The sequence below is a fragment of the Rutidosis leptorrhynchoides genome, chromosome 2, assembly GCF_046630445.1.
Source record: "Rutidosis leptorrhynchoides isolate AG116_Rl617_1_P2 chromosome 2, CSIRO_AGI_Rlap_v1, whole genome shotgun sequence".
Taxonomy (NCBI): domain Eukaryota; kingdom Viridiplantae; phylum Streptophyta; class Magnoliopsida; order Asterales; family Asteraceae; genus Rutidosis; species Rutidosis leptorrhynchoides.
In genome coordinates this window covers 526,623,515-526,695,603 of record NC_092334.1, presented here as the reverse complement: position 1 = coordinate 526,695,603, position 72,089 = coordinate 526,623,515, and the positions used below count along the sequence as shown (strand labels likewise).

General features: G+C 31.4%; 4 protein-coding genes across 4 annotated transcripts; 2 read left to right on the top strand and 2 right to left on the bottom strand.

Annotated features, from left to right (window-relative positions):
- Positions 1-44,678: 44,678 nt before the first annotated feature.
- On the top strand, positions 44,679-50,290 carry LOC139889587 (chloroplastic import inner membrane translocase subunit HP30-2-like). The gene is made up of 6 exons (XM_071872530.1): positions 44,679-44,960; positions 45,938-46,059; positions 46,172-46,298; positions 46,708-46,853; positions 47,195-47,257; positions 50,254-50,290. The coding sequence occupies exons 1-6, from the start codon at positions 44,679-44,681 to the stop codon at positions 50,288-50,290; spliced, it is 777 nt and encodes a 258-aa protein (XP_071728631.1).
- A 1,448-nt stretch (positions 50,291-51,738) lies between these two features.
- LOC139892925 (uncharacterized) lies at positions 51,739-53,952 on the bottom strand. The gene is made up of 9 exons (XM_071876053.1): positions 53,707-53,952; positions 53,520-53,598; positions 53,095-53,189; positions 52,897-53,001; positions 52,717-52,796; positions 52,391-52,481; positions 52,199-52,306; positions 51,953-52,108; positions 51,739-51,864 (listed from the first exon to the last, which is right to left on the bottom strand). The coding sequence occupies exons 1-9, from the start codon at positions 53,950-53,952 to the stop codon at positions 51,739-51,741; spliced, it is 1,086 nt and encodes a 361-aa protein (XP_071732154.1).
- Positions 53,953-55,231: 1,279 nt separating this feature from the next.
- Positions 55,232-56,623, top strand: LOC139889586 (large ribosomal subunit protein eL30-like). Its single transcript, XM_071872529.1, has 5 exons — positions 55,232-55,262; positions 55,349-55,408; positions 55,507-55,612; positions 56,208-56,309; positions 56,505-56,623. The coding sequence occupies exons 2-5, from the start codon at positions 55,388-55,390 to the stop codon at positions 56,621-56,623; spliced, it is 348 nt and encodes a 115-aa protein (XP_071728630.1). The 5' UTR covers positions 55,232-55,262; positions 55,349-55,387.
- A 1,480-nt stretch (positions 56,624-58,103) lies between these two features.
- On the bottom strand, positions 58,104-62,056 carry LOC139892924 (aluminum-activated malate transporter 5-like). The gene is made up of 6 exons (XM_071876052.1): positions 61,480-62,056; positions 60,617-60,754; positions 60,111-60,374; positions 59,870-60,006; positions 59,625-59,771; positions 58,104-58,849 (listed from the first exon to the last, which is right to left on the bottom strand). Exons 1-6 carry the CDS (start codon positions 61,826-61,828, stop codon positions 58,157-58,159), a joined length of 1,728 nt encoding a protein of 575 aa, XP_071732153.1. The 5' UTR covers positions 61,829-62,056; the 3' UTR covers positions 58,104-58,156.
- Between the last annotated feature and the right edge of the window lie 10,033 nt (positions 62,057-72,089).

Sequence of the window (72,089 nt, the reverse complement as noted above, 5' to 3'; positions counted from 1 at the left end):
TCAATGTCTGCTAAAGTCTTTAGTGAATATCATGCTCCTTACTCTAAACCCTTGCGGACAATAGTCTCCATCATCCTCTGATCTTAGATATTCAAAGATATTATCGTATCTTTCATTATAAATATCCTCGATACTTCTGAATATATTTTTATAACTAATACTATCTGAAATCATTTATCTCTTCGTGCTATCAGTGTTACATCATATAGAAACTGTTAGTTTTTATATTCTGTAAATTTTCGAGCTTAAAATATGAATGTTATTGAAGTAATGTTGGGAACTGATGCATGAGTTAGTTTAATATAATGACACTTGATCAACGTGATTATATTACAGTAAGTCATGCTGAGTTCTAATGGGACATGATGGTTCACAGTAGATCATACCACCATCATGTGTCATGTTACATAACTCTTTCATTCTAATTAACTTCTGAACATATCAAGAAAGTATATTCTTGATAGCTCTATTCTCAATGATTCTGGTAATTTGACTAATCAAATCGTGCTATTACGTTCTTTCTTGATTATAACATTAAATTCATTCGAAACTCCATACTTACAAATTCTAGACCATTACTCGTTTTACTAGAGATCGAGAAGAGATTAAAAAGACGAAGAGCTCTGAAACATAAAGGAAGATATAAAACTCGACAACAATACTGAAATTACAATAATTAAAAATTAAAACATCACGACAATTAAAAAATTAAAAGATTACAATCAAACTACTCGTCGTCGTCAATTGTCATCTGCAAAGTAGCGTTCACCAGTCATTTCACCATCCGTGAGGTACTCTGGAGACATCGGTATTTCTCTTGATGCCTCAACTGCTGCTTCAGTTGATTCATCGAGGTAACGATAACCCAACGTCTCTTCATTTTCAAGAACCGCATACAAAGAAATACGTTTACCACAATCTTCAATGGTATCTTTTATAAAGTACCATTGATCATCGGTACACAGAAAACTTGCCCTACAATCCGCATCATAATTGTCTTTATAAAAGAACACAGACGTGAGTTCACACGGGACTTTTTCCTTCAGAAAGGATAGCAAGTCTTGTAAACCAACATCACGAATGTCAATATCTTTAAATGAAATACTGTCGCACCACTTATATTCCTTCATTTGATTACGGAAATCACCTCCGTAATGAACATCGAATGAAACAATCGTTGGGGAAAGTGTTAACATTTTGCAGCTTGGGAGTGTTTGATTTTGATTTTGAGAAAGGCGGAAATGTAAAAGAAATATATGTTTGAGTGTATAAAATGAAGTATATGGTTGGTGTTTTTATAGGGTAAAAGTGACCGTTAGGATAGCCGTTGGAATTTTTTTTTTATTTTACTAACGGCTAAAAATTTGAGCAAATTTTTGGGCGAAGGTGGACGATGCCCGTTGGGACCTCTCTTATGATAGTTCCATTCATACTCTTCGAATAATCGAATTGTTTTATCCATATTAATCAAAAATGATAAAACTCTATTTATCAGCTCATATTCGTCAGGAAAACATATTTATTGTTAGCCATGACGACCTCACTCAAATTTCGGGACGAAATTTCTTTAACGGGTAGGTACTGTGATGACCCGAGAATTTTCGACCAAATTTAAACTTAATCTTTATATGTTTCCGACACGATAAGCAAAGTCTGTTAAACTGAATCTCAAAAACTTTGAAACTATTTTTCATGAAGACATTTAACCATTAACTTTTCCCGACGATTCACGAACCTTTGTGTGTAAATAAATATGTACATATATGTAAATATAAGAATGTATAATAATTAGAAGTAATGAAACATAACTTAAATTAAATATGTAAAATAAAATACAATTTAATCAATTGAATTGAATAGGTAAAGAAGTATATAAAATAATGAAATTGCTATTTAAATAAATATCTATATGAATCTATACATAATATTGTTGTATCTATATATATAAATATATATGTAAATAATAGTTTATATGATAATTGGAAATTATAAAATATAATTTAAACATTTGAATTTAATATTTAAAATGAGATACAAAATAAATATGTATAAACTAAAGATGAACTTGTATATATATAACTTCTATTAATAAATATTATATTGAAATATATATCTAATATATAAATGTTATATATATAAATAATATATATATATATATATATATATATATATATATATATATATATATATATATATATATATATATATATATATATAAATTGTAATATTATTATTATCATTAATAATATACTCATTACTTGTATATGAATTTTTATGAAATTATTATTAATACAATAATGATTACTATTAATCTTATTCTTATTAGTATTCTTATTAAAACTAATAATATTAAGGGATGTTATTAATAAATCCATATCAGTAATTTATATTATTGAAACTAATATAACATATACAGTTATACTCCATATAATATGAAGATACTGATATATAGAGTACATAAATATAAATATATATATATATATATATATATATATATATATATATATATATATATATATATATATATATATATATATATATATATATATATATATATATATATATATATTCCTGTACTCTGTCTGATATCGACTTTCATGATCAATCTGTCTGTTAGTTGGTATAAATGTCGATCTCATTTTTACAGAAGGAACCAAAAGATGCTACAGGCCAGACTCCAAGAGTTAGTTGTATCAGGTTAGGTTAGAAGTCTTATTCTTCTTTTATTTATTTTTTTGTACTCTTCTTCTTGGATAATATTCTGTCAACTTATTGCTTTAAATCAGTCAAATTCGGTGTGTATTCTATGCTTTTCGATTTCCATCATCTTCATCAATTATATACAGCATATATTTGCTTATGATTATAGAAATAAAACAGAAATTCAGTAAGCAAAATTTATTACCTCTGTACTTGGTAACTTTTTCACTAAATCCAGAAATCAATCAAATTTTTAAATTGTATAAGTGCAGTTGTGTTTGGAATCTTATATCCCAACTATCTGAAAAGTTTCACTTTCCAATTTCTCAAAACGATTTCGAATTCGTGAGTCAAACTTTAAAAACTCAAAAGTCAACGATTGTTCTTGATCCAAATTAGAGATATCTGCTGCAGATAAGTTTAAATTGATGATTGTTAGAGGTTCAAGGAGTAATTTGAAACTAACTTTGTGTTATAACATTTATCCAAAACATTCTAAAAATCAAGATCATAAATTTTTTTTTTTTTGAAGCCGCGACTGCACAGCTCTTTTTTTTGTTTCTTCACAAAATTTTACCTTTTAAGTAACCATTACAGATGAGTTAGAGTTACGTTCAAAATTAATTAAGACTTTATACTTATAGTGATTTGATCTCTGGTCTACTGAAATTTCAAGGAAGAAAGAGAAATAGAATAAAATTTAATTACGGGATAAAAGGTTACTGATGTGGAGTAATATCAGAAAATGGGCTACAGCCCAGATGGTTAGGGGAGGTGACGGGGTATCAAGAGGTCTCGGGTTCGAGACCCGCTGGTGGCATTTCTTTTTAAACCCATTTTTATGAGGTAGTTTCCTAACTATTTATTATAATTATTATCATTATTATTATTATTAATTTATTATTGCTATTGTTATTATTGTTATTATTATTATTATTATTATTATTATTATTATTATTATTATTATTATTATTATTATTATTATTATTAAGTATTATACATATTAGTGTTATTATGAAAAATGATAATGATTGATATGTTTTGATGACAAAATTATAAGTATGATATGAATATGAAAATAAATATAAATATGTAAATAGAATTAGGGATGAATATAATAATAAAACCTTTATTATGATACAAACTTGATATTATAAAACAATAATAATTATATTAGGAATTGATTAAGTGAAATTATAATGTTATGAATGCGATTATGATAAGATAAGCAATACTAATATTAGTATCATTATTGTTAACATAAGTATTATCATAAATATCATTATTATTATTATTACTAAACAAATGTATCATTAATAGCAATATCATAATTTTTATTAATATTATCATTCTTAATAAAATTATTATTTTTATTATTAGTAAATCATAAATAACTATCATAGACAGTAAAATTAATATGTTTACAAGTATTATTATTAATATCATGATTATTATCATTAATAGGATTATTATTAACATATGTATATTATTAATGTTATTATCTTTATTTTTACTAGTATTAACTTAATATAACAGAATTATTTTTTTGATAAACAAATGAAATACATACATAAACATATATATTTAACACATATAACATAACAAACTTTAATATTTTATTATATACAAAATGAACATATAAAACATATATATATTATTAACATAAAAATAATATAACTAATACATTTATATATAGGTGTGTTCAATTACAACCATGAATATTAATAAATATACAAATGATATAGGTTCGTGAATCCAAGGCCAACCTTACTTTTGTTCAATGACGCCACATGTATTTTTACTACAAAATACAGTATGGTGAGTTTCATTTGCCTTTTTACCCTTTATATTTTTGGGCTGAGAATGCATGCGCAATATTTATAAATGTTTTACAAAATAGACACAAGTACGTGAAACTACATTCTATGGTTGAATTATCGAAATCGAATATGCCCCTTTCTATTAAGTCTGGTAATCTAAGAATTAGGGAACAGACACCCTAATTGATGCGAACTCTAAAGATAGATCTATCGGGCCCAACAAGCCCCATCCAAAGTACGGGATGCTTTAGTACTTCGAAATTTATATCATGTCCGAAGGAGGATCCCGGAATGATGGGGATATTCTTATATGCATATTGTGAATGTCGGTTACCAGGTGTTCAATCCATATGAATGATATTTTGTCTCTATGCATGGGACGTATGTTTATGAGAACTGGAAATATGAAATCTTGTGGTCTATTAAAATTATGAAATGATTCTTTATGATAAACTAATGAACTCACCAACCTTTTGGTTGACACTTGAAAGCATGTTTATTCTCAGGTACGAAAGAAATCTTCCGCTGTGCATTTGCTCATTTTAGAGATATTACTTGGAGTCATTCATGACATATTTCAAAAAATGTTGCATTCGAGTCATTGAGTTCATCAAGATTATTATCAAGTCATTTATAGTTGGATAAATTAGGAAATGGTATGCATGCTGTCAACTTTTGATGAAATGAAAGTTTGTCTTTTAAAAACGAATGCAATGTTTGTAAAATGTATCATATAGAGGTCTAGTACCTCGCGATGTAACCAAATGTAATGTATTCGTCCGGATGGATTAGGACGGGTCTTCACATAGCCTATGTCATGTAACCTCCTCGCATGCTTGCAGAGATAATTTCAATCCTAACATAGATGACTCACCTTATCTTTTTGCTCTTATAATAAAAGCAAACCGCTTAGGCTATTAGAAAAGAAACATCGAAAAGATTCTTAAGAATGAGAGTTTGCTTGAGGACAAGCAAAGTCTAAGTGTAGGATATTTGATATCGGCTAAAGAGTCACGTTTTCACCCCGGTATTGAGGCCCAAAAATAAGAAAGATTCGAACTTTGTCGGCAAAATACCCACTTCGTCGGTTAGAATTAAAGAACAAGTAATTAGGAAGGTGGTGAAAAAGAATCAAGAGAATCAGAGCTAAAACGAAGATTCTAGAGCAAAAACGGTGAAAGACAAGAAATCAAGTTACGATCCAGGGAATCAAGGCTGACCAGCATCAGAACCGGCCTGCCATACGGGTTTCCATACGGCCTTCCTGTATGGGATATGGCCTGCCACAAGGCCCAGCAAACGCCCTCAGAAAACGGGCTGCCAGCCATACGGCCTGCCAAATACGGGCCACCATTCGGCCGGCCAAACGGCCTGCCGACCGTATTTTGGAAAATTCCAAGTCTATTTAAAGGGTCTTTGTCATTCATTCCAACACACACTTCAATTCACTTCTTTCTCTTTCTTGTACAATACTAGTCATACTCTCAAGGCCTTCGACTCCGTACGGGAAACCTAGTTCCCGGAGAAGAACGCTGAAGATTGTATTAGGAGCGGTCTGGAGTCTTGAAGTTGTCACTTTTGTATTCAGAACTCGTTTAATCTATTGGTACTTCTATCCTTTATCTTATATAATGTTTTATGATATTGTTGCCATGATTAGCGAGTAGTTATCTTTAGTGTATGCTATGATGTAAGCAGTTATAATGTCGAAATAATATTATGGTTTGTGTATGCTGTCGAAATACTTTCCGATTATGCTTTAAACTCAATCGCTTTTCCAACTAATAGAATGTAGTTATAGGCTTTGTTATTGGGAAGTCGTGAACCCCGATTCAGAGTACACTATCTGTGTCACCCCTTGGTAAGAGAAGTCTATCGGATACAACGTAAGATCGACTGAGGCACACCGGTTGTAGTAAGTCTATCAAGCTTTGGATTCCGACTGAGGACTCTTTCGTAGTGAAACATCTGACTAGACCCTTAGTACATTGTCAGTCCTAGACCACGCTAGTGTAGTCACCAAGCATATAAACTTCGTACGTGCATACTGAAGCACAGCGATTGTTGTAAGTTGTACCTCTGCTAAGTAAGGCCATGGAACACGGTTAGTGTTGACCAGTACACTGCACCATAACGCGGTCTCAAGCATTGCACCCTGCTTGAGGGATTCTTAGTTAATTAAGGAACTATTTGTTTAGACACATAAAGGATTGGACCGTTAGGATAACCGAACGTGTTTATGGAAGTCAGCTTGACTTGGCCATGGTGTTCTTTATGGTTGAACTCTTTTTAAGGGCCTATCTTTTACCAATCATTAACGAAAGCATTGAAACACATCACGTCTCTCGGATATGGTAAACCATGTATCCTATTATGCTTAAGAAAGTTTAGACCATTTTGGAATGTTAATACGTCACCCAACTGAGTCGCTCAATTAGATGAGCCGTCTGAACGTGTATGCCTGTAGTCAGACTGCACGGGCGTCGGGGGTAAAGGACGTTGCTGTCTATTCAGAATCTTCAAGCCTAGCGTAGTACCCAGTGACATGTCTTATGACAGGGGCGTTTAGGACCAGTGTAATGAATACAAGGCCTCTGCCTATTCATGAGCCAGCATCCCATAATCTCGGCAGAATAACTGATGAAGTCATAGTATGCACTCACTTTAACCTTATCTGAATTACGAGTTTTACCGCATTTACTTTATCTGTATTATAAATTAGAAAATCCCAAAATAATTATTCACTACTCCCTAACTATCTTAGGCTAAAATATAGGTTCGATTCTACTGATATCTCAAAAATACGACTCTAGGTCATACTTCCCTTACTTATAAGGAGTAGTAAGATTTAGGCCCCGCTAAATATAAATTTAAAACAGTACCTTCCTCCCACGTGTGGCTGATCCTGGCGAGCCGCGGCCTGACGACACCGCGCGAATGAAAACCATCCGTTTCCGCCATATCAAAGATCCCATAGATTACGGAGGGAATTAAGGAAACGTGTCAGACAAGGTTTAATGTGATGAGATATGAATTTGTCTGTACACCATCTATGAAATAATTGTAATAAGACGTGTCGAGACTGAGAATGATAGATAGATATTTTTAGACAAAGAATGGTAAGCAAAACTTTTGACATGCAGACCAGGTTCAAGTCCAGACTTATTAATGTATCCTAACAACTACTAGTTTGAAGTCCATACTCATTATGAAATCCTAACAACTACCAGTTATACACACTAATGCAAGACCTGGTTCGCTAAGACCACCGCTCTGATACCACATGAGACGACCCGTCCTAATCCATCTGGACGAAGTCTTCAACATATGGTCCCATTGCGAGGTACTGTCCTAAATATGCCATGAACGACTCCAAGTAATATCTTTAAAATGAGAAAATGCACAGCAGAAGATTTCTTTCATACCTGAGAATAAACATGCTTAAAAGTGTCAACCAATAGGTTGGTGAGTTCATAGCTTTATCATAAATAGTAAAATTCATCATTTTTGATAGACCACAAGATTTAAATGATGCATGGTACAAATGGGCCCGAATCCTATACCCACCTGTAATGTACATGCGATTTCTTTTAAATACAGTACACCTTTCTCGTGTACGAAACCATTTTTCAATAATTCTTTGTAACCGTACACATATCTCGTGTACAAAATATCATACACATAACCTGTGTATAAAAATCATTCTCTCGATACATAACATTCACTTTTCATTGCTTGCTTTCATTGCTTGGTAACCGACCTTAACATTTAATGCGCATCATAAATATCCCCAAAATAAACAGAACTTTCAGTCTGTAATCAATATATAAACCTCGAAGTACTAAACACCACGCCCACTAGCTCTTCCATCTAGTGAACATTCTGGGTGGGGGTGTTAAACCCGGTAGCTACCTTTAGAATTCGCGTGAATTAGGGGCCATACCCGTTTCCTAATTCTTAGGTTACCAAGCTATAATAATCAAGGGGAAATATTCACATCAATTAGTGGCAATTATAACGTCCAACTAATTCAATAATAATCAACAGAACTTCTGTCTGTATAATAATTTATCCGAGGAATGTTTTGCTTGTGTCTATCTCGTCAAACGTTTATAAAAGCATCTCATGTATTCTCAGTCCAAAAATATAGATTTCAAAGGCATTTAATAAAACAGTTGTAAAAACAGTGCATGTATTCTCAGTCCCAAAAATGTACAGAGTAAAAAGGAATCAAATGAACTCACGCATATAAATATTGTAAAACAGTTATTAAAACTATGCATGAATTCACAGTCCAAAAATGTAATGAGTAAAAGGGAGCAAATGAACTCACGCAAAATCAGTTTTAGTATTTGTATCCATTTAGTAAAACAGTTATAAAAGCATTGCATGTATTCTCAGCCTAAAAATGTAAAGAGTAAAAGGGATCAAATGAAACTCACAATACGATATTTTGTAGTAAAAAAATGCATACGACGGAACTGAACAATACATGGTTGGCCTCGGATTCACGAACCTATATATCAGTTCTATATATATTAAAATATATAATGAACATATAATGGCATTCATACTAGGTTATATATATATATATATATATATATATATTAATTTTTTAATATATTACATATTTGAAATATTAATTTATTTCTTATTTTCAATGTTATATATATCTATATATGTTATTTTTATATTAAAATAGAAAATTAGATATACTCATGATATATGTAATAAATATATATTTCTATATAAATATTTTTTGTTTGTAAAAGGAATAATTATAATAATGTTGATTTTAAAAAAAAAATACTTTTAAAATTTGTAGATTTTTAATAAAAATGAAAATGATAATTTTTAATAAAAATTATACTTTTAGTAATAATACTAATTCTTAAATGATAACTTTGATAATAACAATAATTTTTAATAATAATACTAAATATGATAATCATATTATTAATAATAATGATAATATTAATAATAATACTTATAATAATAATGATAATAATAATTAAGTAATAATGAGAATACATGGCTACCTTTAAGGAAAGGAGGTAAAAAAAAATGTCATCGCCCGGACTCGAACCCGAGACCTCTCTCTTAACCCACAACACTCCAACCAACTGTTCTGCTTCTTCTTTTCTGAAGTATGTCGTCCCTTAATTATATTCAATCTTATTTTTGTATCCTTTCTTCACCAATCCTAATCATCTAAGTATTCTTATATCTATATCATATAACATATATCATCCATAAACATCATTAACATCGCGTTAATTATTATTAATGTCCCTGTGATATCACGATGATTATACGATGATGATAATCCTGTGATGTTAAATGTTGATGATGATGATTCGAGAATGGTGATGGAAATGATGATGACAAAGATAAGAGGATGATGATGATAATCGATAAATGGATGATGATGATGATCATGATGATATGATGATGATGATGATAACCGATAAATGGAAGATGATGATGATAATGATGATATGATGATGATGATGATGATGTACGATGATCGAATGATGTTGCTCACTTTCTGTTTTGTTTGTGTGCTCACCATCGACACACACATTTTTTTTTCTTAAAGGTAGTATTATTATATTTATACTTATTATTATTTTTATTATTGTTTTTAGAATTATTATTATTATTATTATTATTATTATTATTATTATTATTATTATTATTATTGTTATTATTATTACTATTATAAACACTAGTATGGATATCATGATTATAATTAGTATTAACATGATTATTATGATTATAATTATATGTATATCATTAAGAATATAATCATAAGTATAAGATGGTATATGATAATGATAATTATGATTTAAATATGATTCTTATATATATATATATATATATATATATATATATATATATATATATATATATATATATATAACTGATATTGATAAATATATTATTAACATTATCATTATTATTAAAAACTATAATTTTTATTAAAATTATTAAAATAATTAGAATTATCATCATTATTATTATTACTAAAAGTATCTTTTTTAGTAAGAGTATCATTTTTATTATTATAATTATCATTATTACTAAAAACATCATTTTTATTAAAGTTTTCATTATTACAAAAATTAACATTATTATTAATACTATCATTACATTTTGTTATTACTATTATTATATATATCATTATTATTATCATTATTATTATTATGAATAGTATGATTAATTATTATTATTATAAGTATTATGAAAATAATTAAAATTTAAAATTTATATATAATATGGAATTATTAATATTATTATTATCATTGCTATTATTATTATTACTATTTTTATATAAGTATGGTACTATTAATGCAACGGTTAAGATGGCTATTATTATTATCAAAATAATTATATAAAACATATATAAAAATATGTATATATAAAAATATAACAATTGAAATAAAATATATTACTAATATTGATATATAAAATTTGTTCGAATTACAAGTATATGTTTTAATATATATAATTGATATAGGTTCGTGAATCCAAGGCCAACCCTACACTTGTTCAATGACGTCATATGTATTTTTACTACGAAATACAGTATAGTGAGTTTCATTTGCTCCCTTTTTAAATGCTTTTGCAATATATATTTTTGGGACTGAGAATACATGCGCTTTTATAAATGTTTGACGAAATAGACACAAGTAATCGAAAGTACATTCTATGTTGGATTATCGAATTGAATATGCCCCTTTTTAGTCTGGTAATCTAAGAATTAGGGAACAGAAACTCTAATTGACGCGAATTCTAAAGATAGGTCTATCGAGCCCAACAAGCCCCATCCGGGTTACAGATGCTTTAGTATTTCGATTTATCATATCCGATGAGTGTCTTGAAATGATGGAGATATTCTATATGCATCTTGTTAAGGTCAGTTACCAGGTGTTCAACATATGAATGATTTTTATCTCTATGCAGTTTGCGAAATGCCTAATATGAGATGGATGTTTATGAGAAATGAAAATGAAAATATTGTGGTCTATTAAAATAATGAAATGATTGTTTATGATAAACCTATGAACTCACCAACCTTTTAATTGACAATTTTAAGCATGTTTATTCTCAGGTTTAAAAGAAATCTTCCGCTGTGCATTTGCTCATTTTAGAGATATTACTTGGAGTCATTCATGACATATTTCAAAAGACGTTGCATTCGAGTCGTTGAGTTCATCAAGAATATTACTAAGTCATTTATAGTTGGATATATTATGAAATGGTATGCATGCCTGTCAACTTTCGTTGAAATGAAAGTTGTCTTTTAAAAACGAATGCAATGTTTGTAAAATGTACCATATAGAGGTCAAATACCTCGCAATGAAATCAACTATTGTGAATCGTTTATAATCGGTATGAACGGGTCATTTCAGTTGGTATCAGAGCGGTGGTTGTAGCGAACCAGGTCTTGCATTAGTGTGTCTAACTAGTAGTTGTTAGGATGCATTAATTAGTCTGGACTTCGACCTAGTAGTTGTTAGGACACATTAATAAGTCTAGACTTGAACCTGGTCTGCATGTCAAAAGTTTTGCTTACCGTCCTTTGTCGAAAAATATCTACCTATCATTTTCAGTCTCGACACGTCTTATTGCAATTATTGCATAGATGGTGTACAGACAAATTCATATCCCATCACATTAAACTTTGTCTGACACGTTTCCTTAATTCCCTCTCTAATCTACGAGATCTTCTGTACTATATATAGGTATTAGATATTCTATGTAATTAGAATATCATCCTATATCTGAAAATCATTTCATATCAAAAAATCCTTTATTCAACCGTACGAAATGGAACTCGCCACTAGTATAAGTTCCTCGGATTCCAACAGCTATTCCGATATGGATTTTCACTCTAGCTCCGAAATCAGTGTGACCGAAATGGATCAACCAATCAGCCATCATCAATTCTGGATGAATTGGGGATGGGTTCGTAGCTTACTTAATCATTGGAGACAAGAAGAAGGCAATCCCTTCCATCCACCACATTCCCCTCTTGGCGAAGAACCTGAAACCCTTACCCGCGAACCTGTTCGTAATACCATATTTTCTCTCTCATTTCCAGAGTATCTCGTCACGATTATATATTATCTCAAATTCTAGATCTTATTCATCCACTCATCCGAACCGACAATCACCCCGGTATAATGGAAGAAGTCAACGAGCTTCGCGCTCGGGTAGTGGCTCTGGAGAATATGGTGCAATATCTACGAACATCAGCAGCACCAGCAGCATAACCAGTACCACCAGCAGCATAACCAGTACCACCAGCCACAACATCCACATACCATGATTCAACATCACAAAATGTCCCATGAACATTAACGTCATACGCATCATAGATACCAAGGAGTATCAATAATAATAACTGATGAAGTATTAATTCATAACTTCATTGGAGAAATATTAGGCGGTGATTATGTAATCTCTAAAATTTTAGAGATTATTTATTCTAGTTCCAACCAAAAAATCAAATGAGATAGATATTATATTAACTCATTAAATCTATATTACATCTGAAGAAAATATATATATGTAAGTATATTTTCATAATGATTGTAATTAAAAATTCTTTTGTACAAACTGTTAATGGTGAAAATATTTTGACGGGTAGGTAATACCCTAGAAATATTTAGATTTCACATTAATAAGTTACACTGTACATTCTTTCAATTTGAATCAACAGTCATTTACTATCCTACTTACATCCATGGATATACGTATCCATTCACCGTAGAATAATCATTTTCTTTCAATTTCATATTTGGATTTTTAAATTTCAGATTCCAACAAGTGGCATAATGAAGAAAACATTTGACAAAATAAAATTTATTAGAAACAAACAAATTAACTATGAGAAATTTTGTTAAGAATCCACGCTAACAAAATCCTAGCTAATTGTTCCTAGCTAACTGTTAATTTCTTATTACATTTATTTATCGCAATTTATTTATCGCAATTTTAATTCTCGCAATTTTATTTATCGTCATTTAATTTCTGTTATTCATTTTACGCACTTTAAATATCGTCGGATAAATCGGGACACGTATACAATGTTTTGACATCTCATATCAACGTCATCTATATAAATTATTTGGAATAACCATAGACACTCTATATGCGGTAATGCTCGAGTTAGCTATACAGGGTTGAGGTTGATTCCAAAATAATATATATACCTTGAGTTGTGATCGAGTCTGAGACATATATACAATGGGTCACGATACGTATTAATTAATTCAAATATTATATATTAAACTATATATGAATTATTGACTTACTAACTGCGGACTACTAACCGTGGACTACCAACATTGGACAATTAAAATGAATTAAAATATTGACTATAACATATGAAACTAAACATTTTTTTTTCAAGTTTGCCACTTGATTTAATCTTAAACCTCATTTGTATCTTGACGATTACAATTTGCGTTCAAACCTTTCATGATTCTTGAAAACACCTCAATCGAGAGGATGAACCAACCGCACTTCATCTACGGAAGAAAAGATTGATGCATATAGTTATGCATCTGAAAACACTCGGAACCTGAGTAAACGTTTAACACATATCTGTGCTAGCTTCAGCTCCAACAAATCAACTTCAATTTTTCATTCGAATAAACCTTATTATAAAGATTATGTAACATCCCGCATTTTTCCGTTAAATTATTTTAATGCCCATCTTTTTTTTAGATAATATCTTCCGTTATCTAAATTCGTACCTTTCGTTGACTAACGTTCTAATATTTCCGTTATTTAATTATAACATCACTCGTTTACTCGAGCGTTTTTAAAATAATTCGTTTGGTTAATTCCCGCACCCGACTACAAACTTGAGGGACCAATATTGCCAAGAGACCAAAGGTGTGACTAGGTCAAATGGTCAACACCTTCCTCATCCATTCATTCATCCACCTTTTTCTTTCTTTCTTACTTCCTTTTTCTCTCAAGAACACAAACAAGAAATCATCATCTAAATTCGGTTTAGGGAGCTAACAACAAAAAAAAATTACATATTTGGAATCCTCTCTTCATCCTCTACAATTTGATACCAACTTCATCTCGTTTGGGTAACATTTCTAAAACTCTAGATTTCTCTAAACTCGTGTTTTTGACTTGAAATTGTGTTAGTTAGTGTCTATGCCTCGTGTCTAGCATGAATATATGATTTATTTGCTCGATTTGTTGATTTGAGTAACTAGTTTGAACATTTGAAATGGATGTGCTTAATCTTGTGTTTTGGGTGATTAAATGTTGTTAAATTGTTAAAGTTCATGTTTTAATTGTGTTACTAGTATCACTAGCTTCGTTTTGATGCATAGGTTGATTAAGAAAACTTCAAACACATGAATATTTATTTTGTGAGTTTTGGTTAGAGTTTGATAACTCTTAAAATGGACTTTTGATGATTTAAATGCCATAAAATGTTGTTGGTAAGTGTTTGGTTGGATTATATGCTTGATTACCTTCGAAATGGCATATCATACATGTAAATTGGTTGCCCGAATCATGAAATGCATTTTGCAAACTTGAGACTTTGATTATGAACATTTAACGATATTTTGACGAGGTTTTTGTTGTTGTAAATGATGAACTCGATTGATGATAGGTGGTTAGTTGTTTTCCTTGTCAAAATACCTTCCTGATGATATAAGATACATGTTTTGATTGTTTGCGGGTCATAAATTGGGATTGTTTGAGTTTTGGTTCGTGCATTTGGTTGTTGCAGCAAAACAGGGTCTGCCTACAGATCTGGACGCCGTCCAGATTATTGGACGTCGTCCAGGCCTTCAATACTGGACGTCGTCCAGCAAATCTGGACACCGTCCAGATGCACTGCCAGTTGCTGTTTTGTTTGGTCATTTTACAAAAAAATGTTTGCTATGCTACGCACCTCCGATTAACATGAAACTTGGCCAACATGTTCATATATGATTATATAACTTAGAAAAATTTTCGAATACCCGATCCGACCCCGTTGACTTTGACGTTGACCAAGTTTGACTTTTAGTCAAACTTAACCAAATACTTATGCAATCGTCCTAATCTTTCTTTAATACTTGATTCTTGCATGAAACTTGACAACGTGACTCACATGTTATATATATTCGAGTCATAACGAGCCATAGGACTAATTGAACACATTTCGCCCGACCTTGTGTCGTAACCGGTTAATTGATACAACTTACTTGTTTAGGTCAAGGCTAAGCAACTTTCATGCACACGTTTACCTTGTGAAGTACATTTATACTCGTGCACTCGCGGTGAGATCATAGTTCCATCTTTCAACAACTTTTATACTTTTAAATCATGGGATGAGAAACATATACAGTTTTATACTATTTTTTATACTTTGAACACAAGTACGATGAAACAAACATTCCACAGCGAGTTAGAACAAAAATCCTCAATTCGATTATCATTAGTTACACTTGCCCAGTGTAAGCGAGAACTTATATTGTGTGGCCATACGGGTTTGACAAACCCTCATTTCGGACGGTTCGCTACCGTCTACAGAAGAAATATATTTTCGAGAAATAGTGTATGTTCTAACACTATTGTGATGGGGTTCTATGGAAGGAAACGTTAAGTCTTGATAATTGGGTGCTCGCGAACAAACTTTTAGAATGCAAATGATTTAGATAATCAACGTTATGGAAATATAAAATCTTGTGGTTCAAAAACAACATTTATTACTACACCTATGATTTCACCAACGTTTTTCATTGACAGTTTTTTATATGTTTCTCAGGTTCATACATGGCTATTTGATACATGCTTCCGCATACACTCATACTTGCTTGGGGTCAAGCATACATGCATACACTCTGATTTCTTGCTTGGAGTCAAGCATACATGCATACGCTAGGGATAGCGCTTTTGGATTCAACTTAAAGCATACATACTTTCGCTATTTATAGCAAATCGTGATTTTAAACTAATTATGTCGCAAGTTGTTTCATTTACACTTCATAACTTTTGTAAACTTAAACTTGTTGTCGATCCGTTTGGTAAACTAAACTTTGTAAGTTTTGTACATTTCAAATGAATGCGACATAATTTTGGTCAAACGCGTCTCATTTAGGGACTATGACCACGTAATGGGACCTAAGTTAACGACGCCGTCAATGACGATTTTGTCAGGTCGTTACAGATTACCTGTTCATCATCGTTACCAGGGAACTATTTATATTGCACCACATTAACAGTAAACTTACCAGCAACTTCATTACTCATTGGCTTAAGACTCTTCGAAGAACCATTATATTTTTTCATTAAAAACCCTATCATATACTCATCCGCATCTTATAAGAGAATTGTCATACCAATTACCGAAAATCAGCAATCAATATTTTGAATCTCGCAGCGTTTCTACATCAACAGTTATATGTATACTTATAACATTTATCTCTTAGAATTATGATCTTCCATTCTGAAATTCTGAAAAGCACCCAGTCTGAGAATCAATACTAGGAATCTTGAAAAAGCTGAATGAAGCAGCAAAAACTGTAAACGATCTTAACAGCCAAAAGTTTAATGATAAAGAATAGTATGTTGGCAAAGCTCAGAAAAGTTGGAACTGAAAAACGGATTGAGCAAACCATAAAGGAGGCTATGGACAAATCACAAAGACTAAACCTGCCTTCAAAGAATCCAAATGATTCAGTATCTGCTGAAGTCATTAACGAATACCTTGCTCCTGACTCTTCACCTTTACGGACAAAACTTCCTCATCATTCTTGAAATTAGAAATTCTAAGATATCATCGTATCTTTCATTATAAATACTCTCGATATTTCTGAAGATATTTTCATAACTATTCGTATCTGAAATTATTTATCTCTTCACGCTATCTGTGTTACATCAGAAAGGAAACTGTTTTAGTTTCTAAATTTTGAAAGATTCAATTTTAAAATATGAATGTTTTTTAATTAGTGTTGGGAACTGAAGCATGAGCTAGTATAATATAATGACACTTGATCAACGTGATTATATTACAGTAAGTCATGCTGAGTTTCTAATGAAACATGATGATTCACACACTATAACGTCATCATGTGCCATGTTACACGACTCTTACATTCTACCAAAACTCCAAACATATCGAGAACATATCTTCCTGATAGTTCTATCTTTTCTCTTGAATTCTAGAAATTTAACCAATGAAGATCGTGCTATTACAATTTCTCTCTTAGAACATTAGCTATGTTCATTTCGAATTTCATATCTATGAATTCTGGACCATTATTCGCTTGATTTAAAGTCGGAAAAAGAAAAACAAAAGTATGGAACTCCAAAAATATAAAGAAAATGAAGAGGGTGGATTTATAGTGAAATATCCGCCAGAGCAATCAAAACAGATTATCGCATTTAACCAAAGAAGATCCTATTCCTAAATCTCCAAAGAATCAAATTTTATATAGATTTCAAAAATTTTCTCTAAATTCCTTGAATTCCGGGAATCCACCATGACTACGTCAAAAGTTAAATCTCTATCTCAATCTTTTGTGATAGCTTCATTTGTACTCTTCGATTAATCGAATTATTTTATCCATATTACTCAATGATGATAAAACTCTATTTATCAACTCATATTCGTCATGAAAACATTTTTATTGTTAGCCATGACCACCTCACTCAAATTTCGAGACGAAATTTCTTTAACGGGTAGGTACTGTGACGACCCGGAAAATTTCAACTAATTTTAAACCAAACTCTTGATACGAATTAATATTTTGACACAATAAGCAAAGTCTGTTAGGTTGAGTCTCAAAAAGTTTGAACTGTTTCATATATTCAATTGACCTTCGACTGCTCTCGACGATTCACGAACAATTAATTGTAAATTGATATGTGTGTATGTATATATAAATAATAATTCGAAATATAATTTGAAGTATTATATGTTGTTGTTATTAAAAATTAATAAAATAAAATTAGGATATTATAATAATTATTATTTAAAATATATCTATATATATATAAATAAAGTATATAAAAAAATATTAAATGATTGTAATACTCGTTTGATGTTCCGATTGATACTAAGCAAGTTAAATTCAAACATATATAATTTTAAAATAAACAGTGATCCGAAAATGAGTTCTATAAATTTTTGGCTTACTAAAAATGTATTTAGGATCTAGTTATTAAATTTTAATATTTTTTATGTTTTACCCAGAATCGAGAGGGACAGTTGATGTAATTTTTATTTAATAAATTAATGATCGAATTTTATACCATAATGACTGAAATAAATAAAGGAATTTAATTTAAAAATATGGGATTTTTCTGAATACTATTATCAGCCACTGATTAAGAGTAGAGTACGATATAATATCCGTGTTAAATTGTCGGTTTAATAGAACAAGTGAGTGGCGCCTTTAATTAAGAACATGTGATTTACTTTTCTGTGTTAAATATCTTTATATAATATATTCACCATCTCTCTACTTATAGATATAAAATACAGACATATGCTTATATCATTACCAACTTGATCATCTCCATCACTACTATCATCAACCATACCGCCACCCACACCCACCATAGAAAAACCACCTTCACCATCCTCCACTCCCACCACCACTCCATAAACCCGTCAACCGAGCCACCATCCGCCACCCTAGCCCCATCATCGCCATAAACCACCATAGAATATCATCATCAACAACCGCCATTTTTTCTGTTTTGTTCACTGTACACCATTAATGTTGTTGCATTTCCTTCCTGTTTACAAACTTTAAGAATGAATGATGGTGAGACGATGATAGTTGATGATGATATAGAAAATGAAAATGATGAATAAAGATGATGATGCTCGTGATACATGATCTTAGATGTATGATGATGATGGCGTAAGAATAATGATGATGGAGATATGTATGATGATAACGACAGTGCATATTGATGATGATGAAGTAATGAAACGATAATTATGATGATGGTTTCCGTGATGAGTCACGATGTTGATTAAAGATGATGAGGGATGGGAATATAGAAAACGATAAAGATGATGATGATGTTACTATGACGTACATGATGATGATAGAATGGATGATGATAAAGATGATGATACGGGATGATGAATGATGATAATGTTGAAGAAGATGAATAGTAATGGGTCACGATGAAATCGTGATTTTATGTCGATGATCATGATGATGTTATGATATGATGAAGATGATGAAACTAATATGATGATGAACGAGGTCAGTGATGATATCACGATGATTATACGATGATGATAATCCTGTGATGTTAAATGTTGATGATGATGATTCGAGAATGGTGATGGAAATGATGATGACAAAGATAAGAGGATGATGATGATAATCGATAAATGGAAGATGATGATGATCATGATGATATGATGATGATGATGATAATCGATAAATGGAAGATGATGATGATCATGATGATATGATGATGATGATGATGTACGATGATCAAATGATGTTGCTCACTTTCTGTTTTGTTTGTGTGCTCACCATCGACACACACATTTTTTTTCTTAAAGGTAGTATTATTATATGTATACTTATTATTATTTTTATTATTGTTTTTAGAATTATTATTATTATTATTATTATTATTATTATTATTATTATTATTATTATTATTATTATTACTATTATAAACACTAGTATGGATATCATGATTATAATTAGTATTAACATGATTATTTATGATTATAATTATATGTATATCATTAAGAATATAATCATAAGTATAAGATGGTATATGATACTGATAATTATGATTTAAATATGATTCTTATATATATATATATATATATATATATATATATAACTGATATTGATAAATATATTATTAACATTATCATTATTATTAAAAACTATCATTTTTATTAAAATTATTAAAATAATTAGAATTATCATCATTATTATTATTACTAAAAGTATCATTTTTAGTAAAAGTATCATTTTTATTATTATAATTATCATTATTACTAAAAACATCATTTTTATTAAAGTTTTCATTATTACAAAAATTAACATTATTATTAATACTATCATTACATTTTGTTATTACTATTATTATATATATCATTATTATTATCATTATTATTATTATGAATAGTATGATTAATTATTATTATTATAAGTATTATGAAAATAATTAAAATTTAAAATTTATATATAATATGGAATTATTAATATTATTATTATCATTGCTATTATTATTATTACTATTTTTATATAAGTATGGTATTATTAATACAACGGTTGAGATGGCTATTATTATTATCAAAATAATTATATAAAACATATATAAAAATATGTATATATAAAAATATTACAATTGAAATAAAATATATTACTAATATTGATATATAAAATTTGTTCGAATTACAAGTATATGTTTTAATATATATAATTGATATAGGTTCGTGAATCCAAGGCCAACCCTACACTTGTTCAATGACATCATATGTATTTTTACTACGAAATACAGTATAGTGAGTTTCATTTGCTCCCTTTTTAAATGCTTTTGCAATATATATTTTTGGGACTGAGAATATATGCGCTTTTATAAATGTTTGACGAAATAGGCACAAGTAATCGAAAGTACATTCTATGTTGGATTATCGAATCGAATATGCCCCTTTTTAGTCTGGTAATCTAAGAATTAGGGAACAGAAACCCTAATTGACGCGAATCCTAAAGATAGATCTATCGGGCCCAACAAGCCCTATCCAGGTTACGGATGCTTTAGTACTTCGATTTATCATATCCGATGAGAGTCCCGGAATAATGGGGATATTCTATATGCATCTTGTTAAGGTCGGTACCAGGTGTTCAACATATGAATGATTTTTATCTCTATGCAGTTTGCGAAATGCCTGTTTTGAGATGGATGTTTATGAGAAATGAAAATGAAAATCTTGTGGTCTATTAAAATAATGAAATGATTGTTTATGATAAACCTATGAACTCACCAACCTTTTGGTTGACACTTTTAAGAATGTTTATTCTCAAGTTTGAAAAAAATCTTCCGCTGTGCATTTGCTCATTTTAGAGATATTACTTGAAGTCATTCATGACATATTTCAAAAGACGTTGCATTTGAGTCATTGAGTTCATCAAGAATATTACTAAGTCATTTATAGTTGGATATATTATGAAATGGTATGCATGCCTGTCAACTTTTGTTGAAATGAAAGTTGTCTTTTAAAAACGAATGCAATGTTTGTAAAATGTATCATATAGAGGTCAAATACCTCGCAATGAAATCATTTATTGTGAATCGTTTATAATCGGTATGAACGGGTCATTTCACTGGCCCACCTTATACTTCGGCCCAACAATCAAATGATGGCCCAATTCAATATTTGTATAGATTAAAATAAAAGGAAGGCTGCACATTCGCTTTAGAATTCAAGGGTGACGTTTTTCTAGCTGGTCCCTCCACTTTCTTTTCATTTGAGTACTACAACAACCAATTATTTCATTTGGTTTACTTTCATCATGTTTCCCTACTTTATCATACTTATTTAATTGTGCGTCATGATCATAAAGGAAAAGAGAGAAAAAAATGTGCAATAGGCAAGTAAAAAAAAATGTTGCTTGATCGAAAATTAAAATAGAAGGGAAGCAATACAGGGGTTTGAATCATCAATTTTAGAGAGCGAGGGCGGTGTGGTCCAATTTTTCTTGTGGTTCTAACGGGACAGACAGAAGCAATAGCAGTGCAGTAACCGTACGTTATTGTATGAGTTTGTTGATGATGGTGTGCATGAGATGATAAGGTGATGGTGGTTTGAGGTAATGTTGAAGATGGTGATGTGTACTTCGATGGTGTTGATTATTACATCAAGAAATCGAAACAAAATATATGGTGAGGGTGTCGATGATATTTGAAGATCATGGTGGTTTATGGTGAAGGTGGCCGGTGGTTGATGAATGCTAGAGGTGGTGTGTGGTGATATCCGATGTGGGTGTTTATATATGTGTAAGTAAAATATGTATATGTATCTTAATGTTTCTATTTGATTTTCTAATTTCAGTGATGATTGGCTAAATAAATGAATGAATGAGTATTAATACTTATAATCGATCAAGTTTATTGTGTAGTGCTTATTGAGGTCGACTGGTAACAAGATCCGATAATAAGTACATGAGATTTTCAATTAGTAAATTAAAAAGATAAATTAGATAGGGATGGCTAACAGAATTTGATTGAGGTTGTTTTATAATGTTTATTGAAGTCGTCCAAGAATCTTGAGCAGGGGAAGGAAATAAGAAAACATAAATAGATAGAGACTTGCAACAGATTTGTACGCTTTAACTGTTATTGACAGCTAACAAATTTTGATCTTGATTGTTTTGCAGCGAAGAAGGTGGTCGACAGAGAATCAATTTGAGTCAGAAGAAGAAGAAGAAAAACACAACAAAAGAAGAAGAATAAAATATATATAGATTGCTTAAATTTAATTGATTTGTACGATTAAATGAAGGTGATAGAAGATTCGATCAGACAGGAAATGTAATTTACTAAAATTTGATTGTGAAAGGAAACAGATTCTTGTATCCATCTGTATGAGTTTTTTTTTATATTCGTTAATATTTAGTAATTATAATTATATTAATAATAATCAAAATACTAATAATAATATTAATAATAACAATATTAATAATAATATCAAAAATAATACTTAATAATAACAAGTAAAATGATAAGAGTAAAATGGTAATAATAATTTTAAATAACATGATAATTTTTAATAATAATAATAATAGTAATAATAATCATAATAATAATTAAGATTATAGTTTTAATTATTTTTACAATAACATTTATATTTAGAAACCTTTATTTTGATAACCCTAAAATTATTAGAATTTTATTAATAACAGTAATAATAATAATATAAATAATACTAACATTGATATTAGTATTAATAATAATAATAATGACAGTAGTAAATATATTATTACAACAACTTATTCTTTAACTTGTACTTAATTTAATACATTGATATTATGTATTATTAATCATGTAAATTGGAATGATTATATATTATATATTATATAATAACTTTTATTCAGTATTAAATTTTTTATACATTTTAATATATATTACAACAAATAATATCACAAATTAGAATTTTAATTACCATGTATATATATACACACATATTTATTTACAATTAAACATTCGTGAATCGTCGGGAACGGTCGAAAGTCAATTGAATATATGAAACAGTTCAAATTTTTTGAGACTCAACCTAACAGACTTTGCATATCGTGTTAGAAATATTAAATCGTATCGAGAGTTTAGTTTAAAATTAGTCGAAATTTTCTGGGTCGTCACATATTTCCTACATATCCATCACCACCCAAGAAAATAGAGTATGAGAACGTGTTATAAATGTTCAAATTAGAATATATTTAATATTTAACGATTGAGAAATCACAAGCTAACATAAAATTCACATTATATTTGTAATTTTGTGCACGAGTTCAAAAAAACTTATAAAGAAATTTTTTTGATTTACACTCATGGACCAAACTCTTATCTTTGTTTGAAGTTAGGATATAAGCATGTTAAATCATTGTGTCATTTATACAATCATTTATCGTTCTTATGCTTTAATTATTCATTTATCGTTTTTGGGTTGGTGATTGGTGATTTTGTTGGGTCCTAAAAATTCCTAACAAGTTGTATCATAACATAAGACATGTGATTTAAACCAATCACCGACCCACAAACGATTAACAAATAGTTAAAGTATAAGAGCAATAAATAAATGCATAAACGACACGAAGATTTAACGTAGTTATATACCAACTCAAAACACGGAGAATGGTTTAGTCCAGGGGCGCAAACCAAAGGTTTTTTTATAATTTTTGTGCACACAATTACAATGAGGTTAGGGGTCTATTGATAATTTTCGTGCACATAATCACAATTACAAAGTTAAGCTATTGCATATAAGGTGTGAAAATGTCACAATGAAGGAAGAAACATGAGGTGATGAGTACGCGCAAGTAGTGTCTTTGTAGTATCAAGTAGTGATCGATGGTGACAGACAGTGTCGAGTAGTGACGAGTTGTGATGTAATTACACGCTATCTATAGGTTATAATAACAATTGATTCTCACGGTGTACATTTCTACTCATATTTGAGATTATCGAAAGTATGTTCTAAGCAGTATTTTTCTAAATAAACTACTTGACTCGCTCCCAAATCCTTTATTTTGCGATGTCAGAACTTCTATATGAGTTACCGTAATGTAATCCCGGTCATTACATTACCCTAACTCATATTTTCCATTTGACATTACTCCATAAGTTCAAGATAGTGTGGTCAACTTAATTCAATTAAGTCTCGCGTCGTGTGTACGTATGCGATTCGTGACATATTATATTTAGTCCAAGTCCATATCAATATGGGTATAGGCGTGTATATGTATGTGATGTAATGTGTAGCCCTACATGTAGCATAGTAAAGCAAACAATGTAAGCATGGCATATACTAGTCATTCCAGGTATACGGCTATAGACTAGACCCACAAATGCGCCATACGGTTAGACACACTAATGCATCCTTGTTTCCTATAATCATTAGCTCTGATACCAAATGTAACACCCCGTCAGAATCTACTAACGGTGTATTAACTTCTGGTCCCACAGTTAACGGTCACGTCCTCAAAATGAGAAGTTTTCTGAAAAGCATTCGCATTAATTTCAATAAACGTTGTCATTAAATGTAAAGTAATTCAAAAATAGTTTCACCTTAATGACAAAAGTAAATAATCCCAAACATTATTTAAAGTAAATTGTTTTCAAAAGGCGAATGTAATTGTCTTGATAAAAAGTCATGTTGGACTCCAATCCACTGAATGCAACCAAGCAAGTAGCCATCAAAGTAGCGGAAGCTTATGTGACGACCCGGAAATTTCTGACCAAATTTAAACTTAATCTTTATATGCTTACGACACGATAGGCAAAGTCTGTAATGTTGAAATCTCAAAAACTTTGGAACTATGTTCATATAATAAATTGACCTTTTGACTAGTTTCGACGATTCACGAACCTATAATTGTAAACAGAAATGTAAGTATAAATAAATATATATGTAAATAACTGTATATTATAAATTAAATATATTAATAAACTAGTATGTGATTTAGATAGAAAACTTAAATTGATATTTAAAATATGATTATATATGAAGTAGTGAAATATATAAATGTACAAATATATATATATATATATATATATATATATATATATATATATATATATATATATATATATACATATACATATGTATATATATATATATATATATATATATATATATATATATATATATATATATATATATATATATGATTAATATACATAATTATTAATTGTATGTATATTATAATATATATAAAAATATTACATATTAAATAATTACTATTATTTAATATATATTATATTACATAATTAATAATATGTAATATTGATATATTCAATTTAAATTTAATAATAAATATATTTGTTATACTAATGTTATTATTACTTTATGATTATTAATAATAATATTAATATCAATATTATCAGTATTACTACATATAATATATAAATATGAAACTTTATACATTTAAATTGTTATAATATTATTATTACTAAAAATTATAAATTTTATTATTATCATTATTACTTTTATCATTAGACTTATTGTTATTGAATTTATTTTGATATTATTATTATTATCATTATTATTAGTATATTTATTATTATTAATAATAATATCAATATTATTATTATAAATTAATTATTAATATTAATTAAAGATAATTAAAATCAATAAATTCCTACAATCTGTTTGTATCCTTGTCTGTTTTGGTTTTTCCTTCATTCCCTGCTACTGATTGAATCCTGACTCAAGTTTGTTACATCTTACATCATATCGTACGAATCTTTATCAATTAGTCATGATATCAGACAAATTCAGTTTCAATCGATTGTAATTATATGAATTTTCTTCTGATAAGATAAAGAAAGTGTCGAGTAAATCAAGCTATCGAACAGACGTTAATTTAACTACATTAGCTGTAATTATATCTTAGTATCTATATAAACTTCTACTAATACAAAACAATGGAAAACAGAAACATTAAATTAAAACTTTCCAAGTAACATCACCTTGAACTATCCTTTCCAAACAACCACCTTACCTTCAATTCAATCACTGCTTCTGGGTTCGATTAACAATCCAAACCGAGAATCACTTGTTTCCCAGCTGCAAACCAAAGAGTAACTCACTTATATCTTGATCGATTGCATCAATTCACCACCTTTGATAATCATCATCATTTTCATCGATGCCATCATCAAACTCTCACCATTTTTATCAAAACCGCCATCACCCCATATCTCTTCTCTCTTACTTGTTTAAAACCCATCAACTTCCATCGTGATCATCATCATAATGAACCTCTACAACAACCATCGTCACTTTATTCTTCAACCCATTTAACCACCACCATCGGTCATTACACCCGTTGACACCTTGAATCACCTCACCACAACTCGCCACCATCATCATAATTACTACTGCTTCTGTTTGATCGAGTTTCTGGTTCAATTGACATACAAATACCATGAATATACTGCCACATTCTCTCTCTCCTTCTTCTTCATAAGTTCTCTTTTCATGAACCGCCAACTAGCACCATCTTCTTTCATTTTTTTTCTTGTTCCCTAACTACGCGAACAAAACAGCCTATTTCTTAGTTATTTATTTACATCTCTGGTTAACGAAATAAAATAAAACCATTAGGATGTATTGGGTATTTATATACAATACTTTTAAGAGGAAAAGATATCCAAGTGGGAGATGTATTGACCGACAAGTTCATCAAAAGAAAAGCCAAATTACTAAGATTAAGTGTAGTTGTTATTGCTTTAGGTAAAGTGTATTACCAACACCCACTCACAAGTTAATTGAATAAATATGGAAAACGCACATCTGAGGTATACCATTTTCGGTTGGGTCGAAGACTACAATATGGTATTATGGGCCATACATGTTTTAAGAGGAGAGTGTCGGTTTTAATTTTTACAATTATAAATGCATATAGCCGTGTAAAGTTTTGATGCTGGGCCATCGTGTACCTCTTTTCACACTTGAGCCGTAAGGATTAAAGAAAATTAAAGGTGGTAGAATAAATTATGTGTTGGGATATATCAAACACCATTTGGACGACCAATCTGGACTAGGTGATGTAAGTTGCATTTTTTTTTTACTTGTTAAGGATAAACAATGATAATGATTCTGTGGAGACCATGATCACGATGAATATGAGGTAATGATGTTTATGATAACGAAGATATTGATTTATGATGATGATGCTAGATTATTCGATGATGATGATACAGACATGGTGATATTACAGAGACGAATTAAGGATGATGATGATAGATAGATAATGATAACGATATGATTTTATGATGATGATGGGTGTTATGATATGTTGATGTATATGATGATACACGATGAGGTTACAGCGAGTTAGGGTGATGAAGATTTTGATGATGTATAATGATGATCATGATTATGATGATAATAATTATAGAAGATGATTTGGTTAGATGATGATATTTTGGGTTTTAATTTAGGAAGAAAAGTAAGCGGTTTCGTATATAATAAATATACAATCTAGCGGGTTAAAACAGAAAGTAATCATCGGAGCAATGGTTGGGCGTATGGGTGTTTAAGCGAGAGGTCTCGGGTCCGAGCCCGGGCTACGTCATTTCTTTTTAAAAGCTTATTTGGAGGTAGTTAAATTATTATTATTATTATGATTATTATTATTATTATTATTATTATTATTATTATTATTATTATTATTATTATTATTATTATTATTATTATTATTATTATCATTATTTTATTACTAGTATTATCATTATTATGAGTATCATTATTATTAATATATTATAAATATCATTTTTATTACTACTACAAATGAAATGACTAGTATTATTAACAAAAATTAATATTGTTATTAGTAGATCTAATTATTAATATTATCAACACTAGGTTAGTATTATTAATTAAAGTCATTATTTTAATAAACCAACAGTTATTGATATAAAAATATATCAAGTAAATATATAATAACTATATAAATATTACATTACTATTTTAAATAACTAATATATACTTTATATATACCAACGGGTTTGATTATTATTATATGATAATTATATGTGTTAATATATATATATATATATATATATATATATATATATATATATATATGAATAATATAGGTTCGTGAATCCGAGGCTAACCCTGCATTGTTGAATATAGTCATATGTATTTCTACTACAAAATACATTAGGTGAGTTTCATTTGCTTTTTTACCCTTTATATTTTTGGGCTGAGAATACATGCGCACTTTTTATAAATGTTTTACGAAATAGACACAAGTAATCGAAACTACATTATATGGTTGAATGATCGAAGCCGAATATGCCCCTTTTGCTTGGTAACCTAAGAATTAGTAAACCGATCTACTAATTGACGGGAATCCTAAAGATAGATCTATTGGGCCTAACGAACCCCATCCAAAGTACCTGATGCTTTATTACTTTGATGTTGTTTTTATCATGTCTGAAGGATTTCCCGAAATGATAGGGGATATTCTTATATGCATCTAGTTAATGTCGGTTACCAGGTGTTCAATCCATATGAATGATTTTTGTCTCTATGCATGGGACGTATATTTATGAGAACTGGAAATGAAATTCTTGTGGTCTATTAAAATGATGGAAATGATTGTTTATGATAAACTAATGAACTCACCAACCTTTTGGTTGACACTTTAAAGCATGTTTATTCTCAGGTATGAAAGAAATCTTCTGCTGTGCATTAGCTCATTTTAAGGATATTACTTGGAGTCATTCATGGCATATTTTGAAAGACGTTGCATTCGAGTCATTGAGTTCATCGAGATTATTATTAAGTCAATTATAGTTGAATATATAATGAAATGGTATTCATGCTGTCAACTTTCGATGTAAAGAAAGTTTGTCTTTTAAAAACGAATGCAATGTTTGTAAAATGTATCATATAGAGGTCAAGTACCTCGTGATGTAACCAAATGTAATGTATTCGTCCAGATGGATTAGGATGGGTCATGAAAGTTGGTATCAGAGCGGTGGTCTTAGCGAACCAGGTCTTGCATTAGTGTGTCTAACTGGTAGTTGTTTAGATGCATTAGTGAGTCTGGACTTCGACCGTGTCTGCAAGTCAAAAGTTTTGCTTATCATTTCGTGTCAAAAAGTACCTGCTTATCGTCCTTAGGAAATTACATGCTTATCATTCTTAGTCTAGACACATCTTACTGCCTCTATTTCATAGATAGTGTATAGATAAATTCGTATCTTAGCGTATCTGTTACTGTAAACTTTGCCTGACAGCTTCTGAAGATTCCTCCGTAACTTATGGGATCTTGGTATTCTATATACATATGAAAATTATGTGTTTCTAAGTCCTATAATCTATTTCTTATCGAAAATCTTTCATCTGATCGTACGAGATGAATCCCTCAACCAGTTCGAGTCCCTCAGATTTCGATAGCTATTCCGATAGTTATTCCGACAACTATTCCTACATGGATATTCACCTAAGCTCCGAAAGCGGTGTCACCAAAATGAATCAATCAATCATCCATCCCCAATTCATCTGATGGGTTCGTAGTCGACTTAACCGATGGAGACGAGAAGAAGGTGATTCTTTCCACCCACCAACCTGCACTATTGGCAAAGAACCTGAAACACTTACCGGCAAATCAGTCCGAGACACCATTTTTACCCTCATTTCTAGAGTAGCTCAACACGACTATATTCTATCCACAATTCTAAACCTTATTCATCCACTCATTCCGATAATTATTCCGGAATAATGGGAGAAGTCAATGAGCTTCGCGCTCGAGTAATCAATTTGGAGAATATGGTGCAAAAATTACCAGCTTTAGCAATATCACCGGCACCAATAGTACCATCAATAACAGCACCAGTACCATCAACAATCCATGCCTCAACATCTCATTCTGTACCTCGAGTATAATCACCATTATACGTATCGTTCTACATCAATTATCTTCATTCTTCATGGCGATTATGTAATCTCTAAAGTCTTAGAGATTATTTATTATAGCTCAAACCGAAAAGTAAATGAGATTAATATCATATTAACTCATTAAATCCATGATTACATCTGAAGAAAATATATATGTATATATGTTTTCATAAAGATTGTAATTAAAAATCTTTTATATGAACTGTTAATGGTGAAAATATTTTAACGGGTAGGTAATACCCGAGGAATATTTAGATTTCACATTAATAAGTACACTGAACATTCTTTCAAATCTAATTCAATAGTCATTTACTATCCTATTTACAACCACAGATATACGTATCCGTTAACCGCAGAATAACCATTTCCATTCGATTTTATATTTGGATTTTGACTTATCAGAATCCAACAAGTGGCATAATGAAGAAAACATTGGACAAAATAAAATTTGTTAGAAACAAACAAATTAACTATGAGAAATTTTGTTAAGAATCCACGCTAACAAAATCCTAGCTAACTGTTCCTAGCTAACTGTTAATTCCATATTACATTTATTTATCGCAATTTAATTATCGCAATTTATATTCTCGTAATTTTATTTATCATCATTTAATTTCTGTTATTTATTTTACGCACTTAAAATATCGGGACACGTATACAAGGTTTTGACATATCATATCGACGCATCTATATATATTATTTGGAATCACCATAGACACTCTATATGCAGTAATGATCGAGTTCTCTATATGGGGTTAAGGTTGATTCTATAATAATATATATATTTTGAGTTGTGATCGAGTCTGAGACATGTACATGGGTCACGATACGTATTAATTAATTCGAATATTATATATTAATCTATATATGAATTATTGGACTGTTAACTGTGGACTATCGACTGTGGACTAATGATATTGGACAATTAAAATGAATTAAAAATATTGAGTATAACATATGAAACTAAACATCTCTTCAAGTTTGCCACTTGATTTCATTTTAAACCTCATTTGTATCTTGATTATTACAATCTGCGTTCAAACCTTTCATAATTCTTGAAAATACCTCAATCGAGAGGATGAACCAACTGCATTTCATCTACGTAAGAAGAAATTGATGCATATAGTTATGCACCTAAAAACACTCGGAACCTGAGTAAACGTTTAACACGTATCTGTGTTAGCTCCATTGGTGTGTTATTACCGAAAATAGCTTTACAATACCTCTCTAAAGTAGCCAATTTTGTCACAGCTCCAGCAAGTTAACTTCGACTTTTCAATCGTACTAGTCTTATTATAACCTTGATGTATACGATTGCCTTTTTCGTCATCGTTACCGGAGAACCGTTTATATTCCACCAAATTAGCAGAAAACTTACCAGCAACTTCATTAATCTTTGACTTCCTGAATGGTTATTATATTCATTGAAACCCTATCACCTACTCATCCGCATCTTGTAAAGAGAAATGTCATACCAATTACCAGGAATTAGCAATCAGTACTTTGAAAACTCACAGCATGACTACATCAACAGTTATACGTATACATATAACATTTATCTCTTAGAATTATTATCCTTCATTCTGAAATTCTGAAAAGCACTCTAGCCTACGAATCAGTTCTTTGAATTTTTGAGAAAGCTAATAAAGCAGCGAAAACTGTTGATGACTTTAACTGTCAAAAGTATGATGATAAAGAATAGTATGTTGGTAAAGCTCAGAAAAGTGGGAACTGGAAAACGGATTGAGCTTACCACGAAGGAGACCAAGGACAAATACAAGGACCATACCCTATGTTCAAAGAATCCAGGTAATTCTGGATCCAATGAAACCTTCAACGTATATCTTGCTCCGTATTCATGTTAAAATCTTGCGGAAAATCTTTCTTCATCAACCATCGTACTTAGAAATTCCAAAATATCATCATAAATATCTTCGATATTTCTGAAGATATTTTCATAAATATTCTCGTCCGAAATTATTTATCTCTTAGTGCTATCTATATTACATCATAAAGGAAACTACTTTAGTTTCTAAATTTCTTTAAAATTCGAGTTTGAATTATGAATGATTTTGAAGTAGTGTTGGAAATTGATGCATGAGTTAGTATAATATAATGACACTTGATCAACGTGATTATATTACAGTAAGTCATGCTGAGTTTCTAATGGAACGTGATGATTCACAGACCATAACGTCATCATGTGCCATGTTACACGACTCCTACATTCTACCTAATCTCCAAACATATTAAGAACATATCTTCTTGATAGTTCTATCTTTCCGGATATTCTGGTAATTTGACAAATCAAGACCGGGCTATTACAATTTCTTCCTTAGAACATTAACTATGTTCATTCCGAAATTCATAACTACGAATTCTGGACCATTACTTGTTGTACTTAGAGTCGAGAAGAGAATAAAAAGGCAAAGAGCTCCGAGATATAAGGGAAAATATAAAGCCCAATGACAACACCAAAATTACAAACCTTGTATATCCATGCGTATAGCAATATAAAGACACGGGAGAATGAAAAACACTATAACCCTAAGGTAATAGCAGAAGTGAATAGATTCCTCTGGTGGCAGATGAAAGAGAAGAATGACAGATACGAAAGTTAGGAGTATATCAAGAATCGGAACTGGATGGGGCATATTGACGAATGCTTTAAGATATGAATTAAGGGAGAAAGAATGGAAGGTATGAGCAGTGGAAATAAGGAAACGAAGAGGGTGGATTTATAGTGAAATATCTGACAGAACAATCGAAACAGATTATCGCATTTAACCAAAGAAGATTCTAATTTCCATAAATTCCGAAGAAATCAGATCTTATAAGATTTTCAAGATTTTCTTCTAAAATCCCTTAAATTCCGGAAATCAATGGTGACTACGTCACCGTTTAAGTCGAACATTCATTTACTCATTTCACTCTTTTAAGATAGCTTCATTCGTACTCTTCGAATAATCGAATTGTTTTATCCATATTACTCAATGATGATAAAAACTCTATTCATCAACTCATATTCGTCATGAAAATATTTTTATTGTTAGCCATGACAACCACACTCAAATTTCGGGACAAAATTTCTTTAACGGGTAGGTACTGTGACGACCCAGAAATTTCCAACAAAATTTAAACTTAATCTTTATATATTTTCGACACGATAGGCAAAGTCTGTAATGTTGAAATCTCAAAAACTTTGCAACTATGTTCATATACTCAATTGACCTTTTGACTAGTTTCCACGATTCACGAACCTATAATTGTAAACAGAAATGTAAGTATAAATAAATATATATGTAAATAATTATATATTATAAATTAAATATATTAATAAACTTGTATGTGATTTAGATAGAAAACTTAAATTGATATTTAAAATATGATTATATATGAAGTAGTGAAATATATAAATGTACAAATATATATATATATATATATATATATATATATATATATATATATATATATGATTAATATACATATTTATTAATTGTATGTATATTATAATATATATAAAAATATTAAATATTAAATAATTACTATTATTTAATATATATTATATTGCATAATTAATAATATGTAATATTGATATATTCAATTTAAATTTAATAATAGATATATTTGTTATACTAATGTTATTATTACTTTATGATTATTATTAATAATAGTAATATCAATATTATCAGTATTACTACATATAATATATAAATATGAAAGTTTATACATTTAAATTGTTATAATATTATTATTACTAAAAATTATAAATTTTATTATTATCATTATTACTTTTATTATTAGACTTATTGTTATTGAATTTATTTTGATATTATTATTATCATTATTATTAGTATATTTATTAATATTAATAATAATATCAATATTATTATTATAAATTAATTATTAATATTAATTAAAGATAATTAAAATCAATAAATTCCTACAATCTGTTTGTGTCCTTGTCTGTTTTGGTTTTTCCTTCATTTCCTGCTACTGATTGAATCCCGACTCAAGTTTGTTACATCTTACATCATATCGTACGAATCTTTATCAATTAGTCATGATATCAGACAAATTCAGTTTCAATCGATTGTAATTATATGAATTTTCTTCTGACAAGAGAAAGAAAGTGTCGAGTAAATCAAGCTATCAAACAGACGTTAATTTAACTACATTAGCTGTAATCATATCTTAGTATCCATATAAACTTCTACTAATACAAAACAATGGAAAAACAGAAACATTAAATTAAAACTTTCCAAGTAACATCACCTTGAACTATCCTTTCCAAACAACCACCTTACCTTCAATTCAATCACTGCTTCTGGGTTCGATTAACAATCCAAACCGAGAATCACTTGTTTCCCAGCTGCAAACCAAAGAGTAACTCACTTATATCTTGATCGATTGCATCAACTCACCACCTTTGATAATCATCATCATTTTCATCGATGTCATCATCAAACTCTCACCATTTTTATCAAAACCGCCATCACCCCATATCTCTTCTCTCTTACTTGTTTAAAACCCATCAACTTCCATCGTGATCATCATCATAATGAACCTCTACAACAACCATCGTCACTTTATTCTTCAACCCATTTAACCACCACCATCGGTCATTACACCCATTGACACCTTGAATCACCTCACCACAACTCGCCACCATCATCATAATTACTACTGCTTCTGTTTGATCGAGTTTCTGGTTCAATTAACCTACGAAAACCATGAATATACCGCCACATTCTCTCTCTCCTTCTTCTTCTTCATAAGTTCTCTTTTCATGAACCGCCAACTAGCACCATCTTCTTTCATTTTTTTCCTTGTTCCCTAACTACGTGAATAAAACAGCCTATTTCTTAGTTATTTATTTACGTCTCTGGTTAACGAAATAAAATAAAACCATTAGGATGTATTGGGTATTTATATACAATACTTTTAAGAGGAAAAGATATGCAAGTGGGAGATGTATTGACCGACAAGTTCATCAAAAGAAAAGCCAAATTACTAAGATTAAGTGTAGTTGTTATTGCTTTAGGTAAAGTGTATTACCAACACCCACTCACAAGTTAATTGAATAAATATGGAAAACGCACATCTGAGGTATACCATTTTCGGATGGGTCGAAGAGTACAAGATGGTATTATGGGCCATACATGTTTTAAGAGGAGAGTGTCGGTTTTAATTTTTACAATTATAAATGCATATAGCCGTGTAAAGTTTTGATGCTGAGCCATCGTGTACCTCTTTTCACACTTGAGCCGTAAGGATTAAAGAAAATTAAAGGTGGTAGAATAAATTATGTGGTGAGACAAATCAAACACCATTTGGACGACCAATCTGGACTAGGGGATGTAAGTTGCATTTTTTTTTTTTACTTGTTAAGGATAAACAATGATAATGATTCTGTGGAGATCATGATCACGATGAATATGAGGTAATGATGTTTATGATAATGAATATATTGATTTATGATGATGATGCTAGATTATTCGATGATGATGATGATACAGACGTGGTGATATTACAGAGACGAATTAAGGATGATGATGATAGATAGATAATGATAACGATATGATTTTATGATGATGATGGGTGTTATGATATGTTGATGTATACGATGATACACGGTGAGGTTACAGCGAGTTAGGGTGATGAAGATTTTGATGATGTATAGTGATGATCATGATTATGATGATAATAATTATTGAAGATGATTTGGTTAGATGATGATATTTTGGGTTTTAATTTAGGAAGAAAAGTAAGCGGTTTCGTATATAATAAATATATAATCTAGCGGGTTAAAACAGAAAGTAATCATCGGAGCAATGGTTGGGCGTATGGGTGTTTAAGCGAGAGGTCTCGGGTTCGAGCCCGGGCTACGTCATTTCTTTTTAAAAGCTTATTTGGAGGTAGTTAAATTATTATTATTATTATTATTATTATTATTATTATTATTATTATTATTATTATTATTATCATTATTTTATTACTAGTATTATCATTATTATAAGTATCATTATTATTAATATATTATAAATATCATTTTTATTACTACTACAAATGAAATGACTAGTATTATTAACAAAAATTAATATTGTTATTAGTAGATCTAATTATTAATATTATCAACACTAGGTTAGTATTATTAATTAAAATCATTATTTTAACAAACCAACAGTTATTGATATAAAAATATATCAAGTAAATATATAATAACTATATAAATATTACATTACTATTTTAAATAACTAATATATAATTTATATATACCAACGGGTTTGATTATTATTATATGATAATTATATGTGTTAATATATATATATATATATATATATATATATATATATATATATATATATATATATATATAATATAGGTTCGTGAATCCGAGGCCAACCCTGCATTGTTGAATATAGTCATATGTATTTTTACTACAAAATACATTAGGTGAGTTTCATTTGCCTTTTTACCCTTTATATTTTTGGGCTGAGAATACATGCGCAATTTTTATAAATGTTTTACGAAATAGACACAAGTAATCGAAACTACATTATATGGTTGAATGATCGAAGCCGAATATGCCCCTTTTGCTTGGTAACCTAAGAATTAGTAAACCGATCTACTAATTGACACGAATCCTAAAGATAGATCTATTGGGCCTAACGAACCCCATCCAAAGTACCGGATGCTTTAGTACTTTGATGTTGTTTTTATCATGTCCGAAGGATTTCTCGGAATGATAGGGGATATTCTTATATGCATCTAGTTAATGTCGGTTACCAGGTGTTCAATCCATATGAATGATTTTTGTCTTTATGCATGGGACGTATATTTATGAGAATTGGAAATGAAATTCTTGTGGTCTATTAAAATGATGGAAATGATTGTTTATGATAAACTAATGAACTCACCAACCTTTTGGTTGACACTTTAAAGCATGTTTATTCTCAGGTATGAAAGAAATCTTCCGCTGTGCATTAGCTCATTTTAAGGATATTACTTGGAGTCATTCATGGCATATTTTGAAAGACGTTGCATTCGAGTCGATGAGTTCATCAAGATTATTATTAAGTCAATTATAGTTGGATGTATAATGAAATGGTATGCATGCTATCAACTTTCGATGTAAAGAAAGTTTGTCTTTTAAAAACGAATGCAATGTTTGTAAAATGTATCATATAGAGGTCAAGTACCTCGTGATGTAACCAAATGTAATGTATTCGTCTAGATGGATTAGGACGGGCCATGAAAGCTTATACCTCTAAGAACCTGAGATAAAACATGAAAATAGTCAACAAAATTATTGAGTGAATCTACAGGTTTAGTCAATCGTTTATCATTTGTTAGACCTCGAGATTTCGTTCAAAGCATAGTAAATATTATACATATGTTATGAGCACTTGAATATAAAGCTTTAACATGCAAATAGCTAAACGTTACGCGACTTCCTTTACCCTATGATAGCATACACTAGCATGTGTACAAGTTACGAAGTAATAAGCACCCGTTCGTTGGGTAAGGCTGTCAGACCTAACGGATTCGTCCCTATAATTCGAGCTTACATATGTAATTAAGATATTCAAGCTAAGGAATTTTTGATCAAGCTCATATGTATATTCATTTTAGTACTCGTGTCTAATTCGTAAAGCAGTTTAAAACATCATGTTATCTCATCCTAAAAGAAAAGTGTATGGGACTGTAGACTCACATTGAGTGCATTTGAAGTTTTGCACAAGCAAGGAGTTGTCGGTTAACTAAGATTGAGTAATGTAACCTAAATATATCAATATATAGTTACATAATTTTATTTCAATATCGAGTTGATCCATAATATAGTTTTCCTAATTGCTCAGACCGATGCGCTTGTAAAGTAAAAGTCAACACAAAGTCAACTAATTCATGCAAGTCAAACAAAAGTCAAAATTGGTCAAGTTGGTCAACCTAAGTCAACTACATCAGTAGGTCATGTCAATGATATCACAAAGTCAAACCAAGATCAACTCATAATTTTCAAACATTCGTTCGTCAATTTCACGTTTACTAGTTCGGTTACCGTAAGTGTGAATGAAAGTCATGCAAACGAACAAGCATTATTCACAAATGACAAATCAAGAAATTATGATAAACTCCAGATCATAAGTACTTGTCATAAGATTTCTAAAAAGACCAATCACGCTATCATACGATTCCTAGAACTCACGTAGCATGCAAATATTTCAAGTTCAGTTTCTACTCGCGCATCAGTTTTAGAAAAAATTTCATTTATTCTAGAAAAATGTAAATCATACTAGATCAGTGGAAGAATTTCACAAACATCCCAAAGTTTAAATTATCAAAAGATCTAAGAAATTCATATAGCCAATTTGTAAAGTTTTGCCAATCAAGACGGACTTTCTGATTTGGACAGAATTCAGACCTATGGTTTTAGCACACATAAAGCAAATAGCATATAGAGTTTTCAGAGGTTAATATGTAAATATGAAATGCTCCTTAACATCCAATTAACAACATATCAGAAGCTCAAGTTCCAAAACAGTTTATACTTTATGCTAGGCTATTATCTATGCATACGAGACAGTTTCGACTCCGTTTAGGTAGTCATTTTCGGGTGCGATTATCTGGAAATCTAGAGACAATAAATACACCAAGTCTACATGAAAGATTAAGTACTTATCATGAAATTTTCAAAATACAAAGGCTTATTCTCCAAAAATCATGTTAAGTGGTAGTTTACCTCAATCCAAAAACGTTGTTTAGCAACTTTTATCGTAAACAATTAAGTAAGTATAAAGCGAGTTTTACAAATCCACATGACATGATATACTAGTCCAAATTGAGTGTTTTTAAATTATATATCTAATGGTAATCAGTTCATGCATCAATTCATAACACACAAATCGCAGTTTTCTGATTTAAGCACATTAATATGTCGAAAATTCAAACAAGCATATATAGAGCATAACATAACAAAATCATGCGATTCTTGCTAGAAAAGTTATTAATTTTTTGATACATTTTCATCTAGATAATTTTTATTCACATAAAAATTGATTACATTATCAGTAGTATGCCAATTAAATTCGTGATTTAACTTAAACATGCAAACCGAGCATTATAACGACTAGTAACGCATACAATCGCAATCAATTGAGCAATAAGACATCTGTTACTATGTAATCATAATAAAATTCAGTTTTATAAATCTAGGGTTCTGAAATTATACCTTAAAAACACAATTGATTGATACTAGCGTGTAGAGGACGATCAAATGAAGCACTTTCGTGTTGAATGTTCAATCAAACAAGCAAAAATTGATGGTGATTGAGGATGATGAAGATGTCGACATGTAGAGGGTGTTGGGGGCTGATATTGGTCGTGGTTATGAGGTAGGGATTGAATGACACTTTTTTTTTATTAAATTAGGTTTAGGGTATAAGTTAGGGCCTAATTTACATGGACTCGAATAACAACTAACCCAAAATAAATCAAAGAAGCCCCCCTTGTAATATTCGACCAAGGGCTGGAAAAAGAGTCCTTGGGCTCTCAAATGTTGCTAGACAAGTTTTTTAAGTGTACCCATTAAGTGTCGTTAGCCGAAAATGCAAACCGAATCGCTAAACGTTAATTTCTTGCATTTTTAATCTATAAAAATTCTAATAAATTAAAAGTATTTTTAAAAAATAATAATTATATAAAATAATTATTAAAAGTAAATTATATTACGTTTTGGCTTGCTTGTTCATTAAGTGTGGTTCGTTTCTAGTTGCCGTTAATCGAACCAAGTTTCCGGAACGTTCACCGATCATTAAAACACATCCCACCAAGTTTAATTCATTAAATATATAAAAAATTAAATATATTTTTCTAAAAGTTAATAATTATTAATAATTATTATTTATTTAAAAACTGAGTGTTTCGCAGTCCCGAAAGACATCCTTTGTAGTTATTGAAACCGTATCGTTTTCTCCGTATTTCAAAATCCGAAATAAGTTTTCCGATTAATATATTCCCGTATTAATTATAGTAGTACTCAAAGTACCATATATGCATTTAATTACATTAAATACACAAAACGCAATAAGTACCGTTAAATAACTTAACGGATAGTTACGAAGCTTAACGGAAATAGAAGGGTTGTTACATTAGAAATGGTATGCAAGTCTCTAATTGAATCATGATTTTGATAACCATTTCTGTTAACGCCTTGAGTTTATGTCCGTTAATGAATGTATTATTTTGTTAAATGTTTTGGTTTTAACCAAGTGCTCAAAGATTTTGTATAAAGATTGATTAAAGATTTAAGCAAGTTTAATGTAAGGTCATGTTCGATAATGAAATAAGTTGTGTCAAGCTTATAAAGTTTGTTAAAAAGGGTAGTGGTATGTTTATTTATGTTGGAAACGCTCGATTTGATGCCAAGTTTCAGGTTGTAAGATTAGTGTCGCCTTGGCACGAAAAAGGGTAAGACGAATGTTCATTGACTTAAACGAGTCAAGTGTCAGAATGGGTCCAACTATATCGAAATGGAAAATTGTTGTTAATGCGCTTATATACATTTATACGAGTTTAATTCGCCAAGGTTCAAGTCGGTTTGACTTGCGGTAGTGATTTGTGAAAGAAAACGTTAAAGTGTGTTTGTCAAAAGTTGCAGGTCTGTCATGTGTTACTACGCCGCGTAAGATTCATGCGCGCCGCACAATATAACGTGTTTCAGGATCATGAGCATATTTTCAGAAAATGTCCAGTTTCTTCAGTACTGCGCACCACACAAGTTTTGGTGCGCCATGCGGTAAACCTGAGTGTCAGGTCAGTTCTTAAAAATATTGTCCTTTTGTAGTATTGGGGTTAAGGGCGTCTCATTTATTTTTACATAACAACCACAAAAGTTTTATTTTTAACTTTTGAAAATTAACCTCACGACTTTACATTTTATAAATCAACCGCAAAACTTTTTATTATTTACAAATTAACGACCAAACAAGAAGTAGTATATTTTTCACTTCTTACATTTTTAACACAAATTTTTTCACTTATTACAAATTAGTCACAAAATTTTTAGTTGTTTATAAATTAATACAATTTTTTTTATCCATTTCAATTTATATCTTTTATTTTTCAATCGAATTTATATAACGTTCTACCGCACGAATGCGATGACAACCACATCCAGTTATAATCATAACTATAACTATAAGTCTATAACTATAAAATTTTAAATATTAAATTAAATATGTATTCATAAATTCGTAAATAAATAAAAATAAAATAAAAAAGAGCGGCACATTGAACAAGTCTGCTACGGAGTACGGAGTACTATTTCATTCCAAGAAGAAAACCCAATCGAAACCTCAACTTCATCGTCATCTCTTCACAATAACAAAAATGGTGGCATGAAATCAAAACAAATTAATTATTAATACAACAAAAGAATTTGTTGAAAACAACCCAATCACACACATTCAAATAAAATTCAAAGAATTAGAACATGGGTTTAAGGGTTGGTGTGCTAAACAATCTTTACCCATTGAAGCTGCCGTCAAAACCATCATCGCCACGGCCAAAGGAGCCGTCATTGGTGGTTTCGTGGGTACTATCACTAACGATGCCGTCTTCACTATTCCGGCCGCCCTACCCTCCGGCGCCGCCCTTAATTCACCAGCTATGGCCTCTTATCAACAGGCTCAGGTTGATTATTAATTTTAACTTATTATACTGTAGTGTTTATTGGATTTAGGGTTTTGTGAAATTTGATATTTCCTTTCTTCAGTATTGCGCACCGTACAAGTTTTGACGCGCCGCGCAGTAATCCTAAGTGTCAGGCCCGTTCTTAATTTTTTTATTTATTTTTTTTTATCCTTTTGTAGTATCGGGTTTAAGAGCATCTCATTTATTTTTACATAATAACCGCAAAAGTTTTTATTTTTACCTTTTCAAAATTAATATCACAACTTTACATTTTTACAAATCAACCACCAAACTTTTACTATTTACAAATTAACCACAAAACAATAAATAGTATGTTTTTCACTTTTCTCACATTTTTAACACAAAGTTTTCACTTATTACAAATTAACCGCATAATTTTTAGTTTTTTTTATATAAATTAACACAAAACTTTTTACCCATTTCAATTTATATCTTTTTTATCAATCGAATTTATCTAACGTTCTCCCGCTGGTACGCGATGACTACCACGTCTATTTATAACTATAACTATAACTATAAGACCATTTTTAACCATGACAAACGTGTTGGCGTGTTGATGGGTATGAGTGAGGTGCTTGATGGGTGTGCTAATAAACTGGTGAATAACGAGTGGCGTGCTGAGTGACGTGTTGATAGGTAGAGGTGGGGTATTTTTATTTCTTTTTCATTTTTCTTTTTATATAAAATAATTTTAGTTTTTATTTTGTTTAATTAATTATTACTATTTTCTAATTATAATTATAATATTTATAATATAACAATATATATGATCGTAATATATGGTATAGTAATAGTATATACTACTAAATTATAAAAATGGTGAAAAAAAAATGATTATAGACAAATTGGACTAATACAAATTGGATTATTAAAGTTATTGGGTTTGACCCATAGTAAAAAAAAATATACATACGTATTAAAGACAGAATTAAGTTTTGGAGTAAAAGTCATCTTCATCACAAAATTAGGGCAAAAGTCATCGCTGCTACTTCAAGTACAAATCATCTTCATCGATTCATTCATAATATTTTTGCATTTCAGGTAATTTAACAGTAATTTTGATCAATTTCACTCCAATGAAATCAAGCCACATCGCCCAAATACACTAACACCCTGCAACTTGCTCTGTGCCATCTTCCAGCACGCCGTCGCCGGAAACTACCAGCACGCCGCGTTAGCAGGGTGCTTCCGGCGTGTTGGTGGCACACAAGGCTTAACACGGACACGTTAAAGATAGTCTTTGACCATTTTTAAGCATGGCGGGCAATATGGGCGTGTTGATGGGTAGGGGTGGGGTATTTGGTAGGCGTGCTAGTAAACTGAGAAATAATGGGGTGACGTGTTGAGTGATGTGTTAAAATATAATTGGAAGTTTGGTAAAAAAGAGGATAAAAATAACTAAAAAGGACAATTGAACTAATTAAAAAAAGGAAAAACCTTGCACGCCTTCTTTCTTCCCCGTGCTCTTGACACACACGCCAACATTGAAGACCTCCAACACGCCTTGTTAGTGGCGTGTTGGGTGTTTGTTAGCGATGGCAATGGATCGAAAATGGATCGGGTGAGCCTGTATACATATCCATATCCATTTAATTTTTAAAATTCATATTCATACCCATATTCATTTTAATATATTTCATCCATTCACATCCATATCTGTTAAATGAAGCGGGTAAACGAATGTCCGTTGGATTGTCAAGTTTTTACAAAAATATTTCTATTATGAAATGTAATCATCAAAAAAATTGTAACAAAGACATGTAATATATGCAAGATATATGAATTTAATACTATTCACATAGTTGTATATTGACAAATGATTATAGTGTACATATGTAAAGATATGTAAATGTAAACACATATATTTAAGTAAATATGTATATATTTATATGTATATATGTATTTCAAGTGGTAAATCGGTATATCCATGGATGAAAAATTATCATTCATATTTGATTCACTAATGTTTCACATCATTCATATCAATTTATCATTCATTTAGATAATTCAAATTCATTTAAATGAATCGGATCGAATGAATATTCGATGAATCGGACTTCCATATTTATCATATTTATCATATTTGATTGTCATCCGTGGTCTAACTATAAATAATAAAATATAAAATTAAATATGTACTCGTAAACAATAAAATTTAAAAGAGCGGCGCATTGGGCAAGTCTGCTACGGAGTACGGAGTACTATTTCATCATCTTCATTCCAAAAAGAAAACCCATTCGAAACCTCAACTTCTTCAGCATCATCATCTCTTCACAATAACAAAAATGGGGGCAGGAAATCAAAACGAATTAGTTATTCATAACAACCCAATCACACACATTCAAATAAAATTCAAAGAATTAGAACATGGGTTTAAGGGTTGGCTTGCTAAAAAACCTTTACTCGTTGAAGCCGCCGTCGAAACCATCACCAGCGCCGCCCATGGAGCCGTCATTGGTGGTTTCGTGGGTACTATCACTAACGATGCCGCCTTCAATTTTCCGGCCGCTCCACCCTCCGGCGCCGCCCTTAATTCACCAGCCATGGCCTTTTTTCAACAGGCTCAGGTTGATTATTAAATTTAACTTATTATACTGTAGTATTTATTGGATTTAGGGTTTTGGGAATTTTGATTTTTCTTTTCTTTCTTAAAGTTTAGATGTTTTTGTTACCATGATCATTGAAAGTGTGATTTGGCAATTAGGTATACGCTACCATGTTAGACTGGACATTGTTGAAAGAATATTGGAATATTTACGTTATGGTTTAAGAAAGAAATTAGTACAAACGACGATGTCGGAACCAAAATTCAAAAATAGACGTACGCACCGCCAAAATGCGAAATTCATCCGGTGGTACCGGTTTTAACCACTCACCAATCGACACGTGTAACCCTCTACCGACGGAATGCTTATATTCGTCCGGCGGTACGGATTCAAATTCTTGATTTTCGTGTTCTTTTGCTTTACCATGTATGGGGATGAATTTTGCAATCCGGCTGTCTGTACGTCTATTTTTGATTTTTGCTTCTGACATCAGCTTTTGTAGTAATTTTCTCTTTAAGAAATATTGAATTTTTTTACAGTATGCTATAAGAACTTAGTACTACTTAATAAGTTTATGGGGTGTTAATGATTGAGTTTTGAAAGTGTTGGGAATATGTCATAATTGCACTTTGCAATCGCATATTTGGTATGTGGAAACTTATTCTGGTTATCTGATTTTTAGTCAGATAACCGGTTAACCGGTTCAGGATTAGCTGTAGCACAACTGATTTGCCTTAAAAAATCATTTACCAAATATTTATATTCTCGCATAGCTACTTATTTGATTATTGCAACTTCTAAGTTCTAATAGACACATCTTCAAACACTATATCCCGTAGCCCGTTTTTGGTTATTAGGACTTAAAGTTATCATTATACTTGTATAAGAATCTATAATCAAGTCCTGTAAGAAAATTAGTGCCTAAATTATGTAATAAAAAAATGGGCTATTGAATTGTCTTATCGTTATTTTAATAAATTCCGTTTGCTATATTACAGGCTCTTGCAAGTGGGCCCTTGATACAAGCCCGTGATCTTGCTGTTATAGCGGGTGTTAATGCAGGCATATCATGTGTCATGAAAAGATTAAGAGGCAAGGAGAAGATAGATATCCAAACAAGGTAACTGTATAGTATGCTCCGATGTTTATCAATTTTTTTTTCTTTTGTAATTTTTATTAATAAATGATAATTGTATTTAATTATGTTGTATTGAATGTATGTATTGTTGCAGTATGGTAGCAGGTTTCGGTTCTGGGGCCATGTATACTTTGGTTAGTGACATGGGAGGTCCTAATCTGGCTGCCAACGTACTCTCGTCTGGTGTTATTTTTGCACTTCTTCATGGTGGACTCTTTAAGGTTCAGTTTCATACGACTATATTAAACTTATATTTGACTTGTTTTTTATAACCTAATATAATATTTCTTCGCATACTGTATTTTAGCAATTTTATATAGGGTTAAATACTTTAATATTTGAAAGTGTATCAAACGTTTCCATGATTCTGTTCGATGTTTCCAACGTTCAGTTATCGCTATTGAATGTTTATACCAATAAAGACTACAGGTGCCACGTCACGGGTTTAATAGTCATTAGAAGCCGGATATATACAACATAAATTGTTCGATACATACAATACAAAACTTTAAAGACTAATGCATAGAATAGAATTTGATGGATTAATTAGTACTCATGTCTAGTGTGTTGTACATAGATTTTGTATTTGAATAATGTTAATTTACTAGAGTAATAATAATAATTGTGTAGGTAGGGGAAAAATTATCAAAGCCACCAGTTGAAGATGTGTACAGTGAAACTAAACTGATGTTGTCTACACTCGGTCTTACGAATTATGAGAAAAACTTCAAAAAAGGCTTGTTAACGGATCGAACTTTGCCGCTGCTTACTGACAGGCAAGTTTGTATCTCTTAGTGGTTAGAGGTTGTGATTTCGACCTGATTACTTATGGATGGGTGGATTCGCGTTATTTTTATTTCTAATAAGAAAAACAAAATATCATCTTAAAAGGAATGGGGTTATATGTTGCCCCAAGTATAATTTTATTGCTCAAAACCTCGTAAAACATCAGGGTGCGTGGATGTGTTCTCATGAAAGTTTTTAATGATTTTCTGAAAATTAGAAGATGGTCAAATATAATATTTGCAGAAAACTATCATTGGAAATGGAAAAATCCCGCCCATTTTTGTAACTCGTTACCTAACTGGTGTTTGTGTTTGTGCGATATATGAATCAGGGCTCTGCGAGATGTAAAAATCCCACCTGGACCACGACTTGTGATTCTTGATCATGTCCAAAGGTATGAATCTTGCCCCTTTGGTATTCCGAATGTTGATTTATTTTGGCCAGTAGAAGATATGTTTATCCCACATTGGTGGGAGGAAGATGTGAGGGGTGAGTGACTTGGTTATATAAGAGGGGCTAAGTCTTCATTCCAAATCGCACCAATCAATACACTTTAAGTATTTGATTATTTCTTTCTTTCTTACCCTTGTTTGAGAGTTGTATTAGTTAAATATTTTGGAGAGTGTAGTTGGCTTAAGAGAGTCGTCTATATCATTGTAACAATTTGTGATATAGTGTATTTCTCTCTTTGGGGGCCGGTGGTTTTTCTCCTGTTTTGGAGTTTTCACGTTAAATCTTGTGTTGTGTATTGTTCTTATTTCTTTACTATTATTGTTGGGCTGGGTGGTGGGAATTAGTGAGGCCGTAATTTCCCAACAACTGGTATCAGAGCGTCAGGTTTGACGGGGGTCTCGGTTATAGGAGTCGGAGTATGCTCTGTGGTTGCCACGTGAGTGGATCGTCCACATCAGAAACGAGTTCTATTGATCGTATAGGGTATCTGGTTAGACAATATTTTTTCTGATTCGTAGTAATAGTTGGATTTGTTAGTGGCCTAGTTGTGGATTTCCGATTTAAAGGGTCCTGGCTACCTGCTACATCTTTTGGCTATTTGAAACGTGAGCAAAATCAGAGAAAGTTGTTGTCTATAGGATACGGATACGATGTCGAAGTTCAGTCCAATGAGGTTTGATGTAGAGAAATTTGATGGGATGATCAATTTTGGCTTATGGCAGGTTCAAGTCAAGGATGTGTTGATTCAGTCCGGTTTACACAAGGCTTTGAAGGGTAAACCCACCCTTGTTCCTGGCAGTGATTCTAGCAGTAAGTTCGATGAAGAAGAATGGGATGATATGGATTTGAGGGTAGCAAGTGCGATTCGTTTGTGTCTTGCAAAGAACGTGCTTGCAAATGTGCACGGGTTATCAACGGCAAAGGAGCTTTGGGTTAAACTAGAGCAGTTGTACCAGGGCAAGGGCATCTCAAATCGGTTGTGTCTTAAAGAACAATTTCATACTCTGCGTATGGATGGGGGTTCAAAGATTTCAGATCATCTAAGTATTCTTAACGGTATTGTTTCAGAACTGGAGGCTATTGGAGTTAAAACGGATGATGAAGATAAAGCTTTGAGGTTGATATTATCTTTATCATCGTCTTATGAACACATGAAACCTATTTTGATGTATGGGAAGAAAACTCTGAAGTTTGAAGACGTTACTAGCAAGCTCCTATCCGAGGAGAAAAGACTGGAAGGTAACGGGGTCTCGTCATCAGGAGATACGATAGTGTTGTGTTCGGATAGGCAGAAGAGAAACTCTAGAAAGAATCTGACATGCTGGAAGTGCGGGAAGACTGGACATGTAAGGGTTAATTGTCCCGGTGGAGCTAATCCGGCAAATGGCTCCAAAGACGCTAACATTGTCTCCGTTGTTACGGAGAGTGACGAATTCCTCTGAAGTCACGTCATCCTCATGGTGTGTCCGCGCCACCGTGGAAAGGGATGTTCGTTAGCGGTTCCACAATTACACATGGGCATTGGTTTGGCGTTGATGCAGGCTGTGTGGTGGAAACTGATGTTGTAGCTGATGGGACTTTCGGGAAAGCCAAACAAGGAAGTTGCACAATAAAGTTTCAGCTGGTTGTTCAACAACATGTGCCGAGGTGAAATGCTTGGAATGTGATATTCTAAGTGCTATACTCTTAATGGTGGAGTATGATAATTCTTGTTAAGAGTTATGATTGTCTGTGATGACAATGATTGTCGGTTTAGACAATGTTCGATGAAGATGCAAGTTTTGTCTCTTGGGAGATAATGTCAACGGCATGAAGATGAGGATCTTGAAGTTGTCGTCGAGGAAGCGTCTACATCGGTTATCCTTGCAATGTGGAAGCATGGTTATCTTCTTCTATCCAAAAGGTGGAAATTTGTTGGTTTATTTTGGCTAGTAGAAGATATGTTTATCCCACATTGGTGGGAGGAAGATGTGAGGGGTGAGTGACTTGGTTATATAAGAGGGGCTAAGTCTTCATTCCAAATCGCACCAATCAATACACTTTAAGTATTTGATTATTTCTTACTTTCTTACCCTTGTTTGAGAGTTGTATTAGTTAAATATTTTGGAGAGTGTAGTTGGCTTAAGAGAGTCGTCTATATCATTGTAACAATTTGTGATATAGTGTATTTCTCTCTTTGGGGGCCGGTGGTTTTTCTCCTGTTTTGGAGTTTCCAGGTTAAATCTTGTGTTGTGTATTGTTCTTATTTCTTTACTATTATTGTTGGGCTGGGTGGTGGGAATTAGTGAGGCCGTAATTTCCCAACACCGAAAAGGTGATTTTTAAGACTGATTGATTATGCTACATCCACATTTCTCAAAATTATAATAGTTCTTAATTAATATAATATAAAATATACTTTAATGGATTAAATTTGAGATTTTGAGCATATCCAAATGTACTAATCTTGTCCCTTCCGTGGTACGAAAAGGTCACTTTGAAGGTTTATGCTTATGCTATATTCAAGCATTCTCAATATATTACTATTAAGGATTTATCTAACGACCACCCTAAGGGTTGTCAAACGTGCATGATTGGAAGTAATTACTCAAAATTTGATACTTATATCATTTAATTTAATTTTAATTAGACTAGAAAATATAATTTTTGAAAAACTTAGTTAGAACACTACAGTTTGAAAATTGAGCAACGTCGGTTTCATTTGATTGTGCAGGAACCAAGGGCGGATGTATATTAAGCCGAGTGGTTGCACGGGACACCACTGAAATATGCGATGTAGTGGAATTTTTTTTGGGTTTTTAACTATTGATACCACTGGATAGTGTAAATTTTTGTGTGTGACACAATTGAAATAAACCATCTGGTAGATTTTTTTTTTTTTTTGAGGTTTTAAGATGTGACACCAGTGACCACCAATCCTAGATCCGCCGCTGGCAGGAACAAGGATGTGAAGAAAGGTGGTAGACGGGCATAGTTCGATGTAGGACGATTAAGTAGATGAAGAACCGAAATCGGCAAAAGACTTGTAGTTTGGTAGCAATTAGCACATTCAAGTTTATGCAATAACATATATGGCACCATATTTTAATTCTTTAGAGAGAATATGATTTCTTATTAAGATTTGTGCTCATTTGGTATTTGAAACTTGCACAGTACAATGTCGATAATCTCGAAATAGAGATTTGTTATCATAAATATACAAAGACATCACGATGATGCATGATATATCATAAATGAACAAACAAACAAACATTTCAACCATTATACACAACAAGCGGACATTAATAATAAGATAAACACTTTTTAAGGATTAATAGATGTTGATTCAATGAACTTGTGAGCAGCTGATAGCTGTTCCATTAATGCCACTAGATGTGCTCTGTATTCTTGTGCTTGATCGACAGTTTCGGCCTCAAGATCACCGAGCTGGGAACAAAGTCGTTCTTCTGCATCTTCTGCAACTCGTACTTTCTCCCACAACGTTTGCAGCTCGATCTTCATCTTCTCTTCTCTTTCGAGGCTGTTACGCAATTCTCTCTCGAGTTCTTCGTTTCTCCTCTGCAATTCCTCCATTGATGAGGTTAGATTAGATGTATGTTTTGTTGAGCTATTTATAAACCATAGAATGGAAATAAGTATGTCCAAGTTCAATGTATCTATATCTGCTTTACCTGACCGTTTCAATTAGCAATTGGATATATCACTAAAAAATTGTGATTTGGGAACTTGGAATGTATAAGCTTTAAATGCACAAGTACGATGGATTTATCATACACTACGGTGGATATATGATTACCAATTCCAATTAGGAATAAAAATCATGCTTATTTTTGTGGTTAAAACATCAAATCCTACTTGACTTGACTTATAAACATTTTGCTGGGTCTTCTGGTTTTTTGAGTTAATAAATATTGTGAATTAATAATCTTACTTATTCGGCAACTTTAAATTAATTATACTTTTTTAGTTGTGATGTTATGGTGTAAAAGATGAAGTTGAAGAAGATGAGGCTAACATTAATTTATCTACATCTCAAGAAATTGGTAAATAGAATTTATCTCATGACAATACAATAATGAACTATCATAAGGTTTTACCATAGTGAGATAGGTGTAACAAGAAAATATATTAAATTTGCACTACCATAAAGTTTTACCATGGAAAATAAAGAAGTCCAGGTTGCTTACCCAACTTTTATGAAGAGATATAACATTATAACTACCCTACCAAACTCAATCAATTAAAAACATCAACATTCTACTCATATTCATACTTGAATAAATCCATGTAGCTCAACAACAAACTTGATGACCTCATGAACAAAATATGCTTACAAATAAGCATAATAACATGTGTCTGATACAAATACGGTTGCAACTAACTAAATTTAGGCGTCATCATTCATCGACATGAATATATAAATTAGATCTCTCTTTCTTTACCTTTTTTCATTTTCGCTTTGAACCGGGACTTTAATATAAGTGTCTCAACTGTGTTTGCAAAGTTTCCAACAGCCATGATTATCAAAAGGATTCCACAAGTAATTACCTGCCAAAAACTCAATTTAAATGATCCAACTTTATTAAGTGTTAATAACATTACTATGTCCACAAGATGTTTTTATAAAATATGTTACCTGCCATTCAGAAACAACACCAATCATGGCAGTTTTTAGTAGTAACACACCAACATAACCTTCAAAACCTTGCAAGACGAACAACATCGGGCACAACAGCCACAATTGACCTTCTACTCCAGACGTTTCGCCCCACACAACGTCCATTCTTCTTGCCTACATAAGAAAATGGGCCAAAATTGACACCTATACCCAACACATATATATATTCTAAAAGTACTTATTTTAGGGTTGAGTTTGTAGCACCTTTCCCATTGCAATACGTGTATATAGTCTCTGTCGTTGGTACTTGTTCTGTACAAGCATTGCGACTCCTTGCATGATTGCCCATTTCAAAAACAATTGTATACCTTTCTGCAAAACGGCCGGGTTGATGACAAATATTAAGGTAAAAAAATTTGCAACATAAGTCTAACAAGATAGACACTTAATAATAACCTGCCTGTGGGCACAATTAGGTTCCTTTTCAATCTCCCAAGTTAGACTAACAAGTGCCATAGTCATTGCACAATAGTGATGGTAAATCCACCTATATATATAAAAAGTTAATGCATTCATTAGTCCTATCTCCTGTATAAGTATACATAAAAATTCAAACTTTTTCATGTTCAACCTTTTGACTACGTATGATGATTTGTACATAAACCATATTTTAGTGATACACTACTAATCGTGCATTACAATATGGTGCTGTAAAAACTTTAAAAGCATAATTGGTGGTGCTTGGCTAAAATATGGTGGGGTACGGATTGAAATGACATTACCATGGACGGATATCACTACCATTGACCCGGAGTATATTTTCTCTAAAAGACAACCCCGCATACAGAAAGAGCAACCACGCCTGCAAAGGACAGATTATGTTTTTTTTCCTACTGTTTATTGGCTATTTTACATTCGATATCTGACGGTATATACTACAAATGAACCACGAGGCTATGTACCTGATAAAGCTGAACAGGTAATGCAGGAAAACATCCATTCCACATCCATGATTGTAGAAAAAGTAGCAATGACGGGAAGAAAAGAAACAGATATGTAGTGGTATCCTGCGTATAAAATTTTATTATGTAAATAAAATCATAGTAACAAACTAATTTTTGCCAACAAGGATTGCAAATTTGCAATGTGTCATACTGTACCCTGAAGCTGTTGTACTCTTCTTTCACTTTCATTTGAACATCTTTCCTATTAGCTCGAACGTTTGTTGGACCAAGAAACATCCTCAAGAATCGTCCTACACAAATCACACACGCGTCAAAATCCCCAAAAATAAAAAGTTACCCAAATTGTCTTTGAAGGTGATCATTATATAATATAAGATCATCAGTTGTAATTCAATGAGTTGTTTAGAATAAGCTCCTAAAAGGATAAAAGCTACTTGACAAACTTCTATTACAGTGTGTAAAATGGGCCATAAGAAACAAGATCATCAGAATTTGTTTCGGGCGCAGAGAATTATTATTGAAAAGGCAAAAACAGTGAATCACTTGCATAATGTAATGCCAACAATAATTATTGAATTATAACATTTTTTCTTAAATACTAAGAGAGGTTATAAACAAACCATGAGATTTGCAGGGAAGAAATGCAGCTGCATCACCTTCACCCAATGTATAACCAACTTTGGTTAATTCATCAACCAACTTTAACCAGCAACAATAACACACAATCAGTAGAAAAAAAAATATAAAAGATTTTATATAAATTATACTAAAACATTAATATAAATCAAGGGTATTTTTAACGATAACCTTTTCAGCATTCTTGGAATCCAAAGTTCCTTTCTTGACGGAAGAAACAACATATGATCGTAACGTTTTGATATTTGAACGCAGCGCTATAGCTCGTTGCTTTAGGGATGCTTCCTCAATCGAAGTTCGAGAGATTAAAGAAGCTGCAGCATCCTGCAACTCTTTAGTTTGTTCGACGATTCTAGACACTTCATCAGCCATGTTTCTCATGGGTGCATCGCCACCGACAACAATAGAATGTCTCATTTCTCTAAGGGTCTAACTATAATCTATCTAGCCAAAGTTTATAGCTGTACATTTGCATATTGAGTATATGTATAAAACAGGTAAATGAGTTGCAGATATTGTGTAGTGGGGCCTAATGTTCTTTGAAAAGAGGAAAGTACATTGATTAAGAGATGCAAAGGGGGTTGGAAGGAATTTATTTTTTTGGTGCAACTAGTCAGACCAAACCAGCAACTCTCACCTAACTCAAATATTACTAAAACTGTAAAACAGTCACCGGAAATTTATATACTCCGCCGTGATCAACCAAATGACCGCCACCCTCATCAGCTGAAAATCTAAAAACAGAAGAAAGCAATTAGACAATATGTCTCTCTTTGATTGTCTCTTAATGAAAATGATGAAAATGACAAGCAGCGGTGGATCCAGGAATTTTTGTCGACGGTGTAAAATGATAAGTATTTGAAAAAAATAACTAAAAAACGGGAGCAAAACGTCAAACTTTTAACATATAAATACACAAAACATAGAATTTTAACATATAAATACTCTCAAAAATTTGTGTCGTCGAGAGCGGCCGACCCCGGTTGCCCCTACATAGGTCCGCCCCTGATGACAAGTGTTGCCGTATGAAATAAAAATAAGTGATGAACCATTTTAAAGTTATCTCTTAACCATCAAGCACATGCATCTTCTTTTAATACACTTTAAATAAACTTTATACCTAATAATCATCAAACAATTACGTTCTTTTATTCGGGTAAAATGTTAATGTTGTAGTTTTACATCATTTAAATTTTCATTCAGCTTATCAAACATATTATTATCCTTTTGAACAATATTAATTATTCAAATTATGAATTATTTAGCGTTTATCTATTCCATTTTATCATAAACACCATTAACCTATCAAGATAACTTAAAGGTATTCACATCGCCGCATGTAAGCAGTGGCGGTACTTAAGGTATCCCAAAGGTGGTATCCGCCCACCCTGGATTTTACGGAACAAAAATTTTTACACTAAAAAAAATTACTAAAAAATAAGATTTTTTTTATGTTCGTCCCTGCTGACTATGAAATAATTAAAAAAAATTTACACTCGCCCCACCTGTATCCGAGTTCAAGTTCCGCATGTAAGGGTAAATGTTATCATTAAGTAAAAATAAATAGCTAACGAACCAACTAGTATTAACTAGAGGTTAATACAAAGCCCAGCTCGGCCCAATAACTCCGGGCTAATCTAAAACCCTCAGCTTAGTTTCCAGCCCATATAAATACCTCACAGACTCGAACGCTCAAATTTCTGGTGTAAATCGTTTAGCCGCCGCTGGTAAGCAAACCCTAATTCCGAATACATACATACACATTTTTGTGATTATATTTCAAATTAAATCTTTTTTTTTTTTTTATAATTAGATCACACATAGACACATTTTCAGAGTTGCAGGATAAAAAATGGTGTCAGGAAAGAAGACGGTAATATACATACTCATTTTTATCCCTATAATTTTCTAATTTTATATCTATTTGTATTTTTAATTATTAAAAATGTTTGTATTTGTTTGAGATAACAGAAGAAGACTCATGAGAGCATCAACAATAGGTTGGCTCTTGTTATGAAGAGTGGAAAATTTACTCTTGGATACAAGACTGTGCTTGAATCTATTAGGAGCTCAAAAGGTATAAATTTGTTAACATATAAATTTATTTAAATATTAAATATATATAAATTTAATTTGAAGTATGTGAATTATAAATATGAATTTGTAGTATGTGCTGTAATGTAGGATAGTGCTTTCTGTAACAATTATGGTTTATTAATAATTGTATTCCCTTGATTAATACTACGTATGAGTTTGTAGTATGTACTTTATTTTATAATATTAGTCCCTAGATAAGGCCTTTAGCTTGTACTGGTTTTAGGAGAACAGATAGCTTGAAATTTATATATTGTTTCTGATGATTTGGATTACATTAATTCATTCTAAGTAATGTAAGATGATTGTATGAGATATAGCTGTTTGGTTCTTGATATTTGTAACTAGATGCTTACATATATAAATGTACTTTATTTTAACTATGATTATTAGAATCATAAAAGTGGTAATACAGTATGGGAAATAAACTCATCAGTAGCCTTAGTTGATTAGATTTAGATGCTAACAACTTAGATGTTGTAAAACATAATCACTTGATGTATAAAAGTTTTATTATATTATATATTGTGATTGTGATGTGGCTTTGATTAATATTTCCGTTTTAATGCCGATTTCAGGTAAGCTGATTATCATTTCAAACAACTGCCCTCCTTTGAGAAAGTCTGAAATCGAGTACTATGCTATGCTCGCCAAGGTTGGAGTTCATCATTACAACGGAAGTATGTTTTTCTATTTTAGGTTTCGTGGTACTTTTTTGCATTCAAATTTTTGCCAATTTACATTTTAGCAAGCTAATTACAACATTTTAGGTTTGTGAGAGTAACATATATGAACTAATAGACATTATGAGGTTCTATAATTTATAGAACAACCGAGTATCAGGCTTACTGATATTTGCTTTTATGTATGCTCAGACAATGTGGATCTTGGGACCGCATGTGGAAAGTATTTCCGTGTTTCATGCCTTAGCATCATCGACGCAGGTGAACATCAATCAAGTTGTCTTGATTCTAATATAATTTTCAGTGAATAGTTTGTAATACGCTTCTGGCATGTTGTTGACCCAGGTGATTCTGATATCATCAAGTCTCTCCCTGGTGACGTTTAAAAGACAGGAGAATTTCATCAGAGTTATTAGATCTTAAATTCCTCCAGTGTTGAGTTTAAATTTATAGTATTTGTTATCGTAAACCTGTTGAATCTGTTGAAGACATTGATTCTTTTTCACTTTGAGCCTCTTTTAGAATACAATTGTTCAATGAATGAATTTTCGGTTTTGTTTCTATTGTACTTGTCAAATCTTCACATTTTGGTGTTGTTTGGCGCGGAGTTTTTAAGAGTTTTTAGCTATTATGTAAAAGCTCATCTCTCTTTTGTTTTCGAATGGTGATATCGGCATCACCCTAAATGTGCTGCAGAACTAAAATGCTCTTTTACGTCTTAACCATTAAACACCTATTAAATAGCTATATTCAAGCTTTCATTCATATAAAGATAAATAAGGTAAATATTGATCATTCAAAATGATTATTAAATAGTTTATGGTCATTCATAACCAAAGTCATTCTGAACTCCTAAAGCTTTTATGAATTATTCAATTTTATCAAACGCATCTTAAGTTAAAACAACATAACATTTTATCCTTATATAATATACTAGTGAAATGACCCGTGAAACTACGGGTTTATTTAAACGAAACAGTTTAATGGTATGTTTTAGGTATTAAGTGAATTTAAACGCTAAAGTCATTTAGATTAATGACTCAACGGATTTCGACTAAGAAACATCTCGTTGTTTTTACAAACACATTGATGTACTTAAATTGGTCGGAATAAATGAACTACATTTATTCTCTCGCCATCATCTTTCAATTTTTATCACAATTACTAATTTCCTTGTTATAAAAGTCTAATTAGAACCTTTTATTGAGACGTGTATTTCGTATACATATATAATGTGATTAATCTCGTAAAGAAAACTCATATTTAAATTTAAAAAATAATATAATAATAATTAATAAGAATGAATTTTTTTTCCAAAAAAACATGAAATAAATAAATAAGTAGATTTAATTAATTAGTCATTAATTAAATTAATAACATCACCTTAAAGCTTAGATTTTTTTTTTTTAATTTTTTCTTAACAAAGAAATTAGTTTAATAATGACATCATTATTGTAGGATTTTAATAGAAACTATAGAAGATTTTGTTGCATAATCAAACAATAAGAAGCAAAAGTTCTTTATTGAAATGTTCAAAACTAGATATTATGACTCTTTTGTAACAATAAACAGATAACCAATTCCATAATGCAATTCCAAATAACCTTTCAGTGTTGATGTACCATTCCGGCACAATAAACTTCACAATTTTCTTTCACAAAATTTGAATGTACAACAAAAAGTAGGTTCATTTTTCCTAACTTCATCTCCATCTCCACAACACCCAAACAGAGCAGAAACAAGCACCAAAATGCAACTCAAACCAATATACAATATACAAATTTTTTCAAACGAGTCGATTTTGGTACTCCAACCAATATTCAAACGTTAAAACCATGAGTGCGTCACTTGATTCCAACGAACTTGAGAAATCTTGTCCAAAAACCAACCATCTCCTTGGCTTCAAGAGGATTTGCAGGTTCAGCAAATTTAGCCTTGTCACTAAGCTCTTCAAATGCACCAACAAGATTTTGAAGCCTTGCGACAAACTCAATCAATAAAGACGTAAAAGTAGCAAGCGACAAAGCACTCGCACTCTCATAAGTCTTAACTTCGCGAACGTTTAAGATTTGGTCACCTAAAACTGATAACCGTGAAGGCCAATGTATTTGATGTTTCAACATATCTTCAGACGAACCCCAGTGCGCCATCGAAGGATGGTTTGATAGATTTGTAATGTTGCGCTCTAAAGTTTTGTTGTGTGGAAGTGGCGGTTTTAAGTTTGCTTCACTTAACGAGTTGATAACGTTTGGTTTGATTTCGTCTTCTTTTAGTTCTTGAAGACGATCGACATCTTCAAACTCTTTTGGCTGTTTTCCAGCTGCCCATTTTTCGGAGTTGACTAAATGGTACGATTTTTGGTCAATCATCATTTGCAACTCCTCTGCAGCCCCGTGTACTTTTTCAAGCAAGTCGATATCTCGGCTTAATTTTTCCATTTTTTCCACTTTGCTTCCTAGCTCACGTAATATTCTTGCGCCTTCGGTGCCGACCTTTTGGATCTCATTTTTGAACATGTTTCGTAGTTCTATTGGTGCCTTAAACACGTAAAGATAAAGTTTCAGATAATGCAATTAGAATTAAACATGTGTTGCAGTTTTATAGAATTTTTCATCAAGAAAATAGTTGAAATTTCAATGGGAAAATGAGAGCAAATCTATCTGAAAAAAAGATTCAAACTTTACATTCAAAACTATAAGCATTTACAGTTGAAAGCAAGTCTGCTTACCAATTTTTTTAAACTTAATAAAATAAATGGACTATTATAGATAAGAAATCAGTATCAAAACATGAATTGATAAGCCATAAGGAATAATGCTAAAAGCCTACACATATGTATATGACAGTGATATTTTTGTAAATTAAATTTATTAGAATTTTTTTTTTTATAAATTGTTGTTTACTAAATTAACATACTGAAACATAAGACAAGTTTTCAACAGCGTAATTGCACATAATAACAATCGCGATGTGACTGTATCAACAATGTTATTCATGAACTAACATATTAGGAGTTCAAAGGACAATAACGTCAGAGCAAGTATACTAGTATAGAAAGCTTCATAACAGAAACAGGTACAATTACCTAACTAGATATTTCTGTAATCATATTGTAGCAGCAATTAATTGCATGCAACACACAGACTTGTTAACTATTAATTATGTGAAATTAGAAATTATGACGGTATGCCATGTAGACGTCTATTGGACAGGTACAAATACGTTTATTATCTATGGTAAAAATTTATATTTAGCCAGAAGATGATGTCATTTGAACCGAACGCATCATTTAAAAAAAAAAACTTAAATTACCTGTATTTCTGCAAGTATACAACCATGCATCGCCATGACCATAAAAGCACAATGCCTGAGTGCACCGCTCACTTTTACATAATTACTCCACGGATATTTCAACATTTTGTAACGACCATGAGGCGGTTCCCAAACCGCAAATGCCAGCTTTAATACACAAGATACATTTGTCAGTTACTCAACAATATCATATCCTAAATATATATAGAACAATCGAATAAGAAAAATGAAAAATAAAATCGTACCAGAGCATCTTCTTGACTACTAGACTGTACGGCTGATCTATATCCACTATACAACGGATCATCAGATGCTTGATATACAAGAATCTTTGAAGGAATCCTTTCGTACCCAAAATGTTGAAGGTAATTATTAACACATCCTTTAAGAAAATTTAAAAAGGATTAATTTTTACTAATAACGAATACTACCCATTTTGTATATAGACAAACATAAATACAAAAAGGTTGTTTATTTAATTTTTACCTTCTAAAGAAGTAGCAACGCCTCTAAAATTCTTGACAACCAATTTATGCAGATCTTCACCCGCCCAAATCGGATAAACGCATATATTTACAACCAAACACACACCGGCCCCAACTCCAATTAACAACAATCTAGAAACAGCTGTTTGAACAAAATGTGAAGTACCCGATACGAGTACTATACAGAAAGTCAACATAAAGACTCGAAACCCGTATTCATATGCCTTCATTGATGGGTAGAGTTTCACATAACTTGATATAGAGCCTGAACATATAAAAGAAAAGAGCAACTAATTTTGAGCACATACATTTATAAGAATTTTTCTAACGACAGAGCTGTCGTTTAAGATGCTTAAAAAATTTGTACGTAGCGGTTAAGTTGACTTTTAGATGGAAGTTATTGGAAAATTACACATATTTTAAGCATCTTAACGACAACCCTCGTTAGAAAAATCCAATTTTAAATTAACGGTAACATAATTTATAAAAAAAGGTATTAATAATGACCTGCTAAAAAGATGCTGGCTACAGTTACAACCTCTTGCCACTCCCCGGACCATACAGCTAATTGAGCAATACCTAACGCAAGCACACCAGCAGAAAACGTCCCAAGCGCACGGTTAAATCCTTTGCTAAGTGTTGCGCCTACACAGATTCGCAAACCATTAAAGATCAAAATCGATCAGGTGAAACCTAATAATTCAATGACATCATCCATTATGATCAACTAACATAAATACTAACAACAAGTCGTTTTCACATTTAACACTGCATATAAATATCTAACTGCACAGCAAAATGAATATTTCATAAAAAAACTTATAAATCAAGATCCATCAATTCAAGAATAATGCCATTATGATCAACTGGCCTAAATACTAATTACAGGTCGTTTTCCCATTTAACACTGCACATAGAAATCTAACCAGAACCAAAATGAATACATCATAATAAATTCTACAAATCAAGATCAATCAGTTCAAGCTAAATAGCCAACAATGCCATTATGATCAAGATTCAAGGTTAATACTTTACAAGTAGTGGTATCCCTTGTGCTAGGTGTTCAATTGAACACTCAAGTTTCACACGGGTACGATTTTGAGGGGAGGGGTTCAATGTTCAACTCAGAGTTCCAATGGGCCCACAATAATGGTGTTAAATCAATCAAATATGGCAAAAATCTTATTGCAAGTATTATTCCTAAACTGCACATTAAAAAGCAGGGTTTCAACATTCAAATTCAATTCAAATTACACATTATACAGACATCATAACAAACACCAAAACTAGAAAAATGTAAGCTATAAATAAAATAAAAAAATTACTAGTAATATTAATTAATCAAGATTTAAGAATTATTTGTAGCTTACCAACGCTGAATTCAAACACAACGATGACAGTCAGAATAGCCCAGATGGAATATTGGCTAAAATAATCTGATGATTCTTTAAAAAATATAAGTACAGAAACAAGGGCAAGTGCTAAACCAGATTTCGCAGCAAATATAAACTGTCTCGGGTCGGATCGACCCATTTCAAAAGCACTAACAAAAAAATGCCCAAGATCATTGCACCATTTCTTGATCCTATCAGTAATTGACACGTTGTCATGATTGTTAGTATTAGTGATGTAAGATTCAGGAAAGAACCCTAATTCTGAATACCCTTTTCTTGGTAACAATCTTTCTTTAAGTGACATGGATCCAAGATTTCCTGCCATTCTTTATAAAAATTGAATTTTGTTCATAAAGCAATAAACTTTTTAGGGAAAATAAAGCCACCCACTTGGGTATGTATGGTTTTCGCCTTTCAAAGAAAAAAGAAGGAAAAAAAAGCTGTTTTTTGTTGGTAAACCGCGAAACTTTTTATGAAATTGAAGTGACCCAGTCGGGTATGGATTGTTATCGGAGAATTGGCCGGAAAACAGATCGGAAAAATAGGGTGGTGATTGGAGGGAAATAGTTTGAGTAATGGGTATGCATAATTTATAGGAGGTATATAAATATAAATGTGTGACTTTGAGATCTATGATCTAAACATGTCAACTACTTTTATGTGGATTAATTTGTGCCAATACCTTTTTTTACAGCCGCCATAAAAAAGATCCTTTTTACGGATGTTATTCTAAAGGATACTCCGTACGTATCAACCTTTGTGATAATGACTTTTTTGACGGTGCCATTCAAAAGATATCACCTATATATGCTACTGTATAAAATTATTTAATCTTTAAACAAATCATGAGGTTGTTTTGTCTTGTGATTCTTAAGTGATATTTGGTTTGAATTCTTTTTTTAAACGGCGATGGAATCATCCGAGGGGACTAAACAACCCGGTGCGTTCATCTCCCGTTTCGACTATGTCAATGCAGCGATTATAATCCCGCCCCCATCGCTGTCCGGAAGGAAACTTTGAAATCGATCCAAGGGCACGGCCAATTAAAACCCCTCCTCTCTTTTACCCCTCAAACGATATGGGAAAGGTGTCGTGGGTAGATATTTCATGGCAGAGATGAAATTGTGTTTTTAATATGTAGCCAACGGGGGTCGAACTCCTGACCTCCCCTAAAGGAGACAGGCCACCAACCGTTGGACCATACTCAATGGCGGAACTTGAACCCGACTACAGAGGGGGCGAGTCTAAAAATTTAATAAATTTCTCATTGTCAGCAGGGGCAAACACTAAAAAAAAACTTTATTTTTTGGTAAATTTTTTTTTATTAGTGTAAAATTATTTTTCGTTAAATCCAGGGGGGACGGGCGCCCCCTTTGGAACCCATACTTTTAGTTTGATTCAGGGGTTTTGATGTTTTTTGGTGTACGGCTACCGATAGAACTTGGTGTTCGGGTAAGTGGAATTCTTTTGGTTGTCTGACTACTTTAACAAGGCTACTTTCTTCATTTGTTTTTCGCACGGGTTTTTTCACGATTATCGTTTTCGATTATCTTTCATACATCTCGCTGAAGCACCACCAAGTTTGAATTTGTCGTACTATTATTGATTTTCGTTGGCATTTGGCCTCGTATCCTTCGTACTCTTGATCGGAGGGTTGGTATCTTTACTCGGAGGTCCCATACATATATCCCCTGATTTGTTTTGTCCTTAAGAAGTCTACTTATTGAGGTCTCGGGTGGAGTGGTTTTTCTCTGTTGCAGGTTCAATATGTCAGTATTTTGAGTATTAGGTTTGGTTGTCTCAATGTCTTCAATGCCGACCATTTTCGCTCATTGTGTGTAGGTGTTCGGTGATCTAGATGACTAGAGTACTCATATCGTCACATGTTCTCGCCTTGAAATGCAGTTTGATGAATATCTTTCCGGTGAATTATTTTGACTTATGTTGTGTGATGAGATGAATGTATCAATTGGTGTTATTGGTATTAGTTTAGTATTATTTCAATGTTGTTAGGGTCTATTTAGTTCAATAGGTCGCTCAATTAGAACGGTGAATCTATTTAATTACACTTGTTAGGTCTGAATAAACTTGTAACCCAATAGATCTATTCTGTTTAATTTATGTTCATGTCATAAAAATAAAGAAAGCAATTGTTTAAGGAATATTTTTATCGTATAAACTTAAAATCACAAACGAATTCATCCAGTATAAATTTAAACAAGGAGTTCATGGTTCATTAGAACGGCGAGAAGCAATCTTAAACGAAGACATTTTGACAAGCCTTCGGGCAAGGGGCTAGGAAGTATCGGGGTTGTTTGAATCTTGGCGTGAAAATTCAAAGAAGACAATGGAATAGCTTCAGCAACAAAAGAATTTTTTTATGAATTTTTGTATTTGTGATTATTTTAGATTTGGTTGATGTCTCTCTAGTATATATATGTATTTGTAATAGTTCACGTCATGTGGACTATAGTCTATAACTCATGTGAAATGATCCGTCCTAATCCATCTGGACGAAGTCTTCAACAGTTGGTCCCATTGCGAGGTTCTGACCTCTATATGCCATGAACGACTCCATGTAATATGAGCAAATGCACAGCGAAAGATTTCTTTCATACCTGAAAATAAACATGCTTTAAAGTGTCAACCAAAAGGTTGATGAGTTCATAAGTTTATCATAAAACAATAAAATTTTGTAATTTTGATAAACCACAAGATTTAAATGATGCATGGTACAAATGGGCCCGAATCCTATACCCACCTGTAATGTACATGCGATATCTTTTAAATACATTACACTTTTCTCGTGTACAAAATCATCTTTCATAAATCTTAGTAACCGTACACATATCTCGTGCACAAAAATAACATACACATAACCTGTGTATAAAATCATTCTCTCGATACATAACATTCACTTATCATTGCTTTCATATCTTGGCTTGGTAACTGACCTTAACATATAATGCGCATAATAATATCCCCAAAACAGAACATCTCGTCTGTATAATAATCATATAAACTTCGAAGTACTAAACACCACGCCCACTAGCTCTTCCGTCTAGTGAACATTCTGGGTGGGGGTGTTAAACCCGGTAGCTACCTTTAGGATTCGCGTGAATTAGGGCCATTCCCGATTCTAATTTTTAGGTTACCAAACAATAATAATCAGGGGAAATATCCACAACAATTAGTGGCAATTATAACGTCCAACTAATTCAATAATAATCCACAGAACTTCTGTCTGCATAATAATTCATTCGAGGAATGTTTTGTTTGTGTCTATCTCGTCAAACATTTATAAAAGCATTTCATGTATTCTTAGTTCAAAATATATTTCAAAAGCATTTAATAAAGCAGTTATAAAACAGTTATAAAAACAGCGCATGTATTCTCAGTCCCAAAAACGTAAAGAGTAAAAGGGAATCAAATGAACTCACACATATAAATATTATAAAACAGTTAATAAAGTATTTGCATGTATTCTCAGCCCAAAAATGTAATGAGTAAAAAGGGAGTAAATGAACTCACAATACGATATTTTGTAGTAAAAATATGCATACGACGAAACTGAACAATGCAAGGTTGGCCTCGGATTCACGAACCTATATCATTTGTATATCTATTAAAACATATAATCGTAATCGAACAAGTGTGTATATACATTTATAATGACTAATATTTATCTAGTTACATTAATATATATTTGATTAATATTATATTTAAAAATACTTAACTTGTTATATATGAATATATTTATAAGAATGTTAATGTGATTAGTACTTACTTATGTGTAATATTACTAAAAGTATATCTTTATATACGAAATATTTGTTTGGTAACATAATATCAATAATAGTAATAGAAGTTGTTTTTGATTATAATGTTAATACTACTAATAATAATAACTGTAAAAATAAAGATTTTACAAATAATAATAATACTAATGTTTATTTTAATATCTATGATGATAATAATACTACTAATAATAATACTAGTACTTATGATAATAATAAAAATAATAATAAATATAATAATAATAACAACAATAATCTTGATAATCCTATTAATACTAATGATAATAATAATCATAATTTTAATATTTAGTTTTAGTTAATAATAATAATAATAATAGTAATAATAATACTAATAATAATAATAAATTTATAATAACTACCTTAAAGAGTGAGTTCCTAAAAAGATTTGTCCCAGTCCGGAATTGAACCCGCCACCTCCTGCTCGTCTACAAACACTCTTAACCCTTACTCTATTTCGATTTATCTGTTTATTATTCGAAACTTATTTATATTAAACCTAATAATCTATTATCCTCCTCCTTTTACAAACAACCTTCAATCGATCAAAACCCATCTTACACGATTCTCTTTTCTTTTTTATCATGTATCGTATATCGTTGACGTTTATGATTTACAGAATCATCATCATCGTTATTATTGCAATCTTCATCCTTATTCGAATCATCTCCAACTTATCTTCGTTACTCATCATCATTATGGCATCATCATCATGTAACATCATAATCTTAAACTATATTCATCATATTATCATCAAGTATCACATACAATTCATCATGTATCATCTAATCCCACTAGTCTCCATTTCCATGATATGGCCCAACTTCCTTCAGCCCATTATTAGTTTCATAAGTCCAAAGATAAACAATATTTGTGGACTGTCTTGATGAATCCCAACTGAAAAAGAAAAGCAGTCCAACAGTCCATATATAATTTGATTATATGTTGTAATTTTGCGAAAATCAGAATATGTTGATGTATACGTGGGATTTTCATTACCAACTATAGTGCATCCCCACTAACTCCCTTAATGCTTCAAGTGGTGATATTTAGTTCGGTGATTGTCGGCAAAAGAGAAGAAAAGTAGTTCACAAAAGCAATTTGAATTATTATAATAGATGATGCTTCGATTATATAATAGTTGAAGGGTATAATTGCCTTATTTAAATCAAATGGAGTTGTGTTTTGTCGGCCACAATCACAAATATGCACTAGTAATTTAAATCAATAATAATCGCCTTTTCATTCCTATAATTCTCTTCATAGTAGGTGGAACACTATCATGTAATAATATTAGATGAAGGTTTTCGATAGTTGAAATAGAAACAGTAAGACAGGAAGTGATAGCAGCGAATATGATGATGTTTTTGTTTGGCGTTCAAGGAGTTCTCAAAACAAACAAAAAAACAAAAATTAGAGAGAGTGTAGAAAGAGGGAGTGGCGGTTGATGGTTGTGTGGGTTGTTTCGATGGTTAACTGCAACAGAAAGTTACCCACACATCTAGCAATTGAAGTTTTGTTGCAAATGGTTTTTACGAAGAAGAAAAATAAATTGGAAAGAGAAGAGAGAGATATATCAAGAGGGATGTGATGATCCAAAAGTAGTGGTGGTGTTTTAACGAGGAAGAAGGTGAGATTCTTGCTTCTGGCCGAACTGTTACACATCTTCAATAATCTTTGTGGTTTCCTTTCGAGCAAAAGACATCAGAGAATTAGTTATGGCAATCGTAGCAGGTGGCAGTCGATTATAGTAGTAGTAGAAAAACAAAGTGGCAGAAAAATTGATGGTTAAATGGGTGGTTGTTACTTCTCATGGTGATGGTGGTTTTGATGGGAATGGCCTATGAGTTTCATCGAGTTTAATATATGCGGTAGATAGTTGATGAAGTCCTGGTGTGGAGTTTATGAAGGAATTAGGAAAAAGTCCAGGTTATAGTGGGATAGAAAATAATAATAGGAGACAAAGGTTAAGGTGATAGTTTAGGTTGTGAATGGAATAGCAGATAGTTACATATCAACTAGATATCAACTTTACAGCTCATTTGAATCCACTTAATCCTTGTTTGCTAGCTTGATTTGTACGAAAAGTGAATTAGTCAGAAAGAAAAGTTGAAGTCGACACAACTACTCTTGTTTGTTAATATGACTTATTTGTATTGATCGTACCAATTTACAGTTTTAAAACAATCTATGGAACAGTTTGATAAAAGTAAAAAAAAACTGAATATAAAACTTATACGTATAGTTATATTATTAAGTGTTATATTTTTTAGTATATATATCGTGTAATATATATGTGTATATATATCTGTTTTGTATCTGGATAATGTATATATCTGTATAATGTATCAGCACATATACCTGTTGTATATATATATATATATATATATATATATATATATATATATATATATATATATATATATATATATATATATATATATATATATATATATTTTATATATTATAATTAATCTTTTTATTTAATAAATCTAATTATAATAATAATACTCTTAATATTATAATATTAATAATGATGATATAATAATATTAATAATTTAAAAATCATAATTATAGTAATGATAATAATAGTAATAACAATATTAATGAAAGTTTTTATATTGATACGTTTTTATATTGATACTTATAATAATTTTAATAGAACTAATAATTTATTAATAATGATAATTATAAATTTATACAATAATATTAATGCTAATACTTAATAATATTAATTTTTAATATAATACCCTAATATTATTTACATGCCTATTTATATGGAATGAAATTTTATTATTCACAAATTTCTTATATCATAATATCTATATTAACTTCGAATCTATATATGTATACTCAATATACTATATATATATATATATATATATATATATATATATATATATATATATATATATATATATATATATATATATACATACATATCCATATAATTTACAATTAGTTGTTCGTGAATAGTCGGAAATGGTAAAAGGACAAATGCATTCTTGTAAACTGTCCCAAAGTTTTCGAGACTCAACATTACAGACTTTGCGTAATCGTGTCGAAATCATATAAAGATTAAGTTTAAATTTGGCCGGAAATTTCCGGGTCGTCACAGTACCTACCCGTTAAAGAAATTTCATCCCGAAATTTGAGTGAGGTGGTCATAGCTAACAATAAAAATGTTTTCATGACGAATATGAGTTGATAAGTAGAGTTTTATCACCATTTAGTAATAAGGATAAAAAAATTCGATTACGTGAAGTGTACGGGTGAAGCTATCACAAAAGAGTGAGATAGAGATTTAACTTTTGACGTAGTCATGGCGGATTTCCGGAATTTAAGAAATTTAGAAGGAAATCTTCGTAATCTATAAGATTTGACTTTTCGGCGAATAAAGTAAATTAAGATCTCTTTAATTAAATACGGTAATCTGCCTCGATTGCTCTATCGGATATTTTCATTATAAATTCACTTTCTCCGTTCCATTAATTTTCATCACTTCTATACTCAATTCCCAAATTCAAAAGATTGTGGAAATGCTTAAACCAGTTCTGATCCTTGTCCTTATCCTTACTATCACAACAATCATTCTCCTGTTCCAACTTCCACCGGAGGAATCTGTTTTCTTCTACTTCGCCCTTGGGGTTATAGTGTTTTTAATTCTCCCGTGTCTTTATATTGCGATAAACATTGACATACACGGTTTGTAATTTTACGTTTTGTTGTTGGGTTTTATATTTTCCCTTATATTTCGAAGCTCTATGCTTTTGTTTTCTCTTTCCGACTTCAAGTCAAGCGAGTAATGGTCCAGAATTTATAGGTATAGAGTTTCGAATGATTAATGTTCTAAGCAGAAAGGAACGTATTAGCACGATTTGATTTGTCAAATTACCAGAATCCCTGAGGATGGAACTATCAAGAATATATTTTCTTGATATGTTCAGAGGTTGATTAGAATGAAAGAGTTGTGTAACATGGTTCATGATAAAGGTATGATCTGTGATCCTTTATCACGTTCTATTAGAAACTCAGCATGACTTACTGTAATATAATCACGTTGGCCAAGCGCCATTATATTATACTAACTCATGCTTCAATTCCCTACACTTCTCCAGAATTCATTCATAATTTATACTTAGATTTTACAGAAGTTTCCAATATAATGGAATACGGAAAGCACGAAGAGGTAGATAATTTCGGACAAGAGTATTTATGAAAATATCTTCAAAATTATCGAAGATATTTATGATAATATTTTGGAATTTCTAAGTTCGAAGGTTGATGAAGAAAAATTTTCCGCAAGATTTTAACATTACTTCAGAGCAAGATATTCTCTAAAGATTTCATCGGATTCAGAATTATCTGGATTCTTTGAATATTGGGTTTGGTCCTTGTATTTGTCCTCGACCTCCTTCAGGGTTAGCACAATCCGTTTTTTTTTTTTAGTACCAAATTTTCTATCGAGCGTTCCTACACTCCTTCCTTATCATCAAACTTTTGGCCGTTTAGACCATCTACAATTTTTCTGTTTCCTCTGCATTCAATGCTACGATATCTGAATCTTCGGTTATCAATCCGAGGTGGTTTCAGGAGAATTGTGTTTTTAGATGATTAAACGCTGATGGTAATATGATGGAATATGAAAGGTTCCCCGGTAACAATAAAAGAGCACGCATATACATCAAAGTTATAATATGGTTGTTTCGAACGAAAAGTCGAAGTTGTCTTGCTGAAGCTGTGACAAAAGTTGCTACTTTGAAAGGAATTATTAAGTTATTTTGGGTAATAGTAACGCTAAAGGAATTAGCACAGCTACGCGTTAAACGTTTACTCAGTTTCCGAGAGTTTTTCAGGTGCAATACTATATGCATAAATCTTTCCTTCCGTAGATGAAGTGCGGTTGGTTCATTCTCTAGATTGAGGTGTTTTCAAGAATTACGAAAGGTTTGAACGCAGATTGTAATCGTCAAGATACAAATGAAGTTTAGGATGAAATCAAGTGGCAAACTTGAAGAATTATTTAGTTTCATATGTTATAATCAGTATTTTAATTCATTTTAATTGTCCAATATTATTCGTCCACAGTCGATAGTCTACAGTTAACAGTCCAATAATTCATATATAGTTTTTAATATATAATATTCGAATTAATTAATACGTATTCGTGACCCATGTACATGTCTCAGACTCGATCACAACTCAAACTATATATATTATTGTAGAATCAACCTCAACCCTGTATAGCTAACTCCAGCATTACTGCATATAGAGTGTCTATGGTTATTCCAAATAATATATATAGATGCGTCGATATGATATGTCAAAACCTTGTATACGTGTCCCGATATTTAAAGTGCGTAAAATAAATAATAGAAATTAAATGGCGATAATTAAAGTGCGTAAGGTAAATAACAGAAATTAAATGACGATAAATAAAATTGCGAGAATGTAAATTGCGATATTTAAATTGCGGTAAATAAAATGTAACCAGTTAGCTAGGAACAGTTAGCTAGGAACAGTTAGCTAGGAACAGTTAGCGTGGATTCTTAACAAAATTCTTTATAATTAATTTGTTTGTTTATAATAAATTTTATTTTGTCTAATGTTTTCTTCATTATGCCACTTGTTGGATTCTGAGAAGTCAAAATCCAAATATGAAATTGAATAAAAATGGTTATTATATGGTGAACGGATTCGTATATCTGTGGATGTAAGTAGGATAGTAAATGACGGTTGAATCAGATTCAAAGAATGTACAGTATATCTTATTAATGTGAAATCTAAATATTCCTCGGGTATTACCTACCCGTTAAAATATTTTCACCATTAACAGTTTGTACAAAAGAATTTTTAATTACAATCTTTATGAAAACATATATACATATATATTTTCTTCAGATATAATCTTGGATTTAATGAGTTAATATGATATTAATCTCATTTGCTTTTCGGGTTGAGCTAGAGTAAGTAATCTCTAAAACTTTTAGAAATTACATATTCTTCACAGACTATTTCTTCTTTACAGAATATTTCTTCAACGAAGTTATGGATCAATACTTCATCGTTCATTGTTGTTGGTACTCCTTGGTATCTATGGTGCGTACGACATTGATGCTTGAGGTACAGCCTGTGATGTCAAGGTGTGGGATGCGGATGTTGTTGTTGGTGGTACTACCGGTGCTGGTGATGTTGCTGAAGCTGGTATGTTTCGCACCATATTTTCCATATTGATTACTCGAGCACAAGTCTCGTTGACTTCTTTGATTACCCTGGAATGATTGGCGGTTTGAACAAACGAATGAATGAGGTTTAGAATTGTAGAAATTATGTGATCGTTGTGAGATATTCTAGAAATGAGAGAAAAAATGGTGTTTCGAATTGGTTCGCCGGTGAATGCTTCAGGTTCTTCGCCCAGAGGACAATATGGTGGATGAAAGGGACCGTTTCTTCTTGTCTCCAATGATTAAATAGACTACGAACCCATCAGATGAATTGGGGATGGCTGATTGGTTGATTCATTCTGGTGACGCTGCTTCCGGAGTTTAGGTGAATATCCATGTCGGAATAACTGTCGGAATAACTATCGGAATAGCTATCGGAATCTGAGGGACTCGAACTGGTTGAGGGATTCATCTCGTACGATCAGATGAAGGATTTTCGATAGGAAATAGATTATAGGATGTAGATTAGTACCCTGTAATACATCATTTACATATGCATATATAATACTAAAATTCCATAAGTTATGGAGGAATCTACGGAAGCTGT

Bases quoted from the DNA above. Each gene is read 5' to 3' on its own strand.
- LOC139892924 (XM_071876052.1), bottom strand. From the start codon at position 61,828: ATGGCAGGAAATCTTGGATCCATGTCACTTAAAGAAAGATTGTTACCA. The intron at 60,755-61,479 runs GTAAGCTACAAA...GAATCTGTGTAG, and splicing joins TGTGTTTGAATTCAGCGTTG to GCGCAACACTTAGCAAAGGA. The intron at 60,375-60,616 runs GTCATTATTAAT...TTATATGTTCAG, and splicing joins AGCCAGCATCTTTTTAGCAG to GCTCTATATCAAGTTATGTG.
- LOC139892925 (XM_071876053.1), bottom strand. From the start codon at position 53,952: ATGAGACATTCTATTGTTGTCGGTGGCGATGCACCCATGAGAAACATG. The intron at 52,482-52,716 runs GTAATGTCATTT...TTATATATATAG, and splicing joins GGTAGTGATATCCGTCCATG to GTGGATTTACCATCACTATT. The intron at 52,109-52,198 runs GTGCTACAAACT...TTTCTTATGTAG, and splicing joins CACGTATTGCAATGGGAAAG to GCAAGAAGAATGGACGTTGT.
- LOC139889587 (XM_071872530.1), top strand. From the start codon at position 44,679: ATGGGGGCAGGAAATCAAAACGAATTAGTTATTCATAACAACCCAATC. The intron at 46,060-46,171 runs GTAACTGTATAG...GTATTGTTGCAG, and splicing joins AAGATAGATATCCAAACAAG to TATGGTAGCAGGTTTCGGTT. The intron at 47,258-50,253 runs GTATGAATCTTG...CGCCGCTGGCAG, and splicing joins ATTCTTGATCATGTCCAAAG to GAACAAGGATGTGAAGAAAG.
- LOC139889586 (XM_071872529.1), top strand. From the start codon at position 55,388: ATGGTGTCAGGAAAGAAGACG. The intron at 55,613-56,207 runs GTATAAATTTGT...TGCCGATTTCAG, and splicing joins ATCTATTAGGAGCTCAAAAG to GTAAGCTGATTATCATTTCA. The intron at 56,310-56,504 runs GTATGTTTTTCT...ATGTATGCTCAG, and splicing joins AGTTCATCATTACAACGGAA to ACAATGTGGATCTTGGGACC.